The sequence below is a fragment of the Muscardinus avellanarius genome (genome assembly GCF_963383645.1).
Source record: "Muscardinus avellanarius genome assembly, chromosome: 11".
NCBI lineage: Eukaryota > Metazoa > Chordata > Mammalia > Rodentia > Gliridae > Muscardinus > Muscardinus avellanarius.
The window spans coordinates 89,525,669-89,597,567 of record NC_137797.1 but is presented as its reverse complement, the minus strand read 5'-3'; the positions used below and the strand labels follow the sequence as shown (position 1 = coordinate 89,597,567).

Genomic DNA, 71,899 nt, shown 5'->3' with positions numbered 1-71,899 from the left:
TTTTTTGTTTCTCCCTCCTTTTCTAGAGAGGCCTGGAGTTCTGGCACTTGTCTGTCAGACCTGCAGAGAGGTAAGTTTGCTCTCTGCTGGTCAGCGTTCTCCATCATGGGATGCTCTTCATTGAGAATTACCATTTTCTAAAAATATAAAATAAAATAAGTTAGATTCTATACCTCCTCAGATCAGAGGCAATATCTACACATTTCCTTTTTGGGGGGCGGTGGTACTAGGGGTGGAACCCAGAGGCTTTCTACCTCCGGGCTATACTCCCAGACCCATTTTATATATTATTTGGAAACAGGGTCTCACTAAGTTGCTGAGCGCCTCACTAAGTAGCTGAGGCTGGCTTCGAACCTGTGCGATCCTCCTATCTCAGCCTCTGAGCGTGGGGATTACAAGCTTGTGCCACCACGCCCGGCTACACATTTCTTTAACTCAAGTTTATACCCAAATTACCTCAATTGTAAGTGTGTCATTTTAGTGAAAAGTAATACTTGCACGCGCGCACACACACACACACACATACACACAAGCCACACTGGTATTTTGCAAAGCATTTAGCCCTTGTCTTTGTTCCTAGCCTCTCTCCCTCAGTGCTCCTCTCTGTTTCCCCGACTCTCCTCCTGACCCCTTCCCTGCTCTCGTTTTTGTGTCACTGGGTTCATGTCAGATCCTGTTACCAGCCCTGCTTCCCTGCAGATGGGAAGGCTGTGCTGCTCTCCTGGCATCCACACTTGTGCTGTCCCACCCCTTCCCCAAATATATCTCAGTGTTTACCTCGGTGTCCTTAGGTTTATTTCGTCTAGGTGGCTTCTTGGGGACCTGACGTTTCTCTTGATTTTCTGACACTTTGTGGGTGAACAATTCTTGAGCAGTATCCTGACCTGGATGGCTGCTCTGCACTACTGGGAGCGAGGACCTGCTCGGCAGTTGGAGAGTTTCTTCCTCTGTTGGCTCAAGGGACGCAGAGTCATCTTCATGGTGGTATCTCCAGGTTTCCAGAAAGCTCTGGAGTTCTTCAATTAACCTGTCCATTCTGAGGAGAGTTTGTTCAATTCTCAGCTTTCCCCAAACCTCATTTATTAGTCTGTCAATGTGCAGCGCTAGCAGGTATTCAAGGTTGGAGCCCATGTCTCCCTCCGCGTCGTGTTTGGGTCTGCACATCTGTTGGGGGTCATCCACCATCTCCTCTTCTCTGTCGCTATGTCCCCTACTGACACCAAGGCAAGTTTTTTCAACAGGAGCAAAGATGGGAGGTGAGGAGTCCCCAGAAGGCCCATCCTCCCACAAAGCAGTGCCTTCTGAAGCAATCTCCCTCTCTCCAGGGAAGCAGCCTAGAAGGATATAGGTGAGGTCACATCTGGGCTCCCAAATGCTGTTCTCAGTGCCCCCGGACTCCATGTCTTTGGAGACACTGCTGCTATAGCCGGAGGTGACCATGCATCTCTCTGTCTCACTCAGCTTCTGAATCTACAAAAAAAATGATAGACGATATTGGAAGACAGTCACTTCCTTATTAACACCCACTCCCTTGTCTATTTGGAACTGCCTCCTTTATATAGGGGTTCTTCTCTGAATAAACTCTCCTGGGAAGGGCAGAAGAGCCAGTTTTCCCTTTTGAAAACCAATTTAATCCTCAGGGTGGTCATGTGTTTCTCTAATGCTAATGTTTGGAAGGCTGATGCAGGAGTGTTTTGGTTCAAGTCTAGCTCAGCAATTTAGTGAAACCCTGTTTCCCAATACAAACAAAAAACTGCTGTGCGTATGTCTGGGTGGAAGATTGGCCCTGAGTTTTTGCTTCGTACAAAAACAATGACAAGTCAACATTAGGAGCAGCTATTACAATAGCCTTGCCTGGTTAGCCTGTCCACCTGACCCCTCTCACGGTTGGTCTCCTCCTTGCAATTGAAGAATAAGTATCCTAAAAGATGCCAGATTATTAACAGCACGAGCCACATTCCCATTGCTGACTATTATAGAGAAATCTACGTTAAAGTCTCTGTTTCCAAAAGCCCTTCAGCATGTTGGTCTCCTCGCCATATCCTTTTGGTCATTGAAACCAGGAACACAAATGTCCAATACCAGCAGCCCTTGGGTCCATGGTCACAAATCTGTGAAAGTCTTGTGACATTTGATACATTGCTTTCAGAAATGCTAAACTGTTGCAGTACCGCTTCTAACACTCTAATGGCTCTTTCAGTCCAACTTTTACTGTGACATACCAGCAGGTATTGGAGAACACACACACACACACACACACACACACAATTACACACACACTGTATAGACTCTGTCTGACCTTCTCCTCCTCATAGGGCTCTCCACAGCAAGGAGGTGCTGCCATCTCCTCACACATAACCAGACACTTTAGAGACACTCAGGTCCTGAGTCTCAGTGGCTGAGAGTCCAAGTGTGAGAAGTCTGGGTTCTGAGACTGTTGGCTGCCATGGCAACAAGAGCCCTCATTCTAGCCCAGAGTGAGGAGAGAGGAGAGGGGGATGGAAAGCCACTGGACCCATTTCCTTGCTTTAGAGTACTGTGTACACCTGCCATGCCAATTTGAGCTGGACCCCCTTGAGGGCAGAGGGACCAATGTCATGGGGCACGATGTCCCTGTGGTCAGGTGGGAGCCTGAGGTGACTCCTGTCCTCAGGGAAGTTGGGTGTATGTGTTGACATGGACACAAACAACCTGTTAGCCAACAGGATTGGGTTTTTGAATGAAAGCACTTCAAATGAATGTTTAGCAAGGTTCCAAATAGGGAACTTCCTGTGGCCAAGTTGAGGGTGCAAATTGTGTTGAAAAAACCAGGAACAGGCTCCAGGGGGAGATGCCTTTCATTGTAAGAATTCCTGGAGGAGTCGAAGTTGGTGAGGGACAAGAGCGTTAGGGGCGGTGGAGCCGGCAAAGCATCAGCAACGATGCCAGGAGGGAAAGTGTCTGCTGTGTGAGCAGATGAAGCGCACTGAGGAGAAGAGTGTGTGCGGCCACGGAAGGCCCGCTCCCTCTGCTCAGGACCCTGACTTTCATGGTCTAAGCAAAAATGATTGGCTAACACCATCATTAAATAAAAATTTTCTTTATTTTTATTTTCTTGCACAATATACTTTGCATCAGTATACTCCTATGTTGTTAAACTGTCATCTAAGGCTAAAACACACTACATGCAATAAACATGGTTATATTTACAAATTATTTCGAGATTTTCAGTGAGAGTCTATTAAGATAATTTTCTGTGTTTTCTTTTTTATATTTGTCGCACTGGGGTTCCTGGAAGCCCTTCTACCTCGGGGCTACACTCCCAGACCTATTTCATACTTTTTATTTGGAAACAGGGTCTCTTAAGCCAGCGCGCCTGGCTTCGAACCTGTGCTTTCCTCCTGTCTCTGCCTCCCAAGCGCGGGGATTACAAGAGTGCACCACCACGCCCGGAAATGTTCTGTGTTTTCTACTGTCATCTAACGCAAAAAACCATGACATGAGATAAAGATGGTTCTATTTACAAATTATTGAAAGATTTTCAGTGAGAGTCTATTAAGATAATTTTCTGCGTTTTCTACTGTCTCTGTTTTCTATGGTTATCTCTTCTACAGTTTCACTCCTAAAGTAAAAATTATCCCTCGTGTAACTGTCATGCTATATTTGTACTTCAAAATGTTAGAAATGTATAAATAGGTTTTGGACAAAACACCAGTCAGTTTAACTATCCCAGTTCATCACAGCTGCCTCAAAATCGATGTGGTTCCTCATGGGTGGCATGGCTTCTACATAGGGGGCCATGTCTGCTAAACTGTATCGTGAGTTTTGTTTCTCCAAGACTTAAAAATGTCAAACTTCAATTGGTGCTACAAATCAAACCTAAAATAAACATCTGCCAGAGCCCTTTGGACAGCCACGCACATCTCAAACATTGCTTGATCTAACCGCCACAACTGACTTCCTCACACCCTCAAGCCAGGGCCCCACGCTGACCCTTCTCAGCACAGAAGTAGCTCCACTGACTTTCTTTGTCCCCATTCCCTTAAGCCTGACAGGTGTCAGAAAGTTATAAAAGCGGGGGTGTCTGTTTAGTTTTTAAAATGTGTCTCTATGCCAATACTTCCGGCATAGTACATGATAAAACAATTCAGCTTCTCAAAGATTTGAGACGAATTAACAGCAGCGGGGAATGTAATACTCTCTGTTGATTGGCTCAGTTTAAGATTAAAAATTCCAAAAATTCTTTTGCCTGTACCAAATTTAATAGCAAAAGTTACTCCATTTTTTCCGGGCGTGGTGGCGCACGCTTTTGTAATCCCCGTGCTTGGGAGGCAGAGACAGGAGGATCGCACAGCATCGAGCCAGCCCTGCTGGCTTGAGAGACCCTGTTTTCAAATAAAAATATACAATAGGTCTGGGAGTGTAGCCCGGAGGTAGAAGGGTTTTCAGGAACCCCAGTACCACGAAAAAAAAACAAAAAAAACCCCAGCATTTCATTTTTTCCTTTCTTCCCCTCTCAACAATAGTAAATTGTGCTGCTCAAGATTGGGACATTCAGCTCTTGCCAAATGAGATACAGATGACCACCAGTGCTGCTTCTGTAAGATGGCTTGCTTGTTCTGGCTCATCTCAAGGCCACCTGCGTGTGGTTTTTTCTCTCTCCACTTCCTCCCTATATAATGCCCTGTCCCCGGCAGATGGCGTGCGCATCCAGTGAGACTTCCAGGCGGAGGGGACCAGCACTGGCCAGCTGAGAAAGGCTTCAATTGGCACATTCCCTTGGACTCTTGAGTCTCTCAGTTCTCGCTAAACCTTGATACAACCGTAGTATTTTTTTATTATTATACGTTTCATTGGCATTTCGAGCTATTTTAGAGAATTGAAACTAAAACTCTCAAGACACTCGATGGCATAAGCCCGAATGGGCAGCTATGACGGTGTCACAGTCAGGGAATATGTAGGTCAGAGTCAGCCTACCCTGCATGAGGTTGGTGGGAGGAGAGGGTAGGAGAGCTGACTGGGCCGAGGGTAGGGGACATCTGGGTGGGAAAGTGGGGAGCTGGAAGCAGAGTCATGATTTAGGTTGTGTTCTAAGTCCAGGCAGCCTCTCATGCTCTAATCATAGGCCACTTGCCACCCCCAGTGGTGCGAGAGAGACTTCACAGTGGAGTCCAGTGGGCTGGCTTCCCTGGGCAGAAAGACAAAGGAGAAGGATGAGAGCAGCACCCCAGGGAGTGGACCAGGGTGAATAATGGAGATCCAGCGACACTGTCCCATGGGAGCTGCCAGTGTCCACGTGATGCTGTCACCTCCACAGAGAGGACTGCTGTCCTTTCTTACCGTGGCTCGTGTCTACCGTGCAGGAGGATTGCGGGTGCCTGGACCACCACAGCCACATGGGGAGTCTCTGGCCAGACTGTAGAGCCAAACAAAAAGTCCAAAGCATTGGGTTCAACTCTCCTCGGTGAGGATCCTAAGTACAATGTCCAGGACCAGTGAAACACATCAGACCCAACCAAGCCGTGGTGATCAACTTGGGAAGAACTCCCAGTGTGGAGTGTGTGGAGCCCTCAAGGGCCATCACTCCTACTGCCCTGAGGATCGTGGGTCGCCTGCCCCTTCCAGGCACAGGAGCACTTGAATCATGTTAATTTGTTTAATGCTGGAGGAGAGCAAACCCTGAACTGACACAGTACCATTCCACGGGAGTTGGAGGGGAGGCCAGAGCAGGTGGACAACAGCTCTCATTGTAGGACAGAACCCTGCACTGGGATTGCAACAGGGCCCTGAGGGTCAGAGCCTGATCTCTTTTGAAGTGTTTTAAGTTTTTCTATTTTTGTGATGTGGACTGGACCCCAGGATGTCCTCCTTCTGAGCGGTACCTCAGCCATCGCTTTTGTTTCTTTTTTTATTATTAATTTATTTTTTAAATTGGTGCATTGTAGTCATATATCAATCACATTGGAGTACAAGACTTGAGAGGATATACAAGCACATATCATCCATTTAGCCCTCCTCCAGCCCCCATCCCATTCCCTCCCCCTCCCTCCATCCCATGCTTCTTTGGTGATTTACTTTGATACATTTGTTTATGTACCTCCTGCGTTTTAAAGAGGCTCCGTCCTCCAGTATTACATACCCTCTGATTGGTCACATTAGTTGCTTCACTATAGGGCCCTTTCTATAGCTCAACCTCTTCCTGTTGCCCTTTTCCTCCTAGTTATTGCTGATTAAGAGAAGCGTCTGATTTATATTTTCTGCGATATTTCTCTGTGCATGCTGCGTTGCAAGTACCGATCCCACTCTTGATGGTTCCAGTAGTGGCCTGGCTACTCAGTGGACTGATCCAGACCTCGCTGGCTCAAGCAGCAGCCTTGCCTCATGGGAGGCCCCAGTTCTGGTCTCGCTGGCCCCTGCACCGGTCTAACCCCTAAGCTGGCTTTGGTCCCGGCCTTGGAGGCCACAGGAGTGAACTTGCCTCACGCCAGGCTCCGATGCTGGCCATTGGCCCCTGCACCGGCCTAACCCTTGGCAGAATTCCAATCCCGGCCTCGGAGGCCCCAGCACCGGCCTAGCCTCACAGCAGGCTCCAATGCCGGCCTCGTTGGCTCCAGCACCGGCCTAACCCCTCGGCAGGATCCGTTCCCGGCCTAGGAGGCCCCAGCACTGGCCATGTCTCACGGCAGGCTCCGATGCTGGCCTCACCTCACGGCAGGCTCTGATGCCAGCCTCGCTGGCCCCAGCACCAGTCTAGCCCTTCGGCAGGTTGTTATCCTGGCCTCGGAGGCTCCAGTATCGGCCTTGCCTCACGGCAGGCTCCGATGCTGGCCTCGCTGGCCCCAGCACCAGCCTAACCCTTCGGCAGGCTCTTATCCTGGCCTTGGAGGCCCCAGTACTGGCCTTGCCTCACGGCAGGCTCCAATGCCGGCCTCGCTGTCCCCAGCACCGGCCTCACCCCTCGACAGGCTCCAATCCCGGCCTCGGAGGCCTCAGTACCAGCATTGCCCCATGGCAGGCTCTGGTGCCGGCCTTGCTGGCCCCAGCACCGGCCTAACCCCTCAGCCAGCTCCGATACTGGCCTCGGAGGTCCCAGCACCGGACATGCCTCACGGCAGTCTGCGATGCCAGCCTCACTGGCTCCAGCACCGGCCTAACCCCTTAGCAGGCTCTTATCCTGGCCTTGGAGGCCCCAGTATCGGCCTTGCCTCACGACAGGCTCCGATGCCGGCCTCACTGGTCCAAGCACTGGCCTAACCCCTCGGCAGGCTCTTATCCTGGCCTCGGAGGCCCCAGTACTGGCCTTGCCTCAAGGCAGGCTCTGATGCCGGCCTCACTGGCCCCAGCACCGGCCTAACCCCTCAGCAGGCTCCGATCCCTGCCTCGAAGGCCCCAGCACTGGTCATGCCTCACGGCAGGCTCCGATGCCGGCCTCGCTGGCCCCAGCACCGGCCTAACCCCTCGGCAGGCTCTTATCCTGGCCTCGGAGGCCCCAGTATCAGCCTTGCCTCACGGCAGGCTCCGATGCCGGCCTCACTGGCCCCAGCACCGGCCTAACCCCTCGGCAGGCTCTTATCCTGGCCTCAGAGGCCCCAGTATTGGCCTTGCTTCTAGGCAGGCTCTGATGCCAGCCTCACTGGCCCCAGCACCGGCCTAACCCCTCAGCAGGCTCCGATCCCTGCCTTGAAGGCCCCAGCACTGGTCATGCCTCACGGCAGGCTCCGATGCCGGCCTCGCTGGCCCCAGCACCGGCCTAACCCCTCAGCAGGCACTTGTCCCGGCCTCGGAGGCCCCAGTACTGGCCTTGCCTCAAGGCAGGCTCCAATCCTGGCCTAAGAGGCACCAGTACCGGCCTTGCCACATGGCAGGCTCCGATCCCGGCCTCAGAGGCCCCAGCACTGGCCTTGACTTACGGCAGGCTCCGATGCCGGCCTTGCTGGCCCCAGCACCAGCCTAACCCCTCGGCAGGCTCCGAATCCGGCCTCGCTGGCCCCAGCACCGGCCTAACCCCTCAGCAGGCTCTTATCCTGGCCTCGGAGGCACCAGTACTGGCCTTGCCTCTAGGCAGGCTCTGATGCCGACCTCACTGGCCCCAGCACCGGCCTAAGCCCTCAGCAGGCTCCGATCCCTGCCTCGAAGGCCCCAGCACTGGTCATGCCTCACGGCAGGCTCCGATGCCGGCCTCGCTGGCCCCAGCACCGGCCTAACCCCTCGGCAGGCTCTTATCCTGGCCTCGGAGGCCCCAGCACCGGCCATGCTTCACAGCAGGCTCTGATGCCAGCCTCGCTGGCCCCAGCACCGACCTAACCCCTCGGCAGGCACTCGTCCCAGCCTCGGAGGCCCCAGTACTGGCCTTGCCTCAAGGTAGGCTCCGATCCCAGCCTAGGAGGCCCCAGTACCGGCCTTGACTCACGGCAGGCTCCAATGCCGGCCTCGCTGGCCCCAGCAATGGCCTCACTTCTCGGCAGGCTCTGATGCCGGCCTAGCTGGCCCCAACACCGGCCTAACCCCTCGACAGGCTCCGATGCCGGCCTCGCTGGCCCCAGCACCGGCCTAACCCCTCAGCAGGCTCCGATCCCTGCCTTGAATGCCCCAGCACTGGTCATGCCTCACGGCAGGCTCCGATGCCAGCCTCGCTGCCCCCAGCACCAGCCTAACCCCTCAGCAGGCACTTGTCCCGGCCTCGGAGGCCCCAGTACTGGCCTTGCCTCAAGGCAGGCTCCAATCCTGGCCTAAGAGGCCCCAGTACCGGCCTTGCCACATGGCAGGCTCCGATCCCGGCCTCAGAGGCCCCAGCACTGGCCTTGACTTACGGCAGGCTCCGATGCCAGCCTTGCTGGCCCCAGCACCAGCCTAACCCCTCGGCAGGCTCCGAATCCGGCCTCGCTGGCCCCAGCACCGGCCTAACCCCTCAGCAGGCTCTTATCCTGGCCTCGGAGGCACCAGTACTGGCCTTGCCTCTAGGCAGGCTCTGATGCCGACCTCACTGGCCCCAGCACCGGCCTAAGCCCTCAGCAGGCTCCGATCCCTGCCTCGAAGGCCCCAGCACTGGTCATGCCTCACGGCAGGCTCCGATGCCGGCCTCGCTGGCCCCAGCACCGGCCTAACCCCTCGGCAGGCTCTTATCCTGGCCTCGGAGGCCCCAGCACCGGCCATGCTTCACAGCAGGCTCTGATGCCAGCCTCGCTGGCCCCAGCACCGACCTAACCCCTCGGCAGGCACTCGTCCCAGCCTCGGAGGCCCCAGTACTGGCCTTGCCTCAAGGTAGGCTCCGATCCCAGCCTAGGAGGCCCCAGTACCGGCCTTGACTCACGGCAGGCTCCAATGCCGGCCTCGCTGGCCCCAGCAATGGCCTCACTTCTCGGCAGGCTCTGATGCCGGCCTAGCTGGCCCCAACACCGGCCTAACCCCTCGACAGGCTCCGATGCCGGCCTCGCTGGCCCCAGCACCGGCCTAACCCCTCAGCAGGCTCCGATCCCTGCCTTGAATGCCCCAGCACTGGTCATGCCTCACGGCAGGCTCCGATGCCAGCCTCGCTGCCCCCAGCACCAGCCTAACCCCTCAGCAGGCACTTGTCCCGGCCTCGGAGGCCCCAGTACTGGCCTTGCCTCAAGGCAGGCTCCAATCCTGGCCTAAGAGGCCCCAGTACCGGCCTTGCCACATGGCAGGCTCCGATCCCGGCCTCAGAGGCCCCAGCACTGGCCTTGACTTACGGCAGGCTCCGATGCCAGCCTTGCTGGCCCCAGCACCAGCCTAACCCCTCGGCAGGCTCCGAATCCGGCCTCGCTGGCCCCAGCACCGGCCTAACCCCTCAGCAGGCTCTTATCCTGGCCTCGGAGGCACCAGTACTGGCCTTGCCTCTAGGCAGGCTCTGATGCCGACCTCACTGGCCCCAGCACCGGCCTAAGCCCTCAGCAGGCTCCGATCCCTGCCTCGAAGGCCCCAGCACTGGTCATGCCTCACGGCAGGCTCCGATGCCGGCCTCGCTGGCCCCAGCACCGGCCTAACCCCTCGGCAGGCTCTTATCCTGGCCTCGGAGGCCCCAGCACCGGCCATGCTTCACAGCAGGCTCTGATGCCAGCCTCGCTGGCCCCAGCACCGACCTAACCCCTCGGCAGGCACTCGTCCCAGCCTCGGAGGCCCCAGTACTGGCCTTGCCTCAAGGTAGGCTCCGATCCCAGCCTAGGAGGCCCCAGTACCGGCCTTGACTCACGGCAGGCTCCAATGCCGGCCTCGCTGGCCCCAGCAATGGCCTCACTTCTCGGCAGGTTCTGATGCCGGCCTAGCTGGCCCCAACACCGGCCTAACCCCTCGACAGGCTCCGATGCCGGCCTCGCTGGCCCCAGCACCGGCCTAACCCCTCGGCAGGCTCTTATCCTGGCCTCGGAGGCCCCAGTACTGGCCTTGCCTCAAGGCAGGCTCCAATCCCGGCCTCGGAGGCCCCAGCACCGGCCTTGCCTCACAGCAGGCTCCAATGCCGGTCTCGCTGGCACCAGTACCAGCCTATCCCTTTGGCAGGCTCTTATCCTGGCCTCGGAGGCCCCAGTACCAGCCTTGCCTCAAGGCAGGCTCCGATGCCGGCCTCGCTGGCCCCAGCACCAACCTTGCCTCACAGCAGGCTCCGATGCCGGCCTCACTGGCCCCAGCACCGGCCTAACCCTTCAGCAGGCTCTTATCCTGGCCTCGGAGGCCCCAGTACCACCCTTGCCTAGAGGCAGGCTCTCGCTAATGTTTCTGAAACAAGGTGATGGAGACTTGCTGAGCCTGGCCTCAAAATTGTGATCCTCTTGCCTCATTCTGCAAGTAGTGGGATTATAGGTGTGCAACACTGCACCCAGCCCAGAGCTCAGACTTTCTCTTCTGCAACTGGCCCTACCCCCGCCCGGTTTTTGTGTGGGAAGCGAGAGTGCGATTTCAACTAGGTTTCCTACTTCATCCCAAGTAGAGGTGTACTAGTCGTTTGTTGCACTGAGAGCTCTGGGTTTCTCTGCTTTGGCTTTTCTTCCAGCCTCTGAGACAGCACTGCAGAGCACTGGGGCACAGAGGAGGGTCCTTCACTAGCTTTGCTTGCCGGGAGCTGGATGGAGATGCACTGTCGTTTGGGCCTGAGAGGCAGTGTCCCCCTCTGCCTGATTCCTGCATGTCGGGGACAGCTCTGTCCCGCTGCCTCGCACCAGGCTCATCATCTGCCCAGAAAGAGAGCAAGGGTTAGACTCAGGGATTTTACAGCCTCACAGTCAATATCTACTCAGTGTTGAAACCCACATCTTTTTACCAAAAACACGTCACCTGGACGTGTGGAGTTTCACTCCTCCTGAAACACCTACACATGCATACACCCTCACACAGGGGTTTGTGGCACACTCTTTAGCTCTTATCTTTGCTGCCTGCCTTTTGATCCATCACTATTTCCAGCCCGCTCTTCCTGACTCCTTCTCGTGCTCTGCTTCTGTGTCCATGGGGCCATGTCAGAGCCCTGGCTCCAGCCCTCTTCATGGCAAATACTCAGGGCCTGTGCTCTCCACCCGGGACTATACTACTGCTGATCCTTGTTTTCAAAGTGGTCTTCCTGATGCTCACCTCAGCGGCCTTGGGGTCATTAAGCCTTGATGGCGTCTTCAGGACCTGCAGGGCCTCTTCATCACCTGGCATTAGGCAGCAGGTCAAGACTTGACTGGCAAGCTGAGTCCCAGGTGGAGGGCATCTGCTTGGCAGGCAGAAGTCTCTGTCCTGGGTAGGCTCAGGGGAAATGATATCATCATTGTTGGTTTTTCCCTCCTTTTCTAGAGAGGCCTGGACTTCTGGCACTTGTCTGCCAGACCTGCAGAGAGGTAAGTTTGCTCTCTGCTGGTCAGCATTCTCCAACATGGGAAACTCTTCATTGAGAATTACCATTCTCTAAAAATATAAAATAAAATAAGTTAGATTCTATACCTCCACAGGTCAGAGGCAATATCTACACATTTCCTTTTTTTTGGGGGGGTGGGGGGTCGTACTAGGGGTGGAACCCAGAGGCTTTCTACATCCGGGCTATACTCCCAGACCCATTTTATATATTATTTGGAAACAGGGTCTCACTAGGTTGCTGATAGCCTCACTAAGTAGCTGAGGCTGGCTTCGAACCTGTACGATCCTCCTATCTCAGCCTTCCAAGTGCGGGGATTACAAGCTTGTGCCACCACGCCCGGCTACACATTTCTTTAACTCAAGTTTATGCCCAAATTACCTCAACTGTAAGTGTGTCATTTTAGTGAAAAGTAATACTTGCACGCGCACGCACATACACACACACACACACACACACACTCACAGGCCACACTGTTATTTTGCAAAGCTTTTAGCCCTTGTCTTTGTTCCTAGCCTCTCTCTCCCTCAGTGCTCCTCTGTTTCCCCGACTCTCCTCCTGACCCCTTCCCTGCTCTCGTTTTTGTGTCACTGGGTTCATGTCAGATCCTGTTACCAGCCCTGCTTCCCTGCAGATGGGAAAGCTGTGCTGCCCACCTGGCATCCAAACTTGTGCTGTCCCATCCCTTCCCCAAATATATCTCAGTGTTTACCTCAATGTTCTTAGGTTTATTTCGTCTAGGTGGCTTCTTGGGGACCTGACGTTTCTCTTTATTTTCTGACACTTTGTGGGTGAACAATTCTTGCGCAGTATCCTGACCTGGATGGCTGCTCTGCACTACTGGGAGCGAGGACCTGCTCGGCAGTTGGAGAGTTTCTTCCTCTGTTGGCTCACGGGACGCAGAGTCATCTTCATGGTGGTATCTCCAGGTTTCCAGAAAGCTCTTGAGCTCTTCGATTAATCTGTCCATTCTGAGGTGAGTTTGTTCAATTCTCAGCTTTTCCAAAACCTCATTTATTAGTCTGTCAATGTGCAGCGCTAGCAGGTATTCAAGATTGGAGCCCATGTCTACATCTGCGTCGTGTTTGGGTCTGCACATCTGTTGGGGGTCATCCACCATCTCCTCTTCTCTGTCGCTATGTCCCCTACTGACACCAAGGCAAGTTTTTTTTAACAGGAGCAAAGATGGGAGGTGAGGAGTCCCCAGAAGGCCCATCCTCCCACAAAGCAGTGCCTTCTGAAGCAATCTCCCTCTCTCCAGGGAAGCAGCCTAGAAGGATATAGGTGAGGTCACATCTGGGCTCCCAAATGCTGTTCTCAGTGCCCCCGGACTCCATGTCTTTGGAGACACTGCTGCTATAGCCCGAGGTGACCATGCATCTCTCTGTCTCACTCAGCTTCTGAATCTACAAAAAAAATGATAGACGATATTGGAAGACAGTCACTTCCTTATTAACACCCACTCCCTTGTCTATTTGGAACTGCCTCCTTTATATAGGGGTTCTTCTCTGAATAAACTCTCCTGGGAAGGGCAGAAGAGGCAGTTTTCCCCTTTGAAAACCAATTTAATCCTCAGGGTGGTCATGTGTTTCTCTAATGCTAATGTTTGGAAGGCTGATGCAGGAGTTTTTGGGCTCAAGTCTCGCTCAGCCACTTAGGGAGACCCTGTTACCGAACACAAAACAAAAGGTCGTGGGTATATCTATGTGAAAGAATGGCCCTGAGTACATTGCTCAGTAGAAAAAAAAAATACAAGAGTCAACATTTAGAGCTGGTAGTACAATAGCCCTGCCTACTGAGCCTGTCCACCTGCCACCTCACACATTTGGTCTTTTCTCAATTGAAAGAATATGCATCCTAAAAGATGCCAGATTATTCACAGCATGAACCACGTTCCCATTGTTGACTATTATAGAGAAATCTATAATAGTCAAAGCCTCTGTTAAAGCCTCTGTTTCCAAAGCCTCTGTTTCCAAAACCCTCTGTATTGGTCTCCTAGTTCTATCCATTTGGTCATTGAAACCAGGAAGACAAATGTCTAATCCAAGCAATCCTTAGGTCCATGGTCACGAACCTGTGAAAGTCCTGTGACATTTCACACATTGCTTTCAGAAATGCTAAACCGTTGAAATACCCCACTTCGAACACTGTGATGGCTCTTTCAGTCCAACACACCAGCCGGTATGTGGTAAACATACACACACACCACACAGTATCGACTCTGTCTGACCTCCTCCTCATAGGGCTCTCCACAGCAAGGAGATGCTGCCATCTCATCACACATAACAAGACACTTTAGAAACACTCAGGTCCTGAGTCTCGGTGGCTGAGAGTCCAACTGTGAGAAGTCTGGGTTCTGAGACTGTTGGCTGCCATGGCAACAAGAGCCCTCATTCTAGCCCAGAGTGAGGACAGAGGAGAGGGGGATGGAAAGCCACAGGACCCAATCTTTGCTTTAGAGTACTGTGTACACCTGCCATGTCAGGTTGAGCAGGACCCCCCTTGAGGGCAGAGGACCAATGTCATGGGGCACGATGTCCGTGTGGTCAGGTGGGAGCCTGAGGCGATGCCTGTCCTCAGTGAAGCTTATTTGCTGAGATGGACACTAACAGCCTGTTATCCAACAGGTGTTTTTAATGAAAGCACTTCAAATGCATGCCTTGGGAGGTCCACAATAGGCTCTTCCGTGGCCAGGCTGCGAGTGGATGGTGGAGTTTGGGCACCAGGCAGGAGCTCCAGGGAGAGATGGTTTTCCATGTGAGAATTTCTGGAGGAGTGTTAATGGGTAGGGGCAGAGCATTACGGGTGTGCAGAGCCACTTCAGCATTAGCAAAGATGCCAGGTCGGGAAGTTCCCAGTGTGTGTACATGAAGATCAGTGAGAAGAAGGGGGTCTGTGCGATCACGGAGGCCTGCTCCCTCTCCCAGCACCCTGCATTTTATGCTCTATGACTGTGGGATGGCAGTAGTTTTTTATTTTTTTTTACTATGCATTCCTTCAGTAATTCCAAGCTATTTTACATTATTTTAAACAAAACATCCCTACCACTCCTCTGAAAGAAAGAAAAAAAAGGAAAAAGAAAAAAATGAAAGAAAGGGGAAAAATAAAGGAAAAAAAGGAGCAAATAAAAAAGCAAGGTTTTGTGGCAGCGGCACCATATTGCCACCAGCGGCAGCAGCAGCTCCATCTGTGTATTCAACAACAGTGAGTCAAATTGTGGGCCCCAGAGGAGAAATCCCAGTATTGTACTCCTAGGGACTTGACCCAGTGGGGGAGTGGTGGTGGCAGAGATATCACACCATATGAGAATGCGCAATCTGGCACCACCCATAGTCTAAAGCAGCCTCTATCGACTCCCTGGGTCGGAGACTCTGTGATACAACCCAGTAAAGGAGTAGTGGTGACTGAGATACCACAGACTTGAGATCCAGAGCACCTTAAGTGAAGTCGTAGTGACCCAAGGGAAGAACCCAGAGAAGGCACAAACCCCCGAAATCATGGGAAAGAGGAATAACAATGGAGCAATGAATGCCCACAATCCCACAACATCAGAACCCGATAAAACAGAAATTCAGAGATTTCTAGAAGATCAAATCCGGAAAATAACTTTAGAAATAATAGAGGTGTTTCAAAAAGAATTCAGAGAGAGCCAAAAAGAGATAAAGGATGCAATTAATGAAGTAAAGGCCTCAATTCAAAGTACAAACAACTGATTAGACCACATGGAGAATAGAATCTCGCTCTTAGAAGATGAGAAATCCAAAAATGAATGCATAGTTTCTAATCTAGAAAAAAATATCCGACAGCAGAAATCTGACATTGAAGAAATATGGGCCCATTTTAAGAGAGCTAACCTAAGAACAATTGGAATAGAGGAGGGAAAAGAAGGTGAAACCAAAGGGATCAACAATCTCTTCAAGAAAGTAATAGCAGAAAATTTTCCAAACATAGAGCAAGAGGTCGATACACAGGTCCAGGAAACTTATAGAACTCCCTTTAGACAGGATCAGAGAAGAGGATCCCCACGCCACATAATTGTCAAAATGACCAATGTGGAAGCGAAGCAGAGAATCTTAAATGCAACAAAAACAAAGGGCCAAGTGACATTCAGAGGCAAACCAATTAGAATCACTCCAGACTTCCCAAACCAAGTCATGAGAGCCAGAAGGGCTTGGAGTAACATATTCCAAACTCTGAAAGAAAACAACTTCCAGCCAAAAATTTCCTACCCAGCAAAACTTTCTATCAAATTAGATGGAGAAATAAGAAGCTTCCATGACAAACAGAAACTGAAGGAATTTATGTCTTCAAAACCAGTACTAGAGAAAATACTCAAAGAGATTAACTACAAAGAAGAAATAGGTAACACACACCAGAACCAGAGAAACAAGATTTTCCATCCAACAGACAACTAAGATTGGTTATCTGTGGAGATTCATTATTTATGTTAGTCTTTTACCTATCTCTAAATGGTATTGTTTGCCTTTATTGTTGTTAATTTTTAGGATTTCTAGTTGGAATATTAATATACCTTCAGATATAGCATTTGGAAATATTTTATCCCATTCTATCAGTAACTTTTAACTCTGTTTACATTGTCTTTAGATATACAATATTTTATTTGTTAGGGAGTTTGTATACCCTTTTGTTGCCTGTGCCATTGAAATCATATCCAAGAAATCACTGCCAATTTCAATGTTGTGAGGTTTTATGACCCAGATTTTCTTCTAAAAGTTTATAGTATTAAGATTTATATTTAGGGCTTTTATCTATTTTGAGTTAATATTTGTATATGGGATTAGGTAAGGGTCCAATTTTATTCTTTTTATGTAATTATTATTTTTCAACAATATTTAGTTAAAAGATTATTATTTCCTCCACCAAATGTTTGTGGAAACCTTGTCAAAAATAACTTGACAATATATGGAAGAATGTATCTCTAGGCTTTTATTTAACTCTAATGGTTTATATATCTGCCTTTAGAACAGTACTACACTGTTTAAATTATTGTAGCTTTATATGGTTTGAAATTAGAAAATATATATCTTCTAGCTTTGTTCTTTTTCAAGATCGTTTTGGGTATTTAGAGTCCATATTCCATATTAGGATAGATTTTTTCTGAAAAATAAATATATAAATATATGATAGTTTCACCTAAAAAATAGAAAAAAAATATTCTCTGGTAAGAAAGAAAGCAAAAAGAAATATTGAAATGTTATCTTTAAGTTAACAAAAGCTGGGTATCAGACAAATGAAACTGTTATGTGAGATTATCATTTTTAATTTTGGATAAATTGCTATAATACTAGATGTCAACCACTAAGCCAAGCATGGGAAGGAGGGATGGGGAGGGAATGGGGTGGGGATCGGGTCAGGGCTGACTGGGTGATGTGTGCATGTATGTCTACAAAAGTTTTTTGTATCCCACTATGATGTATGAATACAGTGCACCAATAAAAAATTTTTTAAAAAAGCAAGGTTTTTGGGGGGAGGGAATTGAATACAGGGACATTCTATCTCTAAGCTTCATCTTCCCTCTGGCCCTATTTTTTCTTTTTGTAATTTAATATGGAAAAATTCTTTTTTTCTTTGTAGATTATGTTTTTATTTATTTATCTTTCATAATGTGCTCTTAGATTTTTTATTTTGAAACAAGGTTTCACCAAGTTACACAGACTGTCCACAAATTTGCAATTCTTCTGTTTCAGCCTCCCAATCCTGGGATTACAAGGTTGACCCATCATTCCAGATAGAAACGGTCTTGGTAAGTTAGCATGCACTGGCCTCGAATCTGCAGTCCTCCTGTCTGAGCCTCCCAAGCACTGGGATTATAGGTGTGCACCACCACACCCAGCTCCAAGCTTCTTAAATGATTAGAATGTATATGTACCTAAGATAGCGAATCAACGAAGTGTCCATTAGCAGATGACTGGAGAAAGAAAAGGCGCTCCATATACAGTCTACTATTCAGCCATGAACAGGGGATAAAATTCTGCCATGTCTGGTAACACAAGTGAACTGGGAGACTAAGTGAAATGAGCCAGGTGCAAAGGGACAGACACTGCATGATCCCACTTGAACGTAGAATCTAGAGAGGCTGATGCCATAGAAGTGCAGAGCAGATTGTGGCTTCCAGGATCTGGGAGGGTTGGAGAGGAGAGGCTGAGAGGAGAGGCTGAGAGGAGAGGCTGATGGAGGAGAGGCTGAGAGGAGAGGCTGAGAGGAGACCCTGATGGAGGAGAGGCTGAGAGGAGAGGCTGAGAGGAGAGGCTGATGGAGGAGCAGAGAATGGCAGGTAGGCAGGAGGAGGGACACGCTCTGCTGTTCTATGGCACAGTGGGACGAGTACAGTAGCAATATGATGTTGCGTATTTCCTTCTTCTTAAGCACTGGGGATGAAACTCAGGGGCATTTTGCCTTTAAGCTATACCCTCAGCCCTATTTTTTATTCTTTATTTTGAAACAGAGTCTCACTGAGTTACAGAGGTCCTCACTGAGTAGCTGAGGTTGGCTGGAAACTTATGATCCTCCTGTCTCAGCCTCCCAAATACTGTATTACAAACGTGAGCCACCATGCCTGGCTATATTATATATTTCAAAATAATTAGAAGAGATTATATTGAATGTTCTTACATTATTTATTACAAATATTAATTTAATAGATTTATTTATTAGAATTAATAAGAATTATTAGAAATATTATTTGTTAGAAATAACAAATGTGTAACATGATAGTTATGCTAAATACTCACATTTGGTCATTACACCATGCATACATACATCAAAACAGCTCATTGTAAATCCTAAGTATATACAATCATTATGTATCCATAAAAAAAAAAAATAAGCAAGCCAGGCATGAAAGCGCATGTTTGTAATCCCAGCGCTTGGGAGCCTGAGACAGGAGGATCGCACAGGTTTGAAGACAGCCTCAGCTACGTAGTGAGGTTCTCAGCAACATTGTGAGACCCTGTTTCCAAATAAAATATAAAAGAGGTCTGGGAGTATAGCCCAGAGGTAGAAGGCCCCTGGATTTCATCCCCAGCACCACAAAATAAATAAACAAATACATAAATAAATACATAAATAAACACATAAATAAATATATAAATAAATACATAAACAGGGATATATGAAATTCAGAACTAAATTTCTCTCTGACATTCCTTTTCCCCCTAAAAACCACAAGATCAAGAAAACAGCTGTAGCCATCTGCCATCAGTAAACAGAACAAAACTGGTCCAAGAAACATCCCCTGAAGGTAAACAGCAGTTCTTCCCGTTCTGAATGTGCCTGGAAGGTTAGAAGCACAGTCAGCTGCAGTTTCCTTGGTGTACAGCGACCCCTGTCTGCAGGAGGGTGCGTAGACTGTCAAGAGGTGGTGTAATCGAGTACCAGAAACATGCAGCTGGGAAGATGCGAGCCTCTAGCCCCATAGAAACGGACTCAGGTAAATGAACTGTTTCCTTTTCTTTCAAGTTAGAATGACCTCAACTAATTCAAAAGAGACGAACCTTGTGAAATATGTTTGCACTACAGCGTAGGCTCGCCAAAACTTCAGAGAATGTAGTACCAATTTTAAGCACTCATGATCTAAACAGTTGGAATCTATACATCAGACGCTTCTCTATTTTCTCACCATCTTTCTCTCTCTCTTTTTTCCATGAAGCAGGGAATGAACTCAACTCAGGGGGATTCTCCAAACAAACTACACCTCCCCAATACCATAGCCCTTTATTTTTGGGTTATTCGTTTTGTGGTACTGGGATTGAACTCAGGAAGATTCTACAGCTGAACTACACTCCCAGCCATGTTTTATTTTTATTTTATTTGTTTATTTATTTATTTATTTATTTATTTATTTATTTATTTATTTATTTATTTATTTTGCAGGTCTGGGGATGGAACCCAGGGGCATTTGACCTCCGAGCTACATCCCCTGCCCTATTTTTTATTCTTTATTTTGAAACAGGGTCTCACTAAGTTGCAGAGGGCCTCACTAAGTAGCTGAGGCTGTCCGTGAACCGCGATCCTCCCGCCAGGCTTATTTTTATTTTGAAACAGGGTCTTGCTAAGTTGCTGATGGCCTAAGTCTCAAAGGCTGTCTTTAAACTTGTGATTCTCCTGTCCCAGCCTCCCAAGTACTAGGATTACAGGCATGAGTCACCACATCTGTTTTTTTTTTAATAAAAAAGTGATGCTTTTGATAATTTAAAAAATACTCCATTCTGAGGTTTTTTTTTTTTTAATTCAAGCATAGGAGTGAAATTCAGTAGAGAAAGTAGTTTTCAGTAGTCTCATCTCCATCCTCTCCCTGACCACTGCGTCAGGTTTGCTAATTACCCTTCCATACTTGTATTACATATTAAGAATATTTTACCCAAATGGAGCCAGGTATAGTGGTGCACGCCTGTAATCCCTGGGCATGGGTGGCAGAGACAGCAGGATTACAGTTTTGAGACCAGCCTCAGCAATCTAGCGAGACTCTATTAAAAAAAATTACTTTAAAGGGCTGAGAACATAGCTAGGAGGTAGAACACCCCGAATTCAATCCTCAGTACCCCCCTAAGTAAGAAAATTCACAATTGCAAAGAATCAGAGCCCTAGAGTATGCCTGACTCCACTGGTATCAACGCAAAACAAGTCACATTTCCCTCCTCTTGGGAGCATCTTTCTATATCCCCCCCCCCCACACACACACACACATACACACACACACACACACCTCTCCTGCACGCGGGTGTGGATGATGGGGATTGAATCCAGGGACATTTTACCTCCGCGCTACACTTCCGGTCCTGTTTTTATTTTTATTTTTTATTTGTAAACCGGGTTTCACTACGTTGCTGAGAATGAAACCTGCGCTCCTCCTCTTTCAACCTCCCTTGTACTGGGATTCTGGGCCTGAGCCTACAGGACACTCAGTGCAGAGGAAGAGAGCACCTTTGGCCTCGGCATCCTCGGGGCGTGGCCTTCGGGGGCGTGGCCTCCGGGGCGTGGCCTCGCGGCGCATCCCCGCCCCCTGATGACGCAGCCTGGTCCCCTCCGGCTCGCCGTCCACGCCGCCATGGTGGCCGCCGCGCTGCGGCTGCGGCTTTGCCTGCAGCAGGGCACCGGGGCCCCGCGCGCCTTCGCCACCGCCTTGTCCCCGGCCACCCCGAGGCCTGGTCCGCGTGAGTGTCGCCGCCTCGCCCTTGGCTCTGGGGGGTGCAGGACGGCCTCGGCGAGGCTGGCGTCCTCTGCCGCCATGGCCGCCCGCCCGGGAAGCCGCAGGCCGCGGGCTGTCCCCCGCACGTGTGTCCTCGGCTCCCGGGACGCCGCCCTCGGTGCTCGGTCTCAGTCCCCCCGCGGGCCCGGTCGGTGCTCGGCAGTGTTGGTCCTGAGTGTGGAGCGAGGTGCACACCGCCTGCAGAAACCCAGCTCCGAATCCCAGTCACGAGTGGGGTGACCGGCATCCCGAGAGGTTAAGGGGTGCCGGGTGGAGTCGAGGGACGGACAGGTTTGTCGGCAGAGAAGTACTGTGCAGCGTGAGGAGCCGTAATGGATGAAAGTGTGGCGGGAGCAGGGCAGCAGGCTCGGCCCAGGGGTGGGCTCACCGACCCCAGGCCTCTTGCTGCCGGCAGTGATGTCTCTTGGGCTAGTCACAGCTCCGTGCAGGGACACCTTGCAGCACTTCTCCTACACTCGTTGCCTTACTGTTTCTTACTTTTCCCATTTGTTTAAAAATGTGCAAATGATAGCTGGGAGCGGTGGCCTAATTTGCAGTCCCAGTACTCGGGAGGCTGAGACGGGAGGATCACGGGCTGGAGACCCTAGCAACCTAGCCAGGCCCTGTTTTAAAATAAAAAAAATAAAAAGCGCTGGGAGTGTAGCCCGGAGTTAGAAAGTCGCTGCGTTCAATCTCCACAAGAAAAAAAATGACACATCACTTTCCATGTCTTGTAGATAATTTCCTTAATACTCTAATAGCCTTCATAGTCCTGACACTTCTGTGTGTGTGATACTGGGGACTGAACCCAAGAGCGCTCTACCTTGACCTACACTCCCAGCCCTATTTTGTTTTTTATTTTGAAACAGGGTCTCACTAAGTTGGTGAGGTTGCCTGTGAACCTGTGATCCTCCAGTCTCCCAACTCCAGGGATTACAGGTGGGCACCACCCAGCCCAGCCAATACTTGTCTGTTCTTAATTTTTCATTCTTTGATTCTCTGAATATTTAGCCCTTATAGTATGCTGGGCAGTGTTTTCTAACACTGGAGGTATAAGCAAGGTTCCTGACCTTATGGCGTTTGCATCCGTTTGAGGAAGTCTTGAAGATGAACAAAGAAACAACTAGATAATATTTCAGGTTCCATTATTGTTGTGAGAAAACTAAAGCAGAATATCAAGAATGATGCATGGGGGGGTAGTGGCCATTGGCTGGATAAGATAGTGAGGAAGGGTGATGTGAGGAAGTGACATTTAAGCAGAGCCGAGAGCCACGCAGAGATTTGGGAGAAGAGCATGTGGCCCAGAGAAGTACAGATCAGGTGCAAAGGCCCACAAGCTGGAACAAGCCTAGGGGTGCGAGCGAGGAACCACAACCTTCACCTAGAACCACGGGAGTAGAGGGGAGCGCAGACGTCAGAGTTGAGTGATGGGCTGTCTGAGATGACAAGGCTTTGGAAGCATTTGATTTTTTATTTTGACTTGAAATTTTTTTGTAAGCTGGGGGGTTACATTGGAAGGTTTGGAAGTGAACTAGGTGATATGTACTTTTGAAAGATGACTGGCAGGTGTATTGAGAATCAACTTCTTTTTTTTTTTTTTTTTTTTTTGGTGGTACTGGGAATGGAACCCAGGAGCCTTCTACCTCCAGGCTACACTCCCAGACCTATTTTATATTTTATTTGGAAACAGGGTCTCTTAAACCAGCGCGGCTGGCTTCGAACCCGCGCGATCCTCCTGTCTCAGCCTCCCAAGCGCGGGGATTACAAGCGTGCGCCACCACGCCCGGCTGAGAATGAACTTCTATTGGGGAAGCCAGAAACTCCTGTGGAGACATTTACAGTAGTGTGAATGAGATGATGGTGACTTGGTAGTATAGTGAGGGGGGGTGTAGTAGTGGATTTAGGATATATATATCCTGAAGGTAGAACTGATAGGATTTGTTGATTAATATGGGACTAGAGGACTAGTCTCAAGAAAGCTTTATCTTTCCTTTTTTGCGGTACTGGAGATGGAACCCAGGGCATTCTACCTCCGAGCTACACCCCCAACCCTATTTTGTATTCTTTATTTTTTTGAGACAGGGTCACACTGAGTTGCAAAGGGCCTCACTAAGTAGCCGAGGCTGTCTGTGAACCGTGATCCTCCTGTCTCAGCCTCCCGAATGCTGGGATTACAAGTGTGCGCCTCCATACCCGGCTTAATAATGCATTTTAGGTGTGTGTTTCTGTGTGGTACTAAGATTTGAAGTTAAGGACATTCTGCCTCTAAGCTACAACCCCAGCCTTTTATTTTTATCATGAAACGGTCTCCTTACATTGCTCACTAAATTGCTGAGGTTGGCTTTGAACCTGTGATAGTCCTGTCTCAACCTCTCAAGTACTGGGATTCCAGGCATATGCCACCACGCCCAGCTAGTCTGTTAGAGTTTGGTCCTGAGCAGTTAGGTGAATTGCAGCACCACTTACCAGGATTGGTAAGACGGTAGAAGGAAATGGAGAGTTCTACCCGGCATGCTGTAGTTGAGAAGCACCCTCACGTCCTCAGCCTCTTTGCGGTTCTGTTGCTGTTCTACCCTTCAGTTTCAGCCACGTTGAATTTATTTGCTCACTTTGACCTTCGTGTTCTCTCAAGATTTTTCCTCATCTGCCTGTTTGTATATCTTTTCCTAGTCATCCTTCAAGTGTAAGTTTGAAGTTTGCTTCTTCAAGGAGGTTTTCCCAGCCATCTTAGTTGGTGTTCTCCAGAGACACAGAACCGATTGGATGGGAGGGCGGGTCGGTAGACAGACAGGTGAGAGGGGAGGCCCTAGGGGAATTGCCTCACATGGTGAGGGAAGCTGAGAAGTCCCACAAGAGGCTGGCAGCACAGGTGTCAGTAGCGAGGCTCAGTCCAAGGTGAGAAGAAAAGTGAGTTCCCAGCTTCAGGAGGGTGAAATAAAAGCTTGCCTTTCCTTTCTTTCCCCTCACTGAGGGATTCAGGATGAATCTTACCCACTCAGTCTGACTCACACCAGTCTCCTCTGGAAATACCCTCACAGACACATCTTTAATCTAGTCAAGTTCATACCCAAAATTCACATGACTTTGGGCATGGTGGCACATTGCCTATAATCCCAGGAACTCTGGAGGCTGAAGCAGGTGGATCCCAAGTTTGAGGCCAGCCTGGGCCACTTAGCCAGTCTGTTTCTCAAAATAAATTTAAGAAGGACTGGGGATATAGCTTAGAAGTAGAGTGCCTATTTAGCATAAGTGAGGTAGGAGGCTCTATGTTGAATCCCCAGTACTACAAAATAAAAATAAATGAATAAATAAAAAAGCAAAGAAAGAGAAAAAAGATCAACACCATTAATTGACTAGATTTGTGAAGTTGCTTGTTGTGTGTATCCATAATACTTAACATTGTTATTGAAATTGCTTGTTAATAGCTGGGTATAGTGGTGTGTGCCTGCAATCCCAGTACCTGGGAGGCCGAGACAGGAGAATCACAAGTTCAAGACTAGCCTGGGCAACTTAGTAAGAGCCTGCCTCAGAGAATAAGAAAGGGCTGATGGTGTAGTTCTGTGGCAGAGTACCTCTGGATTCAATCCTCAGTACTACAAGAAAGAAAAGAAGACATGAATTAGTTTTTAAAAGATTATCTTATTTGAAAGATTCTATATTCTTTGAGCGCAAGGACTGTTTTGTTTGCTGTTGCCTTCCTAGTTTCTGGTGTACAGTCTCACTCAAATAATTTTTGAGTGAGTGAATGAATATATACTATGAGATGAATAGAAATATGTCAGATGAAGAAATTGGGTGGGGAGAAGGAAGGGGCAGGGGCCAGGCAGATGGAAGGGAAGCATGTTATGAGCAGAGAGAACAGAGGGTTCATGAAGCCTGCAGGCCTGGTACTGGAAGATCCTTGTGGCGGGGAAGCCTTGTGGAGGGAGAGGAAGCTGGGACAGCGGGTCAGAGGAGGAGGATCGTGCCTGCCCGTGTCACCTTAACTTCCTGAGCTTTTGTTTTCAGGACTGTAAGTGACCTTTGAGTAAGGAAAATAATAGTATTTGCCTTTGTTGCAATAAATACAATTAACACATGAGATAATAGTGGGAAGCACTTAGCATAGTATCTACATATAAAAGTTTCAATAAATATAGCTATTATAATTTTTGGATAACAAAGCATTTATTTAGAGAAGCGTACAGTAATATTCTAAAGTGTGTTTATTTACCCTCTTCCACAGTGATGCGACTTAGTAGGAAGGGCCTTGGGTTTTGTTATTGATGTTACTGGATTATTGGCGGTTCTAATCTACAGGAGAGAAGACAAAACTGAAGAGTTGTCATTTTGGTAGAAAGAATATAGTAATTCTAAATATGTGCAGATATAATTAGGACATTTCAAATCAGTTGTCTTTAAAGATTCAAAATACTTATTTCTAACTAGGTATTTTAACTTGGGGAAAGTGCGTTTGTTTTGCTTTGAATCTTAAAATTTATTTTGTGAGTGTAGTACTAGGTTTTGAATCCAGCAGCATTCTGCCTCTGAGCTACACCCCTAGCCCTATTTTATTTTTGAATTTTGAAACAGTCTCACTAAGTTGATGAGGGTCTTGCTAACTTATTAAGTCTAGACTGACACCTATGATCCTCCTGTTTCTCTCTCTGCCTCCCAGGTACTACGATTACAGGGTGTACTACCATATACTCAGCTACCTTAAAATATCTTGAAAATACAGCTTTAGATGACCAGTGCACAAAATCAGCTATCACAGTAAACTGTATATTCAAATAACTATGGATTTCTTTTAACTGGGTCTTACCTTTTCTTCTTTTTTTTCCTTTTTGCATTTTTGGGGATGGAACACAGCGGGTTCTACCTCCGGGCTACACTCCCAGACCTATTTCATATTTTATTTGGAAACAGAGTCTCATTAAGTTGCTGAGCGCCTCACTAAGTAGCTGAGGCTGGCTTCGAACCTGCACAATCTTGTCTCAGCCTCCCAAGCACTGAGATTACAAGCATGCGCCACCACGCCTGGCGTGGCATTTTGTTTTCATTAAGATGATATTTAGTCTCTGAACTTAAAGAAAACAGGTTATTGTGTTATTTTTATAATACCAACATAATGGTAGGTATTGAACAACTCGGTTAAGCATATTTTTACTCTGTTGTGCTACTTTTTAGGGACAACAGAAGGAACATTAAAAAATGAGAAGCAACCGAGAAGAAAGGTGAGGAACCGACACCCTCGGCTACGTAGTGTGTGGATGGCTTGCAGAACTGTTCTAAAGCGGGGCAGAAGGTGCTACGAGAGGAGCCTGCGCGGTCATGTTAATTGGAGACTGCCAGGGGCCTGGGAGGGTTAGTCTTCGACCCTCTTTTGGTCCATACCAAGGGATGGGGTCATCTTTGTGGGATAAACTCACGCACTCGTAGGAAACAGTGCGAATAAATCAGAATATGGAACTATTTTCGATGCTGCCTTTAGTAGTCACACAGCCGGTGTGTACACATTAGTCTCACAGGATTCTCTTACCTTGTGGGATGTCTGTGGAGGAATCTAAGTGATAAGATCAGCTGATGAGCCCAGAGTCAGAACAAAGACACATTAGTTGGCAGTTAAATGGCACTGCTTTGCAGTCATCTAGGTAGGACTTTGCAGAGAAGTATCAAGTGCTTCTGTGGCATAGACTACAGCGGTTTTGCTGTGGCTTAGCTGGACACTGCTAACATTTGCCACCTGAAACCCTACTTCTGTATGCTGGCCATCTTTCTGGTTTGTTTTTTGTTTTTGTTTTTTTGCGATTCTGGGAATGGAACCCTCTGAGCTACACCCCCAGCCCTATTTTGTTTATTCTTTATTTTAAAACAGGGTCTCATTGAGTTGCAAAGGGCCTCACTAAGTAGTAGCTGAGGCTGTCCGTGTACCACCATCCTCCTGTCTCAGCCTCCTGAATGCTGGGATTACAAGCGTGTGCTACCACGCCTGGCTAAATTCTTACTGTTTAACTTGCTTTTTCCTTGTTTTCAAGTTCTTTCTCTTCCCTCATATACTGACTTCCTCCAAAGAAGTTTTAAAAGTTATTTCAAAATATGTTGTTAACATTTCATAAACAAAATGGAAAACTTTTGGTGAAGGTCTAATGAAATAAATCAGGTTTCAGTGAAGGCAGTGTGGCACTGAAGTGAAACTTGGCCAGAGAGTGTGAAGGCGCAGTACAGAGATATTTAGGTAGGCTTAGTGTTTGTTTTTTTTTTTTTTTTTTTAGTTGAACAGCAGCAGATTTGTTGGAGGTCAGATTTTATGTAATTTGCAATTGTGTTTTTATTTGTTATAACTGCAGCTTCTGCTTTAATTTTTAAGTATTTTCTATTTCTTAGGCACTACCTCCTAGGACAGAGAAAATGCCTGTTGACCAGGACTGGCCCAGTGTTTATCCTGTTGCAGCACCATTTAAACCCTCTGCAGTACCTCTGCCTGTCCGAATGGGTTATCCAGTAAAAAAGGGCGTGCCCTTGGCCAAAGAGGGGAACCTAGAACTTTTAAAGGTAAGACAAATTGCTGCTTCGTTGGCTAAGACTATACCCAAGTGAATACTTATCTTTCTTCCACTCCCAGTCCCCCCTGCCCCATACATCTAGGTTCAGTGTATAGCAGCATATTATTTTATTTTATTTTATTTTATTTTATTTTATTTTATTTTATTTTATTTTATTTTATTGGTGGTACTGAGGATGGAACCCTTCTACCTCCAGGCTACACTCCCGGACCTATTTTTTTTTAATTTTTATTATAATTTTTTTATTTTTTTATTTGGAAACAGGGTCTCTTAAGCCGGTGAGGCTGGCTTTGAACCTGCGCTATCCTTCTGTTTCTGCCTCCCAAGCGCAGGGATTACAAGCATGCGCCACCATGCCCGGCACAGCATATAATTTTTAATGAAAAATCATTTCCAGGTGATAATGGATGTTATATTTTCATTATCCATAGTAAAGAAGCCTCAAAGTATTCTATCCATGATGAAAAAGACTCAAAGAATCTTGGGTACTGTGAATTGAATGTGTGGGTATTGTATCTCCAAGCTACATCCCTGGTCCTTTTTATTTTATGCTCTTTAAATTTTGAAGTATTGTCTTGCTGAGTTGCTGAGGCTGACCTCGACCCTTCAATCCTCCTGTCTTAGCCTCTCAAGTACTAGGATTACTCCATGTACATGCAAAAGACTCCTGGTATAATATTTGGAGTAATTTTCTGTATGCTCAACTTCTTTTTCCAGATGAATCTTTAAGCCAGACTTTCTCTTTATATACTTGACATTATTCAAGAAATTTGCTAAATTGTGTATGGTATGTGTGTGTGTACAGGAGATTGAACCAAAAGGAGTTTTACCCTCTGGTTACACCCCCAACTTTATTTTATTTTATCTCATTTGTGGTACTGGAGACTGAACTCAGGGGCATTCTACCTCCAAGCTATACCCTCAGCCCTATTTTTTATTCTTTATTTTTAAACAGGTTCTTGCTAAGTAGCTGAGGCTGGCTGCCAACCTGTGATCCTCCTGTCTCAGCCTCCCAAGTACCAGAATTAGAAGTTTGCACCACTATGCCTGGCTCTTGTCTTTGTTTTAAAACAGGGCCTTGCTCGATTACTGAGAGTCTCACTAAGTTGCAGAGGCTGTCCATGAACCACGATCCTTCTGTCTTAGCCTCCACATTCTGGGATTACAGGTATGGACCACCACGTCTGGTCTAAATTATTCTCAATTTTTTTTTTTTTTTTTTTTTTTTTTTTTTTTTTTTTTGTGGTACTGGGGTTCCTGGAAGCCTGTCTACCTCTACCTCCGGGCTACACTCCCAGACTATTTTATATTTTATTTTTGGAAATAGGGTCTCTGAAGCCAGCGCGGCTGGCTTCGAACCTGCGCGATCCTCCTGTCTCTGCCTCCCAAGTGCGGGGATTACAAGCGTGCACCACCACGCCCGGCTTTATTCTCAATTTTTATTTGAAGGAATTAAATGTCTGACCTTCCCTAAAAGTTCATTGACTTCATTAATAATTGAGTGGCCTTTTGGTGTGTTGTAAATTCTCTTCACTTCATTAAACTGTTCAGTTACAATTTGCTGGTTTCAAAGCCAGGCATTGTAACGCACACTATAACCCTAGTCCTCGGGAAGCCGAGATAGGAGGCTCGCGTATTAGGAGACATCTTCAACTTAGCGAGACCTTGTTTCAAAATAAGAAATGAAATAGGGCTGGGGGTGGACTTTGGAGGTAGAATGCTCCTGCGTTCAAGCCTCAGCACCACAAAAACAACAACAACAAATCCAGTTGCTGGCTTCAGCAAGCATGGTAATGCTTGTCTGTAATCACACTGTGGGGGAGGCTGAGACAGCAGGGTCGCAGTTTCCAGGCCAGCCTTAGCAATTTAGTTAGACCCTCAGCAATTTAGCAATACCTTGTTTCAAAATAAAAAATAAAAAGGACCCATGGTATAGTTGGGAGTAGAACGCCTCTGGCTTTAAATCCCAGGTAGCAAAAGAAAAAAATAAAGATTTGCTAGCATCATTTATTCAATTCATACAATGTTGTGTAGAGTGGAAGTAACACTGTCCTAGGCTTTCCAGAAAAATTGGGATAATTAAGCATTAGTTTGTGTGTCTTTAAGTGTTCTCAGTTTTATAAGGGAGATAGATCCACGTATATCTGTAGATTCAGGGCAGGAAGAGTAGTGTAAAAATGATGTGTATTTTTCCAGCATAATTTTTATCCATGAGGTGCTTGGGAAAAGGTAAAAGATTGATAAGATTTGAAGATAAGCCAGAGTGTCATCCTGAGTGAATTGGCACCGAATCTGTACTTTAAGGCATTTGCTTGTTGAATTCACAGCACCTACATATAAAATTAATAGTGTAAAAGAACTCTCAAATTTGATTTGCCATATAGTTTGTGGCCTATGACTTAGTTTTATGAGAAAATTATTTTTTATATGTTTGATGACACTCAGTTAGCCAGGCCTGTAGTCTTAGCTGCTCAGGAGGCTGAGGCAGAAGTAGCACTTGAGACCCCAAGTTCAAAACTATCCAGGATGACGTAGGGAGACCCTGTCTCCAAAACAATAAGACATTTAGCTATAATTATCCTTTAACGTGGGTGTGGTGATGTATGCCTGTAATCCTAGTACTTGGGAGGCTGAGACATGGAAATCACAAGTTCCAAGGTCATCGTCAGCAACTGAAGGAGACTCAGCCACTTAGAGAGACTGTTTCCATATAAAAAATCAGATCAGTCGGAGGTGTAGCTCTGAGGTAAAATGCTTCTGCGTCAATTCCTTGTGTGCACCACATATGTGTAAAAAAATTATCCTTTACATTTTTCTATTGTAGATCCCCAATTTTCTGCATTTGACTCCTGTAGCAATTAAAAAACACTGTGAAGCTCTTAAAGGTAAGCAGTGTTTTCTCATATAAACTTTGTTTACTTTGAACATAAAATTAAAAATCTGAGATCTAACGAGATAGAGCTTTATATTCTGAGTGATTGTCAGTTTCTTCTTTTTTTTGTTTTGAAACTAAAGTTTATTTTGATGTTCTTATAAAATTCAAAGTACATGTGCTATCAAATTTAGAAATTCAATCTGTAGATATATTTTCCTGTGTATGAGATGGCATATATTTTGGGTTACTTATTCTCATATTATAATTGCAGAGAAATGCAAACAATCTAAATAACCATTGAGAGGAACCATTGGGAAACTATATTTTGGTACATTTACATAATAAAGTACTGTGCAGTGGTAAAAACACAAGTATATTGACGTAAGAACACTCTTCCAAATGTATTAAATCTAAAAAGCTAAGTGGAGTTATTATAGTATTTTACTTATGTTTTATAAAACAAAAAAGTATTATTTTCTAGGTATTGAATACCTCTGGACAAATATACAAAACTTGCTTGTTTCTGGTGCTGGGGAACCAGGGTCTGGGGGAGCCATATATTTACTTTTATACTTTATTACTTTATACTCATTTTTTAAAAATTGAAAATGGTATACATTTAGACTGTGCTTGGTGTCCCCCCCTGTTTTTCCTTCCCCTCCTCCCAACAATGAGTGTCCTGGTTGGCCATGCTATATTCATACTTTTACACATATTCAAATGTAGCTCCTCCATTAATCAACCTCAGCCTTCTTCCTCTCCCACCCTTCCATTCTAGCTTTGCTGAGGTTTCCCCTCCATTATCTGGAGCCCCTCTGGCATTCCCAATGCTCCCTAGTTTGGGCATATTAAAGAAAACATGTGTCCCTTCTCTTTCTGTGCTTGGCTGATCTCACTTAACGTTCTCCAGATCTTTCCATCTTCTTGCGAATGGCATGATTTTGTTCTTTTTTATAGCTGAGTAGAATTCCATTGTGTGTATTTCCCATAATTTTGCAATCTATTAGTTTGTTGATGGAGACCTAGATTGGTTCCATATTTTGACTATTATGAATTGTGCTGCTATGAACATATTGAATTGTTAGATCAGTACCCCTCAGCCCTATTTTATTTTTTACTTTGAGACAGAGTCTCACTAAGTTGCTGAGCATTCACTGTGTTGTTGAGACTTCTTGATCCTGCAGTACTCCTCTCACAGCCTCCCAAGTACTGGGATTCCAGGCATTCACCATCACACCCACCTGAAACCCTGTGTGAAAATAACAAGGGTTTAGGGCAGCAGAATGTGGTAGCTGAGACAGGAGAATCATGTGTTCAAGGACAGCCTCAGCAAGTAGTGAGACTCTTTAGTACCTCATCTCAAGACCTGTTTTTAAAAATAAAAATAGGGCCGGGCGTGGTGGCGCACGCTTGTAATCCCTGTGCTTGGGAGGCGGTGACAGAATGATCACGCAGGTCTGAAGCCAGCCACGCTGGCTTAAGAGATCCTGTTTCCAAATAAAAATATAAAATAGCTCTGGGAGTGTAGCCCGGAGGTAGAAGGGCTTCCAGGAAACCCCGTACCACCAAAAATAATAATAGTAATAAAAAAAAAATAAAAGTAGGGTTGGGGTTAGAATAGAATGAGGTCAGAGTTTATTTTCCATTATTACCAAAAAATGGGGTAGAGTTTGATTCACAGGTAGAATTCCCTGCATTCAAGCCCCAGTACAAAAAGAAGTGTATAAATGTTCATTATGTTTAAGGTGTTTTAGAAAAAAAAAAAAAATCGAAACCCAGAAATATTATGTTGGAAGGAGAAAGAGGACAGTGACTGTAAATGTAACCTTTGAGAGGACATTACATTCAAAAGTATAAGGAAGCTGGGCGTGGTGGCGCACACTTGTAATCCCCGCACTTGGGAGGCTGAGACAGGAGGATCGCGCAGGTTCGAAGCCAGCCTCAGCTACTTAGTGAGACTCTGTTTCCAAATAAAATATAAAAATAGGTCAGGGAGTATAGCCCAGGGGTAGAAAGCCCCTGGGTTCCATCCCCAGTACCACCAAATAAATAAATAAATAAATAAATAAATAAATAAATAAATAAATAAATAAATGTATAAGGAAGAAGAGAAAAAGAGGCCCTACAACAGAGAAATAGTGACCTTACTCCTGAACTGAGGAAGAAAATTGGTTTTCTTTCATTTATGTGGTTCTCTGCTTGGCATATTAGAATGCTTTTCTGCCCCTGGAGAGTGTCTGTGTCTTCATTCAGTCATACTTGGGATTGGACTAAAATGATGACCATTCCAGATTTGTGCCCCATTTGGCACAAATCATACATTGCTCTTTTGGTCCTTTGTAAAGCCAGTTAACAAATGCATTTCTCTAGTCTACAGTCGGTTAAATTCTGTTTCTCTTTTTTAAACATTTTAAAGTGTGTGTTCCCAATCTAAATGATCATTTTAATGAAATATTCCTATAATAATTTCTATTTTTTTTTTTTTTTTTTTGGCACTGGGGATTGAACCTAGAGGTTCAGTTGAACCTACTTCGAAGCTATGTCCCCAGCCCGATTTTTTTTTTTTTTTTTATTTCTTTATTTGGAGACAGGGTCTCACTAGGTTTCTGAGAGCATATTGCCAAGACCGGCTTTGACCCTGCAATCCTCCTGTCTCAGCCTCCCAAGTGCAGGGATTACAAGCGTGCACCACCATGCCCAGCAATAATTTCTAATTTTTAGAAATAGTACATTTAGGACATTATTTTTTATAGCACTTCAGTGAGTATTTTTGTTGTTTGTTTTGTTGTTGTTGTTGTTGTTGGTATTGGGGATTGAACCTGGGCCATTCTACCTCTGAGCCACACGCCCAGCATTTTTCATTTTGAAACAGGGTCTTGCTAAGTTTCTGGGGCGGGTGTTGAGCTTGTGATCCTCCTGTTTCAGTCTCCCAAGCACTGGGATTGTAGACGTGCAGCACTGTGCCTGACTGAGCATTTTAATCCCTTTTTAATCATGCCTTCACATTTCTTCTAGCCTCTGGATCTATATTGCCTCTTCTAGATAACACAAAGGCTTTTCAAATATCCTCGGTTTTCTTTCAAAGTAGGTCTGTTCAGATGTTAAGTCTAAATTGCAATGGAAAATCTGAAGCACAGGAAAGTTAAGTAATTTACCAAAACTTTAATAATCAGTGGCAGAAGTTAATAAAAACCAAGGTCTTTATTAAAGTCTAGTCTTGCTCTACCTATCAGATGAGTAAGAGCTAACAGGAGTCTATTATGTACTTTCCAGTTGGCTGAATATTTTTAGACATATAATTTAGGTAATTTAATTTAAAAACTATAATGATCCTCTAAGTGATTGAAATGGCTTATTCACAGTTTAAAAGAAAAAAGAAAAACTAAAAAAGATTTGATGCAGACCCAAAAGCTCCTATGATCATAAGACTAAACTAGTCTCTCTTAGAAAGTGCTTGGCAGCGATGCACCTATGGTTCGAGGTATTAGAATTAGCCCATGATGAGAATAAAATTCAACCTCAGTAGTCTTGCCCTATTCATTTTTTAACATCAAAATATTTTTAATTTCATTGATACTTTAATTTTCCCTTTAAAGTGAATATTGCTTTTTGTTTTGGTTTTTGGTATTGGAGGTTAAACCCAGGAGCATTTTACCTCTGAAGTACACCCCAGGCCATTTATTTATTTTTACTTTTTTAATTTTTAAATTTTTTTGTAGTACTGAAGATTGAACTTAGGGATATTCTTCTACCTCTGAGTTCTACCATCAGGCCTATTTTTTAGTCTTTATTTTGAAACAGAATCTCTAAGCTGTAGAGGGCCTTACACATTGCTAAGGCTGGCCACAAACCTCTAATCCTCCTGTCTCCGCCTCCCAACTACTGGGCTTACAAATTTGCAGCACCACGCCTACTCCTCCCCCCTTTTTTTTTTTAAATTTTGAAACAGGATCTCATGAAGTTGTCGAGGATCTCACTAAGTTGCTGAGGTCACAAACCTGAGATCCTCCTGTCTTAGCCTCTCAAGTACCAGGATGACAAGTGTGTGCCACTGTGCTGGGCTCAGTAGTTACCATTTGAAGAGGGTGTTTAGGGAATAGTGAGAGCTGTGCTTAATCTGTGAGCATGTATTCAGTTATAGACATCAGAAAGACTTTGTAACCCAGAGTGACATTTTACTGACTGATTTTAAAATAAGGCCTAAAGGGAGCTAATTATAGTACTTACTAGTAGTGTGGGGAAGTGGGTTGACAGTATCTCTCTCTGTCCCTTTGATTGTCATGGAGAAGGGCTCCCATATGTGCTATGTTTATGACCTGTCTGTCCTACAGCTGTGCTTTATTGGGGCAAGCCTAGATCTGTGGGGTCTACTATGGCAGACCCAGTCAACCTACTGCTTCTAGTTGTTCTTAATGAGGCTACGTAGGGAATGGTCAGAAGTATTTTTCACAGGCCAGAAGCCCTCTACCACACTGGCTTGATAGGAACAAGGCAGTGTGAAACCAGCTACTGCCACCCGTGGGACACTGGGAGCTGCTGCTGCTCCGCTTTTTCTCCCCAACCAGGACTGGAGTTCATGCCTCCGTGCCCTGGAGACAGTCAGAGAGCCCTGTTCACAGTGCCTGGCACTTTTTGTTACGACCTAGGCCTCAGACCTAGTTCTCCTCCTCTCTGGGCCTCTTGATCAAATGTGAGGCCAGAGCTGCTCCTCTCTCCACCATGTCCAGGGGCACACGGACTCACATAGAAGAAGCACGCGCTGTGTAAGAATCTAGAGGATCCTTAGACCCTAGACTAGGCAAGGACGGTAAGCCTGGGGAAGGCAGGGAGGATGGCCGAGGCTTGACCTGTTTGAGTGAGGCTTTATTGCACTCAGTGTCTCGGCTGTTGACCACACCAGTTTCCTCTCAGGGCTTTTCTAGAACTTCTTTCATTCCCTGCCTTTCCGCTGACCTTTGGTGACCTTCATTTTGAAGTGGGTTAGTACTGTCTTGTTGCTTTTCACATGCAGTAATGCTCTGGGCACTATAAACAATTTGCTTTTAATTGGTAAGGAGGAATTAAACTGCCCCACAGTAGGTATATTGGTGTGTGGTGCAAGAGCCTCGCTAAGTTGCTGAGGTTGGCTTCGAACTTTGATCTTAGCCTCCCAAGTCTGGGATGACAGGCTTGTGTCACTAGAAAGGGCTAGCGGTATAGTTAGGATGTCGAATGCCCTTGGGTTCAGTCCCCAAAACTACACACAAAAATACTGCCTATTTAGGATAAATCTAAGAAAAGAATAGATGAGGGATGGTGATGATACATGTCAAAAGAAACTGTTGTGCCTTTATTTCATTTGGTCTGAGAGGGCTGTCGATAATTTGGTATTGTCTGGTAGCCTGCATTATAATGAGAATTTACTTGTAAAGCCGTAATTGGCGATTTTTTTAAATTCTCAGATTTCTGTACTGAGTGGCCGGCTGCACTAGACAGTGATGAGAAGTGTGAGAAGCATTTTCCAATTGAGATTGACACCGCTGATTATGTCTCATCAGGACCGTCTATTCGGAACCCCAAGGCTCGAGTAGTAACCTTAAGGGTAAGAGATTTTTCAAAAAATAATAATCGTAATTATTTATTTATTTATTTGCCGTACTGGGGATGGATCCCAGGGGCATTCTACCTCTGAGCACACCCCCAGCCCTATTTTTTATTTTTTATTTTGAAACAGGGTCTAAGTTGCAAAGGGCCACAGTAAGTAGCTAAGGCTGCCTGCAAACTATGATCCACCTGTCTCAGCCTCCCAAATGCTGGGATTACAAGTGTGTGCCACCACACCCGGCTTGTAATACATTGTTTAAAAGCACATTTTGTATATGATCACAAAACTAATATATATTTATCATAGGGAATATAAAAGTTTTAAGTTGTAGGATAGGATGGTCTAAAATTCACTCCCAGCTCTTTATTATTTTTATTTTTTTCTTATTTATTTATTTATTTATTTATTTATTCATTTATTCGTTTATTTATTTATTGGTACTGGGGGTGGAAGGGACTTTCTACCTCCGGGCTATACTCCCAACCTATTTTATATTTTATTTGGAAACAGGGTCTCACTAAGTTGCTGAGAGCCTCACTAAGTAGCTGAGGCTGGCTTCAAACCTGTGCGATCCTCCTGTTTCAGCCTCCCAAGTGGGGGATTAAAAGCGTGCGCCACCACGCCCGGCTATTTTTATCTTTTTAAATTTGAAACAGAGTCTTGCTAAGTTACCACCAAAGAGACTTGAAACTGTCACCCTCCTGGCTCAGCCTCCCAAGTACTAGGGTTATAGGCATGCACCACAGGGCTCAGTTTATCTTTGTGTATTTTACTGGGAAGGTACTATATGTGTTTAGTATCTTTTTTTTACTTATTAAGAATTTGCAACCTGTGTGCTGCAGTGCACATCTATAATCGCAGTACTTGTGAGGCTTAGACAGGAAGATCTCAGGTTTGAGGCCAGCCACAGCAATTTAATGTTTTAAAAATAAATAAGTAAATAAAAAGGGCTGGAGTGCTGTGTGTGGTGGCAGATGCTTATAATCCCAGTACTAGGGAGGCTGAGACAGGAGATTCACAGGTTGGTGAGACCCTGTTTCAAAATAAAGAATAAAAAATAGGACTGGGGTTATAGCTCAAAAGTAGAATGCCCCTGGGTTCAATCTCCAGTACCACACACACAAAAATAAATATTAAAATAAAATAAAAAGAGCTGGAGTATAACTTGGTGGTAGAGTATATCTGCAGTCAATCCCCAGTACCAAAAATTTTTTTTGTATTATAAAACATTCTTTATTTTAAATGAGTACATAATATGTAGGTGGACATCTGTTATGATCCAAGACGATGTTTGAGGCTGAGGGTCAGTATAGCTTATTGTGTAGGGCTTGGATCAAGCCCAGTGCCCACATGCTAAGCAGGTGCTCTACCCCTTTAGCTACATTTCTAGCCCTGATAGTTTTTTTTTTTAATTAGGAAAGTGTTTAATAAATATCCTTAGAGACTAATATTTGTATATATTTCAAATCGTATTCTTAAAATAACTTCCTGAAAGGAGAACTGTTAGGTCAAAAAATACAGCTCTCATGAGATTTTTTGGAAGCGTGTCACTGGGTTCAGGGGTATTGTCACTGAGTTGCGGATGGCCTCACCAAGTTGCTCGGGCCGGACACGAGTCCACCTGCTTCAGCCTCCCAAGTGTAGGACTACAAATCGTGCACAGCAGCGTTATAAAATTTGTACAGAAAATGGAAAAACTGGCAGATCTTAGAAAGCCTGTTTTCTTAACCATTCACCAACCTAGAAATTAATCAGCTTGATAGGTAAAAAAAATTTGTATTTAAAAACTGCATGTCTAAGGCTGGCGTGGTGGTGCACGCTTGCAATCCCTGCGCTTGGGAGGCGGAGACAGGAGGATCGCGCAGGTTCGAAGCCAGCTGCACTGGCTTAAGAGACCCTGTTTCCAAATAAAAAGTATAAAAATAGGTCTGGGAGTATAGCCCAGGGTAGAAGGGTTTTCAGGAACCCCAGTACCACCAAAAAAAAAAAGAAAAAAAGAAAAAACCCTGTATGTCTGAGTACTAGTGAGGCTGATTATTCCCTTTGTTTTTGATGGGCCTCGCTCTTTTCCAGGCTGGTTGAACTCCTGCACTCCAGCGATCCTCCCGCTCAGTCTCCTGAGGGCTTGGGCCACAGATGTGCACCACCGTGCCTGGCTTGACCTGGCTTGATAGCTTTGAGAAGTTATTTACTCTATGGCATGTCCTTCCACTCGTAACGTGTTTTAGGGAGGTAAACCCTAAGCATAGAGTACGGTTCTTACTGTATCATATCAGAGTTATCAGCTGTTTACATGGCTGGTCGTGGGTGCTAACCTCAGTCACCTGGCTGATGTATATTTGTCAGTTTTCTCCACTGTAAAATTACCGTTTCTCTTTCTTTACAGGAAAGGCAAGTAACTATGCAAAGGCTCTCCTTGAGCAAAAATATCATGTATAGTATTTACTTTGAACTCAGGGTGTTCAAAAACTTGAGCTACACCCTCAGCCCTTTCACATTGTTACTTTGAAATAGGGTCTTAGTAAGTCACTGTGAGCTGACCTCGAACTTGTGATTGTCCAGTCTCAGCCTCCCAAATACTGGGGTTTGCAGGTATGTGTCATCACACCCAACTTTACAGATGGCATTTAGAATTCTGTACGTGAAATTTGTTTCTTGTTTCTTCTCCCCCATCTTTTTTCTTGTGTGTGGGTTGATCCCAGGAGCATTCTACCTTCGAGCCACACCCCTAGTCCTTTTTAGTTTTTATTATTTTGGAACAGTCTCACTAAGTTGCAGAGGATCTCGCTAGTTGCTGAGGCTGGCCTCAAACCTGGAATCTTACTGTCTCAGCCTCCGAGTACTGGAATTACAAGTACTGGTTATATGCCTGGCCCTCACATGTGTCTGTTTTTTGAATGATTTGTTTGGGTATTTATTTTATGCTTTGGTTATAGCACAGTAATAAGTTATTTTCTTGCCCAGATTTTTAGGACTTTGACAGTGTGAATTCTTTGTGTGTGTGTGTGTGTGTGTGTGTGTGTGTGTGTGTGTGTGGTATTAGGAATTGAATCCAGGGGCATTCTACCTCCGAACTATACCACCATCCCTTTTTAAGTTTTGTTCTGAAGCTGACTTTTGCTAGGTTGCTGAGAGGCTCAGCCTCCCAGGTTACTGAGATTACAAGTGTGCGCCACCATTAGCTGGGCATGGTCTGGGCTTTTGATCTCAGTACTTAGGAGTCTGAGACAGGAGGATCACAGGTTCAAAGACAGTCTCAGCAACTTAGACTCTCAGCAATTTAGTGAGACTCTTTATTTCCAAATAAAAAATAAAATAAGGCTGGGGGTATAGCTCAGAGGTAGAAAGTTCCTGGGTTTTAGTCCCAGTACCCCAAAACAAAACAAAACACTTTCTTATTTTCTGGCACCATGAAATGCTCCAAACTCCTATTTTTCATATTCTAATCTAAAATCAGCCATTTCTCCAAGGATCTCTGCCTAATATTACTTTATTTGTCTAAAGAATGACTTGTCAACAAGTATTTTTTTGGTTCTGGGATTGAACCCGTGGGATTCTGCCTGTGAGCTCCACTCCCAGCCTTTCTGCTTTTGCTTTTTCGTAATAGCCTCACTGAGTTGCCGAGGGTGGCCTTGGACCTGCAGTCCTCCTGCCCCAGGCCACCAAGTGCTGGGATCACACGAGTGGTCACCATTGAGATGCCTTTGGGGACTCTCAAAAAATAATCTTTGTGCTCTACATAGTCTGTATTTTAAATCGGAACATTCTAAGTGTATAGCTAAAATGTTGAAAATCTGTTTTTATATGCTAACCAAGTTTCTAGAATTTTTTTATATAGTTGTGATTAATTTGTAATTTTAAAAAGTTTTTTTTTTTTTTCAGTGTCAGAGATCAAACCCAGGGCTTCTACATGCTACACAAGAACCCCACCACTGAGCTAAACCCCTAGTTTCTGATGTAGAACTTTCTTATGCTAGTTTTGATATTAGACTTGTACCATCTTTACAAAATGAATATGAAACAGTGGAATTAAGCATGTGTGTCCCAGGTAAACAAATTTGAAATACTCTTTTGAGATAACAGATTTTTAATCCAGAGAAGGAAAGTATTATGTTTTTCTTTTCTTTCACACGTGCATGCACGTGTGTATGTGAATGTGTGTGTAGTAGTAGTAGTAGTAGTAGTAGTAGTAGTAGTAGTAGTGGTGGTGATGGTGGTAGTGGTAGGCATTGAACCCAAGGGCATTCTACCTCCAAGCCACACCCTCGTTTTTATTTTATTTCTTAATTTAAAATAGGATCTTGCTAAATTGATGACACTGACCTAGAACCTGTGATCTTGCTGTCTCAGCCTCCCAAGTAGAGATTACAGGGGTAGTATGCCACTATACCTGGCTTACTATGTTTTTCTCAATAATCATAAAAGATTACTTATTTATTTTAATTTTTTTTTTTTTTTTTTTTTTGTGTGTGTGTGTGTGTGTGTGTGTGTGTGTGTGTGTGTGTATGGTACTAGAGTTTGAATCTAGGGTCATTCTACCTTTGAGCTTTTTCACCAGACCTATTTTTTTATTTTTTATTTTTTACAGCACTGATTGATCCCAGGGCATTCTACCTCTGAGCTATACTCCCAGCCCCCCCACCCCCCCACCCTTTAAAAAATTCTTCATTTTGAAACGGACTCACTAAGTTGCAGAGGGCCTCTTTAAACAACTGGGGCTGGCTGCGAAACTCTTCCTCGTCTCTCAGCCTCCCAAGTACTGGGATTACAGCATGCATCACCACGCCTGACTTATTTATTTATTTTTTTAATGTGGAAATAGGGTTGTGCGCCAGGCATGGTGGCGCACGCTTGTAATCCCCGCGCTTGGGAGGCGGAGACAGGAGGATCGCACAGGTTCGAAGCCAGCCTTAGCTGGCTTAAGAGACCCTGTTTCCAAATAAAATATAAAATAGGTCTGGGAGTGTAGGCTGGAGTTAGAAGGGTTTCCCGGAACCCCAGTACCACAAAAAAAAAAAAAAAAAGAAAGAAAAAAGAAATAGGGTTGTGCTAAGTGCAGAGGACCTCACTAAATTACTGGGGCTAGTCAGGAACCTGTGATCCTCCCATCTCAGCCTTCCAAATACTGGAATTATAGGCATACACCACCCTACAAAATGTGATATAGAATTAAAAAGAACTTACATGTGTATAAGACATTACTTTTAAAGTGGCTTTTTTAAAAGCCAGGTGAGGTGGCACATGCTTGTAATCCCAATTCTTGTGAAGCTGAGGCAGGAAGATCACAGGTTTAAGTTCAGTGTGGTAACTTGGCAAGACTGTTTCAAAATAAAATGACCTATAATTCAGAGGTAGAACACCCCTGTATACAGTCCCAGTAACACAGACACACCCAAACACATACACACATGCTTTCTTCTGTTAGTCTCATTTATTTCTGACAAAACTCCCGTGAATTACCATGTCCTGAGGAGATAGTCTTGGGGTGGTAAAATGATCTGTTTGACATCACATAGCGAGTAGCAGATCTAGAAGTCAGACCCAGTTCTTGTCTCGTGACATTCATATAGTTCTTTTTTTTTTTAATATTTATTGATTTAATGTTTCTTTTAAAAATGTTTGATAATCCCAACTAATCATCCAAAATGCAAACTGTAAACACAACAGCAAAAGAGTAACATTTGAATGTGAGTAGACAGACTATAAACAGGTGACAGACTGAGCAAGAGTACAGAAGGAGCAATGGAGAATGGAAGACAGGTGCCCAAGTGTGATACAGACAGTGATGATCTGAGTGAATAAGTAATCACATTTGGGCCACAGTGATTTCAGTGCAGCCATTTAGGAAACCTCTGGGCCAAATACTAAAACACAGGCGGAATGGATGAGCCTTCTCTGTGAGCATGCTCAACATGTTGGCATGGAAACAAGGAAGCAGAGAAACTGTAGTCATCTCACAATGGATAGCTACCATTTCTAGGATGCAAAGAAATTTTCTTTCTGGTCCCTGGATACATCATATATTGTTTTTCCATGCTTTCCTCGCCCCTGGAGGACTGCAGTTACTGCTCCAAAATCCCCAAAGAAACCCCTTAACAAAATAAAGAAACCACAGTAGCAGTAACACTGGGTTTGCTGAAATACCCCTCCCTCTACCTTGGCCTATGAATTTCTTCTGGGCACATCCAACAGGAATGGTTAAGTATTACCAATCCACTTCATAATGCCAGAACGAACTTTAGTCCCATGGTCATAGAGCTAGAGCGGATGGAGGTGAGGGTACGTAGGTGTATGTATGCGTGGTTCTGGGGATCTGGACTCTGCCCTCACTTTGTAACCCTTGCTCAGAACACTGGGGTCGCTTCCACTGGAGAGACTCCACGGTAATTCTATAAGTGTCATTAAATACTCAGTTCACCAAGGTTGACCACCTCCGTTGTTATAGGATGATGCAGCATCTGCAGAAGCGCTGTCTGCTGCCCCCTACTGATGGGGGTGGAGTGACAAGTGCGAAGTAGGCATGGACTTTAATATTGGGTAAATGGGTCCTGAGTCTCTTGATTCCAGCCCGTGTGATTTGCTGGCAGTCATAGAGTTCTATCCGCTCAAGGCTGTGACAGCTCTTCAAGTGCTCCAGGGATGCGTCTATGATTAGTGGGCAGTTGTCCAGCTCAATCACCTCCAGCTGGTCATGGGCGCAGGCCCCATTCCCTAGGTGACGAATTCCATCATCTGTGATCAGCTCACAGTGAGATAGACTCAATACTTGTAGTCGAGGACAGTGTATAGAAAGTTGGATTAATGTGCTGTTATCTGAACACATTCTTCCAGGTCCATCTTTTCAAGTTCATGGCAATTCCTGGCCAAAGTGGTAAAGCCCACATCTGTTAATTGTGAACATCTTGCTACTTCTAATATTCTAAGCCGAGGGCAGTTCTGACCTAGAGCATTCAGGATGGCATCTGTGATGTTGGAGCAGCCAGAGGCACAGAGGGACTATAACTTATGGCACCCTCTGAATATAGTAATGAGACCTTCATCTGTGATTTGTAAGCAAGTCTGTAAGTTCAAAGTCACCAGTTCAGGACAGTGTGCACCTATGTACTTGAGAGCTTCATCTTCTAGCTGTGTGCAGCCCTTTAAGAATAAGGCCTTGAGACCTCCACAGCCTCTCACTAGTGCTTGAATGCCATCCTTGGTTACTTGGTCACACCAGGAAACGTTCAACTGCTCCAACAGTGGACATCCCTCACTCAGAGCTTTGAGAGACATATTTGTTATTGATGTACAGGAAGCTAAGTCAAGATGCCTAAGTTTGGAACAGAACTTGCTAAGGCTAGTACACGTAGCGTCTGTAGTCTTTGTACACCCGTTTAGATTCAGGACTTCAATGTTCCTACAGTTTTGTGCAAAGGTCCTTAATGCATTGTCTCCTACTCCAAGACACCCACGAAGACTTAGCTTTCGTAAAAAGCCCCCACATCGTTTTGAAATATTCTCCACTACTCGGCCCTCAATATCCCTCTGGAAATCAAACAGGTCAATTCGCTGCCAGTTACTGCCATCCAGAGCCAGAACATTCCAGGCCCTCGAGACCTGAGCACAGCGACATAAGGTAACAACATCCAGAAAAGAAAAAATCCGTAACAGGAGTTCTTTGGGAAGTTTTTTATTGATTACAGCTTCATCACTGTTTGAGAACGCCTTGAACCCAAAGTGCAGCAGGCGGTCCCTGCTCGGAGCCATTTTCCTCCTGTTTCTGGATGCCTCTCAATTTAGGCAGTGCCGCCGTAGCAGCTGCCGCCGCCTCCCCCGCCCCGGGAGCTTGCATTACGGGGTGCTGCAGGGAGGCCTGGGGGGCCGCTCCGGGGCGGGAGGCCCCCTGTGCATGGCTAGGGAAGGCAGGGCCTCGGTGCGCCGAGGGCCGTCCCCGCGCCCCGGTGTGGTCCGGGGGTGGCCGCGAGGCCGCACCTCGGGGCTAGGTTCATATAGTTCTTAATCAGCCACTCCATCTTTGCACATAGAGGAAACAGCTGGCATACTTAGACATCCCCAAATGTACGCGGCAATTTTTGTGTTAAAATACAGGCATTTGTAAACAGATACATATAACCACAATCTCCTTTGATTTGAAATATCAGCATCGTTTGGGAGATGATATTAGTCGCATAATACTTATTATTTGAAAAATAGCAACTTATCTGATAAAGGAAAAAAACACAAGGATTGCTTTGAATTTTGGTGAGACAGTCGCTGCCACTCCCCCTTGAAGTCAGTGTCAGTGTTTGTCCAGGTTGGACTTGAGCTTCGTGTTGCTGTGAGTGCCAGCAGGTGGCGCAGGCGCACCACGCAAATGGTCTCAAATGTTCACAAGTAGGATGGGTTTCCGGAATAAAAGCTGTGTAGTTTCCGAACATTGAAATGTTAGTGTGACTGAGTTTTAAAGTAGCTGTTTCAATGATAATCCATACCACCACTGCTTTTTATGACCACTTTAAGCATAAAAACTAAAACACTTAACATACCTCTGACATTCTACCTCTGAGCTACACCCTCAGCCCTATTTTTTATTCTTTATTTTGAAACAGTCTCACTAAGTTGCAGAGGGTCTCACAAAGTAGCTGAGGCTGGCCTTGAACCTGTGATCCTCCTGTCTCAGCCTCCCGGCTCTTGAAATAGTTTTAAAAGGACAAATCATCACATTGTTTATATCCTAATGTAAAAACTTTTTTCTCTGTGTATTATCTCTGTGCATGTATATGTACGTACACTTGCACAACTATAATCATGAAGTCATGTTTTGCTTTTTTCTTAGTAATTCTCAACGTTTATAATCAGAATTTTCATAAAATGAATATTTTTTCTACAAAGCTAATAACCTGTTGTTGATACGGGCTCTTTCCAGAGGACTATGGTAATTCACATTGTCTACAGCATATGAACATTGTATTGGCTTGATTCATAATAGTTAATATTCTCATTACTTGTGTTCTTTTTTGGGGGGGATGAATCCAGGTGTTCTATTCCCAAACTACACCCCAAGCTCTTTTATTTTCTGTTTGGAAGCAAGGTCTTACAAAGTTGCTGAGAGCCTGAGTTACTGAGGCTGGCTTCAAGTCTGTGATCCTTCTGTCTCAGCCTCCCAAGTACTTATGTTAAGATATATTTAAACTTATTTGTCATTTTCTCATATTCAAATGAAAAAATCACAATACTTTAAAAATCCCTTCCTTTTTAAAGTACATATATTAATTCAGCAAATATTTGTTGACTTCTTTTAAGTCGTATGCCATTGCCAAAAACAGAGTAGACATTCTTGCATCAGAGGTTTGCAACTGGGGAAAATGGGCAAATAAATAGGCTACTATACTGTGGTGTCTTTAGGGAGGTGTAGGGTTATTGAAACTGTACACTGAAATCAGATGGCATTTCAAAATCTTTTTAGCCTTTTTTATCCTTCCTGAAATTCTAACACTTTTCTATTCTTAATAGACTCCATGATAAATTAGCCTTTGCTTCCCATGATTGGGACAGTTTGAGTTTGTGGTTCTCAGTGTGGCGTGTTGGGAGGAGCAGGACAGGTAGGAGCTGCAGCCTAGAGTTACTCATCTCAGCCTCTGGTATTTCATTATAGTGTCCAGAGTTGACCACCACAGTGTTTTCTTTACCCGTTTTCTAGTGTGAGACCTATTAGTCTCTAGGCGATACTTTCAGCCCACACCATCATTCTCTGCAAACTAAAGTGTGTTCGTTTACTCCGCTATTTCCTGAAATATGTCCTAAGGAAGATGAGCTCCACAAACTGTCCCGTGAGAAATGGAATCTGAGGTCAAATAAATTTGAAAACCATTCACATACCAACCCTACATCTCAAATTTCAAAATGCTCTAAGAAATACCTGCTCTAAGGTGGGGGTGGTGTCCCACGCCTGTAATCCCAGTACTTGAGAGGCTGAGTCAGGAAGATCATAGGTCCAAGGCCAGCCGCAAAAACTCCGCAGACTGTTTCAAAAGAAAAGAAAAATAGGGCCAGAAGGGAGGGAGGGAAACCTGCTCTAGGAAATACTACTAGAAAGAACACATCTTAACTCAGCATATCACATCCTAACTATGCAACAAAAATAACCTTTAAAATTTTTAATAGTCTATGGGACTAATAGGAACTTTTGAAAATATTTAAGCATTTAATTATTTCAGATGTTTTAATCCTTTCTTGATGCAATATTCCAGCCTTTAAGAAATATTTGTGCCGGGCGTGGTGGCGCACACTTGTAATCCCTGCACTTGGGAGGCGGAGACAGGAGGATCACGCAGGCTCGAAGCCAGCCTCACTTTCTTAAGAGACCCTGTTTCCAAATAAAAATATAAAAAATAGGTCTGGGAGTGTAGCCCGGAGGTAGAAGGGCTTCCAGGAACCCCAGTGACACCAAAAATAAAAGAAAAAGAAATATTTTTAACTTTTATTTATTTATTTATTTATTTTGGTGGTACTGGGGTTCCTGGAAACCCTTCTACCTCTGGGCTACACTCCCAGACCTATTTTATTTTTTATTTTGAAACAGGGTCTTACTAGGTTGATGAGTCTCACTACTTGCTGAGGCTGTCCTCAAACTTGTGATCTTTCTGGCTCAGCCTCCCAAGTACTGGGGTTACAAGTGTTTTATTTTTTCTATTAATGAGATCAGGCTTCATAATATATTCCAACTGCTAATTGTATCAAAAGGAATTTGAAAGTTGGGCGTAGTGGTATAAGGCTGTAATCCCAGTACTTGGGAGACTGAGACTATAGAATCACAGGTTTGAGGCCAGCTTTAGCAACTTAGTGAGATCTTGTTTCAGAATAAAAAAGAAAATGGGCTGAGTGTAGCTCTGAGAGAGAATGCCTGGGTTCAGTCTCCAGTATGCAAAAAAGAAACGAGTTTGAAAAGGTTTCTTTTTAGTGGATTTAAGTTAATGTTAGTAACATTGCTACTTTTTCATTAGACAAATTGCATGAAATGATTGTTTTCAAGTATTTTTTTTCCTATATTTTTAAGGTAAAGCTTTCCAGTCTGAATTTAGATGATCATGCAAAGAAGAAACTTATTAAACTTGTGGGAGAACGATACTGCAGGACCACAGATGTACTGACCATCAAAACAGATAGGTAAGAAGGAAAAGTTGAACAAAGGAGTCATATGTGTTTCTTTATTTTCTTCCAATATCCTGGCAGTCTGTTTAATGACATTACACTGAAGCTGGGCATGGTGGTGCCGCCTGCAATCCCAGTTCCTTGGAGGCTGAGACAGGAAGATTGTAGGCTCAAGGCCAGCCTTAGCAACTTAATTTCAAAATAAAAAATAAAAAGGACTTGGGTTATAGCTTGGAAGTAGAATGCCCCTAGGCTCAGTCCCCAATCCTAAACAAAAGAAAATAAATTACATTGAAGACAAGAGTACCCTTTAATTATGTCAGTTTATTGGATTAGAAAAGTTGTCTAATATATGTTTTAATATCCTCACACTAGCCTACATGTTTTTCATATATGTAGAGGCTTGCTTAACTACATTATCATTTTTAATCTTGATTTTTATGTATCCATGTGTATAAAACTCAGAAGATGTTAGCAGATAAAAGTGATGATGATTTGCTAGTAATTTTTTTTCTTGGTGCTGGTAATTGAACCCAGGACGTTCTATCTCAAGCTTCACCCCTCACTTTTTTATTTTTATTTTTTAATTTCGAAACAGGGTATCACACATGCATGTGATACTGTGCTCAGTTACTAGTGATTATTACTTAAATAGGGGTTTTTGTTTGTTGGTTTTTGTGGTTTTTGTGTTTGTGGTTATAGAATCAAGGTACATCTCATTCCATAAAGTAGAATATGTGTCATCTTAAACAGATCTTTACAAAACTTAAGCAGATGACAGGTACAATGGTGTACTCCTGTAATCCCAATTCTCTAGAAGTTGAGACAGAAGAATCACAGGTTTGAGTCCAGCCTCAGCAACTTAGTGAGACTATTTCAAAATGAAAAATAACTTTAAAAAGGGCTGGGGTGTAGCTCAAAGATAGAATACCCTTGTTCAATCCCCAGTACCAAAAAGCAAAACAAAACAAAGTCAAAGCAGATAAAAGTCTTGTGGTTCAAAACTTAAATTATTTCTGTAGAAACTTATCTAGGCACTTTTGTCAATAAGCAGAAATTTAGAGCCAAGACATTTGTAAATCCAGTATTAAGTTTATCATATGAATTTTTAAATCAAATGGTTTTCATTTGATATAAAGAAAGGTTATTAGTTTGTGTTTCCTAACTGGGTATTTTATTTCTAGAATTATACTTTGGTTGTTTCTAACTCATGTCAAAAATAGGCAACACTCACCTTTAGAGAAAGGGGAGTGGGTAAATGTCCTTTTTTCTCTGTTTCCATGCATTAGGTGGTATCAGCAGCAATTAGGTCTTACCTCATGAGTCTTCCTGTTGGAGGAAGGAACTTAACCACCATACAGAGATGGCAACAATGTGGAGGTGGAGAGTGCTTATCTGGGAAATGGATTTGAAATGGGTTAAGAATAGTGCTTTTACTACCCTTAAAAAGAAAAAAAGCAAGATCTCGTTGCATGTTTACTTTTCCAACTTTGAAAATACCTTTAAAATGTTACCATTTGCAACTGTAACTATCACATAATGCTGCCTTTGTTCTAAGTTGATAAGTATCAGTGTTGTTACAGATTGGGAGAATATGGTTTGAGGAAACTGTTCCCTGGGAACCCCTGCAAGAGGGTCCCGGACACACTTTCCCCCAACCCATAACAAAATCCAAAACGACCCAAACCAGAAAATTACCGCGGGTTCTTGTCCTAAGCTAAGAATAAATATGCATAGCTTGGACAGTTGCTGAAGATTTAAAGAAGTTTATTAGAAAGATAAAAATACAGAAAATAGAACTACAGCTCCATAGCAGACTGGCATGGAGGGGTGACTCGAAATGAATACACCAAAGGGATTATAATGGACCGGACTTTTTATACCCATGACCTCCATCTTGTTTATGTAATTCTGAGTAGTGAACGTCCCTGTTAGGTACCTCCCCTTAACCCTGAAAGGTACCTCCCCTAGCAAGGTGTGGTGAGGTGTCTCCTTTCATGAAGGTCGACCCCTCCTACCATCTTAGCTGGATTATCCAATCATGTAGATCTGTCTAGGAAAGGCCTAGTTCTCCCCTTTTAAGATCTGTCTTTAGATAAAGGCCTAGTTCTCCTCAACTAAGATCTTTCTTTAGATAGAGACAGGCCTAGTTCTCCTCTCCTATTGACTGGTTAATTGTTTGAGCTAGGTTAATTTACATTGGAATAGCTGCCTGTTTTAGGCAGAAGTCAAGTCCTTTCTTTACCCATGTCTGCTGCCATTTTGACACAACTATTTTTGAAATATATTAATAATCAGAGCTTTCTCAAATCTTCCTAGGCCTTTCCCAATACTGGCACAAGTGTATATATGTTTTATGGTAACAACTTTTAGAATAGAGAACCATTAAGTAAACATAAGTATAAATGGAGACCAGTATGGTAGTGTAGGACTGCAATCCCGGTACTTGGGAGGCTGAGACAGGTGGATCTCCAGGGCCCTAAGGCCAGCACATGGTGACTTAATGGACCTTGTCTCAAAATAAAAACTACCAAAGGCTGGGTGTGTAGCTCAGTAGTAGAGTGTCCCTGTTTCAATCCCATACAAAAAAGCATAAATAGCACAATCAATAATCTTTTGTCATGTCACAGATTTATTTTATATTAAAAGAAATTAGAACAATATTCTTCTGTATTATTACTCTAAAGGTTTATACCATCTCTTATGCATATGCAAGTTTTATTTAATTTTAGGATATCCATTCCATTTTTAATATAACAGCTACTGTGTAGCTTTATACAGTAGTGTAGCTCATTTTTAAACATTTCAGCTTTAGAGAATTCAAAATTAACATTTAGTTTAGCATTTGTTGTCTATTTGTATTTTGTTTTGTTTTGCTGAGATGGGGTCTCACTTTGTTGCCCAGGCTGGCCTTGAACTCCTGGACTAAGCACCTGCCTCTGCCTCCCAAGTAGCAGGGAATAAAGGCATACAACACCACACCCAGCTTGTCCATCTGGTTTTGTTTTTGTTGTTGTACTGGGAATTGAACTCAGGGTTGTTTAATGTTTGATGGCTCATAGGTGTGTGCCACCACCTGGATGTTTCTTAAATTAGTTCATTAGATATGCTATTGCCATTCAGCAGAATCTGAGATAGTGGAGTGAACTTAGATTGGAACTTAGTCATGTTAAAACTAGCATATGAAGTACCAGGTGAGGTGGCATATGTCTGTAATCCCATCTACTCAGGAGGCTGCAGCAGGAGGATCACAATTTTTTTTCTTTCTGCAGTACTGGGAATGAAACCCATGGGCATACTAACTCCAAGCTACATCCCTGGTCCTATTTTTTAGTCTTTTTATTTATTTTATTATTTTATTATTATTTATTTATTTATTTATTTTGGTGGTAGTGGGGTTCCTGGAAACCCTTCTACCTCTGGGCTACACTCCCAGACCTGTTTTTTATATTTTTATTTGGAAACAGGGTCTCTTAAGCTAGAGAGGCTGGCTTTGAACCTGCACAATCCTCTGTCTTTGCCTCCCAAGCGCGGGGATTACAAGTGTGCACCACCACACCCGGTGTCTTTTTATTTTTTGAAACAGGGTCTCACTGAGTTGCAAAGGGCCTTGCTAAGTACTGAGGCTGTCTGTGAACCATGATCCTCCTGGTCTCCGCCTCCGTAATGCTGGGATTACAAGCGTGTGCCACCATGCCCGGCTAGGAGGATCACAATTCTGAAGGCTGGTCTGGGCAACTTAGGACCCTGTCTCACAAGTACAAAGGGTTGGAGTGTAGCTCAGTGGTAAAGCATCCCTTGTTTCAGTCCCCAGTATCCGCAAAGGAAAAAAAATAGCATAAAGTTGTTATAATGTACAAATAGCTCCACTGGTGATAAAGCAAAGATAAAAACAAGACCAGTGTTCAAGTCTTTAAATAATGTGCTTCATAGACTATTCACAGAGAGAACCATGAAAGAATTATCTAATGTGTTTAGTAGATATTTTGTAAATTATTCTATATTTTTTATTTGGAAACAGGGTCTCTCTAAGTTGCTGAAGCTGACCTTGAACCTACAATCCTTCTGTCACAGCCTCCCAGGTACTAGGATTTCAGGTATCTGCCACTGTGCCCATCTCAGATATCTAAAATTTTGACTTTCTCTTTCTCTCTTTTAAGGTGCCCTTTAAGGAGACAGAATTACGATTATGCAATGTATTTACTAACCGTTTTATACCACGAATCTTGGGTAAGTGTGTGTGTGTGAATGTTTAATGATTTAGTCTATAGGATGTCAATGATGTTAACCTTTCAAAATATTCTGTGTGGCAAGTACTTAATTGAATACTTTGTGAAACGCCAAATAATCTGAGCATGTATGAAATGTTATAAGTAGCTCCTACTTATTCCAGAAGTAAAGATCTTAAATAGATTAATTTAGTCCATCTCAGGAATATCCTAAAATATCTTTAAAATTTAGAGTTTTAGACACTTGTGGGACAGTTTGGAAGATGTGACTTGCTTGGTTTTAAGTGAAAGTGGAAGATCCATCGTCATCTGTATAACTTGGGAATGTATGATTTGTTTTCCCAAAACTTTGTAGAAAAGGTACTTCGAATGTTTGTTAAAATTTAAGCTAACACTTAATATTTGACAACTATACAGTAGGAACAGTTAAGAGCAACTAATTATTTCACTAACAGTAAAAGTAGTATTCTGAAGTTTTGAGTTTTAGTAGAAGCATAAATCTTTATGAGAAGATTTGCTGTATGTAAGCATCAGTTTACCTGACTTCAAGTTCATAACCAGCTGGATGTGGTAGCACACACTTGGAATCTAGTGCTTGGGAGACTGAGACAGGATCCCAGGTTCAGGGCCAGCACCAGCAACTTAGGAATTTTATATATAAAATAGGACTGGTGTTTTAGTTTAGAGATAGAATGCCCCAAGTTCAATCCCCAGTACTACAAAAAATAAAATAGTTGGTAACCAATATGTTTAGTAACTGAAAGTTTAAATATTGCCAGTTGCAATGGTCCGTCATTATAATCCCAGCTATTTGGGAGGCTGAAACAGGTGGATCACAAATTTACCCTGGTCAGCATAGTGAAACCCTGTCTCAGAATAAAAAATTAAAAAGCCAAGCGTGATAGCGAGTGCTTGTAATCCTAGTACTTGGGAGGCCGAGACAGGAGGATAGGAGGTTACTTAGTGAGGCTCTCTGCAACTTAGTGAGATCCTGTTTCAAAATAAAGAACAAAAAGGGCTGAAATCCAGTGGTAGAATGCTCCTGGATTCAGTCCCAGCACATGCATTGTCTTCTGTCTTTCTACCTGTCTACACACACACACACACACACACACACACACACACACACACACACAGGGTTTTTGTTTGTTCTTTGGTGGTACTGGGGATTGTACTCAGAGGCATTCTGTCTCCAGGCTATACCCCCAGGCTTTTGTTTGTTTTTAAAACAGTGTTTTGCTAAGTTGCTAAGATTCTTGATAAATTGCTTAGGCTGGTCTTGAACCTGTGATCTTCCTTTCTCAGCCATTCAAATACTGGGATTATAGGCATGCACCACCATGTTCAGCTACAGTGTTTTAAATACTATTGTAAAAAAATTAAAATAAATTTAAATGATGCATTCAAATTTTGTTGTAGCTTGCCAAACAGGGGCTTGGTAGCATTTCACGTTAGGAATATTTAAAGTTGAATTTTGATAGAAGCATATACATTTATGAGGAAGAGTCATTCTCTTTAGATATTCAGAGGGCTTCTTATGAAATAGAGTTTAAGTTTGTTTATGAATTTTAGTTACATAATAATGTAGAAGTATTAGTGAAACAATTCAGTTCAATAAATGAGAACTTTCTAATGGAGATACCCAAAGACGCAGCAGGTGACTTAGATGGGTGGAAAATGTTCCTTGCGTTGGGCATGTAATGAAGATAAAGTAAAAGACAATGTATGTTCCTGAGACTGGGGCGTTACATGGCCCGAAACTTCTTCCAGCCCCAAGACACTGTGATTCTGTGAACACAGGAGAGGAGTTTCTAAACTGCTCACAGCATTTTCATTGATCTTAATATTAAAAATAATTTAACACAAGAGAATCAGTGGCAAGTGAAAGAAAAAAAAGTCTGTATTTCAAGGTCAGTAAAGAACAAAGAGTGGCCGGGAGCTTTTCTTCTTTTGCACATTCTCATTATCATCTTTCACGTGAATTTTCTAACCCCTGGCTTCAGGAGCAACATCAGAATAGCAGTAAGTCTCTTTTTCTTGTCAGCTGATTTAGAATGCCTTTGGCTGAGGCTAATGAACTTCCCTCTGAGCCATAGCATGGCTGCTGAGGTAGCTACGGCTCTGTGGCTGTTGCTTAAAGAGTTAACAGCAAATAATAAAATCCCACTAGTTTTGAATCTCTTAGTTTGCCAACAGCCTGTAAAATGAATTTGCCCCAAAGGAAATGACAGGCCTAAATAAATTCAGTGAAAGTTGACTTACTGGATTCTATCTGTGGTTCCATGACATAGAATGCAAACAGGCTTGTATTCTGCATCTGTGCAAGAAGCCTTTGGTCTTAAATGCCAATTACTTTGATGCCAGGATGAGTCGCCACATAGAACTGTCCTCAACAGATATAATTAAAGAATTCCTGTATTAAAATTGGCTCTCGGTCCTTTCTGACCAAGTACCACTAGTGAAGAAGCTTTAAGAGAATGCAGATGAGCCGTGCAACTTTGTAGAGCTGCCGGGACAGAGCTTTTATTGACTCAAAATTCTTTTTTCCTTCACCAGCATGAAATTCATACTTCAAATGGCTATTACCGCCTGGCACTGCATCCAGTATTTAGAGAGCCCCTGTTTAATCCATTGCTTAATTTTTTTAATAGGCTCACTTCTGAGCATTCAATACTGAAACTATGTGTGTGCCTTGGCTGCTTAGCCTTTCCACGGAGGTGACCTCTAAGTAGCATAGAGAGGAAGGTAGCTGGGACCTTCTTGGCAGTGCTCATCTAGACTTCAGTATAAGGACCTCACCGTTGTGTAATGCATGAGGCAGTTTAACCGTAGAAGCCCCAGAGTAGACTTCCGCAAGCACGGAGGTCACCAGGCCGAGGTACCACACAGAGGGCTTTCGGCACAGAGGTTAGCGCTGCTTTAAAGGGTGGTGATTCAGTGTGAGGACGGGGATGAGTAGAATATACGTGAGACCAGCCATGCTTAGCTGTGTAAAGAGGCAAGAGACTTGGGGAAATGTGGTTTGATGTATTAGCATTGCATATTGCTGCCGTAAGAGTGAATTACTTTTTAACAATTGGGGCAATTCAAACCTGGACTTCCATCCCAATTCCGTTATTTTCAAGCTGTGTAATCTTTGCCAACCTTTTAACCTCTGAGGGTCAGACTTCTAAGCATTTTTTGATAGATCAGGGAGACTGTAAAGTCTCGAGCAAATGGTGGGCTTTTAGTAAAATAGCTTTTAATATTGTTAATAATATTTAAGTGAAAAAACTCTCTTCCTAGGCCAGGCATGGTGGCGCACGCTTGTAATCCCCGCACTTGGGAGGCTGAGACAGGAGGATTGCCCAGGTTCGAAGCCAGCCTCAGCTACTTAGTGAGGCTCTCAGCCACTTAGTGAGACCCTGTTTCCAAATAAAGTATAAAATGGGTCTGGAAGTATAGCCCGGAGGTAGAAAGCCTCTGGGTTTCACCCCCAGTACCACCAAAAAAAAAAAAACAACAACAAAAAAACCCTCTTCCTTAGATTTTTAAATGCATTTATTTTCAATATCTATATATAGCTTACATTTAATTTGAAAGAGTTTATGCAATGATAGCCAAATCTGTACCCTACTGCGTTTAAATTTTTAAAACATGTATTCTCACAATTTGACATAACTGGTAATAGAAAAACTTCCTAAATTTTAACTTTTGTTAACTGATATTCTTTAAACCTTCCAAAAATAATTAGGTTAGAAATGATTGGAGGAAACATTTTGCAAAGGACTTGGGAAAAACATAGACTAAAACACAAACCCTGGGACAAAGAAAAAATAGATGTAGATAGTTGCTTTTTTAAAATTTAAATTTGGGTTATCTCTCTGGGTTTCCTGATAGTCCTATTGCTAAAAATACATATAGTATGGTTCCAAAAAGTCAGGTAACAATAATTTCTAAGTTAGATGATTTATGCTTGCTAATAGATTTTATTTTAAAGGGGATTCATTGAAAATACTTCTGATAAAAATGAATGCATTTTCCATGGTAAAGGCATCCAAGCCAGAGGAAGTATGTGCCACTGGGATGTGGGTGTTCATGATTCTTGTCACTGACATTTGGGTAGAGGTTTAGGACTTGGCTCTACAGATCCTTGGGATGACCCAGCCTTAGCTCAACTGTGAACATGAAACAAATATCCAGAGAGCAGAACTTGAATCTGTGCTGGAAGAACTACCTGGTGGGCTTGCTTTCCTGCCCGCTCTCTGATGCCAATGTCTTCTGATTGTCCTCAGAAGCCTTCCTCTTCTGGCTGATTGTGCTCTGTACTGGATCACTGACTTTCAGATAACCAGTTCTGCTGGGCCAGCCTCAGCTACTTAGTGAGGCCCTCTGCAACTCAGTGAGACCCTTTTTCAAAATAGAATGAAAAATAGGGCAGAGGGTGTAGCTCGGAGGTCGAATGCCCCTGGGTTCTATCCCCAGACCTGAAAAAAAAAAAAAAGAGAGATAGAATTTTTTTTTGGTAGTATAAAATTTTAGTAAAAATTATTAATTGATGTACATTAGCCAAACTTTATGCCTTTAGCAACTGATAGAATTTTACCACATTGTAGTTATTTTTAGATATTTCAAATTCTCAGATATGTAGTTTTCATATGGTTAGATTTTTTAATTTTTACTTATTTTTATTTTTTAGTTTATTTTTTTATTGGTGCATTGTAATCATACATCACATTGGAATACAAGACTTGAGAGGATATACAAGCACACATCATCCAATTAGCCCTCATCCAATCCCCATTCCATTCCCTCCCCTCCCTCGATCCCATGCTTGATTGGTGATTATCTTTGATACATTTGTTTACTTACCTCCTGAGTTTTAAAGAGGTTCCATTCTCCCCCATCCCATACCCTCTAATTGGTCACCTTAGTTGCTTTGCTATAGGGCCCTTTCTATAACTCAACCTCCTCTTGTTACCCCTTTCCTCCTAGTTATTGTTAATTAGGGGAAGCATCTGGTTTTTATTTTCTGTGATATTTCTCTGTGCATGCGGCATTGCAAGTTCCGATACCACTCTGGACGGCCCCAGTAGTGGCCTGGCCACCCGGAGGACTCTGAACCCAATCTCGCTGGCTCCAGCTCCAGACTTGCCTCATGGGAGGCCCCGATTCTGGCCTCGCTGGCCCCCGCACTGGCCTAACCCTTTGGCTGGCTCCCATCTCGGTCTCGGAGGCCCCAGCACCAGCCTTGCCTCAAGGCAGGCTCCGATCCCAGCCTCGCTGACCCTGACACTGGCCTAACCCCTTGGCAGGCTCCTATCCTGGCCTTGGAGACCCCAGCTCAGGCCTTGCCTCAAGGTAGGCTCCGATCCCAGCCTCGCTGGTCCCGGCACCAGCCTTACCCCTCGGTGGGCTCCAATCCAGGCCTCGGAGGCCCCAGCACTGGCCTTGCCTCATGGCAGGCTCTGATCCCGGCCTCGCTGGCCCCAGCACCAGCCTAACCCATCAGCATGCTCCGATACTGGCCTCGGAGGCCCCAGCACCAGCCTTGCCTCATGGCAGGCTCCGATCCTGGCCTCGCTGGCCCCGGCCTAACCCCTCGTCAGGCTCTGATTGCAGCCTCACTGGCCCCAGCACTGGCCTAACCTCAAGAGAGAGAAATTTAATTCTCATAGTTCTTGAGACCGGAAAACCAGAGGCCAGGGGGCCAACATTGGCTGGGGTGGGGTAAGGGCCCTCTTCCTGGCTTGCAATGGCTGCCGTGATGTGCAGAGAAAGAGGAAGCAAGCTTTTCTTCTCTTATGAAGGCCCTGGTCCCACCATGAGGGTTCTTTGTCTAACCCCTACTTTGTACAGATCGGAAGTTATTCCATCTTACTTTACTTTCTCTGTTGTCACTGAAGCACTTGACTACAGACATCTTTTCATAGATTGCTCCATGTAGGTTTATCAGGCCTATGTGTATGTGCTTCAAAGTGTCTAGATCAGTGTGAGGTAAGAATGTTAAATGACCTAATAATAGCTATTCAAAGAAACGTTACTGTGTGTATTCTTTTGAATTTGCTATAAACTGACTTTTTGTGTGTGTGATACTAGGAATTGAACCTAGGGGCATTCTACCTCTGAGCTACACCCCCAGGCTTAGTGGAAGGCCTTACTAAGTTGCTGAAATTGGCCTCAAACCTGCAGTCATCCTGTCTCAGCTTCCCATGTACTGGGATTACAGGCATGCACTACCATGCTAGGCTTATAAATTGACTTTTAAAGTAGGTTTTTATTTCTATGTATATACACAAGTAAGGTAACAAATTAATAGATAAACTAAGTAATGTAAATTGTGGGATCCTTAGATTAGCCAAACACAGAAAGAGAAAGGACATATGTTTTCTCTAATATGCTCAAGCTAGGGAGTATTCGGGATACCAGAGGGACTCCAGATAATGGAGGGGAAACCTCAGCAAAGCTAGAAAGGATAGGGGAGGAAGAAGGCTGAGGTTAATTCATGGAAAAGCTACATTTGGATATGTATACACATGGACACTCAGTATTGGGAGGGAGGGCAAAGGGGAAGCGGGGGGCAGGGGAGGACACCAAGTACTGTGTGAATATCTGCCACCGTCAACATGGTCCACGTTATGATGTGAGACTGTAGTGCACCAATTAAAAAAAAGTGACATTCTTGCTAAATGTTAGCAATAATTAGTCTACTAGTGTGGGTTCTTAATAACTATTAATGGGGTATTAAGTCAGAATTATGGCCTATATTCAAGAAATATTGCAGTAGTTCAAGATAATTAATTTTTGTGAATAATTTGAATTATATGTAGATCAGGTTTTTCATTTGATTTTTTTGCAAATTTTTGAAAGGAAGTATTCTAATTCTACATTATTTTGGAAGTTCTTAAAAAATATTTACTCCTGTGAGTTTATTTCATGATGCAGACTTGTATTTGACAAACTTGAGAATCTATATTCTAAAAATAATTGGCTTCTCCTAGCAAGTTGCATCTCTTTAACATGAAGTATATATTTTAACTCACAGTTTATACATAAATCTAACATTAGTCTTTGTTGTGTGTATTTTATTTCACAGTTTATGCATAAATCTACTAACATCAGTGTTTGTTAAATGCAGCTGGCTAACCACAGCAGTTGAACTCTAGTAATGGGTCTGAACATTAATGGTTGACCAGTAGCAGGGAAGAGTGACTACACCAATGGTGCAGTGACTGAGACAGAAGGATCCCACGTTCAAGGCTAACCTCAGCAACTTAGGGAGACCCTCTTTCAAATTTTAAAGAAAAGTTGGGGGAGAGGGCTGGGAATGTAGCTCAGGCATAGAATCCCTCAGGGTTCAATCCCTGGTAGCAAAAAAAAAAAAAAAAAAAAAAAAAGAGTTGACTCCATGCCACAGTAACTTGATTCCGGACAAATACATCTGGCTTTTTCTAAATGTGCAGCTGTGGTGTTACTATGATAGTCAGTGTGTTTGTTTCATTTTAAAGTCTAGACTTTAAATCTCCCTGCTATTTCAGATGATCCCCTTGGGTTAACACAAAAAGGAAACCAGTCTGGGTGTGGTGGCATATATCTGTAATCCCAACAACTTGGGAGACTGAGGAAGGAAGATTGAAAATTTGAAGCCAGCCCGAACAACCTGTGAGACCCTACCTCATAATACAGTTAGGCCAGGAGGTATGGAGGTGCAAGCCTGTAATCCTAGTAGGCTGAAACAGGAGGATCACAGGTTCCAGGACAGCCTCAGCAACATAGACTCTGAGCAACATAGCAAGACCCTGTTTCAAAACAAAAATAAAAAGTGCTGGGGGTTGTAACTTGGAGTTAGAATTTTCCTGGGTTCAATCCCCAGTACCACACATACACACACAAAAATTAAGTTAAAAGGGCTAGGAATGTAGTTTAGTGGTTGAATGCTTGCCCAAGCACGTGCTTTGAGTTCACTCTCTGGTGCCATGTGTGCTCATGCGTGTGCGAACACCCACATCCCACACACAAAAAGAGGCAGGAGAGGAATTATTACCTCTTTAAAGTGTTTCAAAACAATGTTTTTTTTTAATTCAAAGCATTTAGAATGGCCATTTTAAATTAGTGCTAACTTTGGAGATCTGGAACCAGAGACTTTATCTTATTACAGGTTCTTGATGTTTTACAGTGAGAGGCTGAGACCTAGAGGAGACCTAGAGGAGTACCTGTTCAAGGTCACAGGAGCTTATCAGCAGAATTCAGACATGAACTACAGCTTCAGGGCCTCATTCTTCATACAGTGTCATATGCTTTAGTTTTGCTCAACTTTGATTTCTAGAATATTAGCAATGAAATCAAAGCTGACTTTAGCTGCTCGTTTGCTGTCTTCTCAAATTTAGCAAATGACTCATAGAAACTTCATCCGTCTCTACCACCTGTTTTCAGCTGGGATCATACATGCCTCACCTGTGAAGCTGCTTAAACTGCCGCTGCCTGGGCCCTACAGAACAACTCTAGCTTCGCATGCTAAGCCCTGATTGGGACTGTTTCCTCAGTCTTTGAGTGTTATTTGTCTGTGGCACTGAGCATTGAACCCAGGGCAGTTCTACTCTCCTCGACCTATTTTATTATTTTGAAACAGGGTCTTGCTAAGTTAATGAGTCTCACTATTTACTGAGGCTGTCCTTGAACCTGGAATCCTCTTGTGTCAGCCTCTCAGGTACTGAGATAATAAGGTGCACCACCATGCCTGGCTTGAGTGTTGTTAAGGAGGAAACTGATTAGAAGTCTGCCTACCTCTTGCAAGACTTGTGTCTAGTGACAGAGCCAACAGTGTGGATGGGAATTAGAATGAGAGGGTGGGAAGAAGATAGAAGAAGGATTTGTTTATCACAAGTAGGAGTTTAGACTTGATGCATACAGCAGCGGGCAGCTCTTGTAAGTCCTCGAGCAGGAGGGTGACGCATTGAGGGTAACCGTCTATGCATCTCAGATGTGTTGCCCTCAGATAAGATCTTGTTTTACTTCTGTTGTATACGTAAAGACCTTTTTAAAAAAATGATAATAATAAACTCATGTTCTTCCCCCATTCTGTGACTGAAGTCACAAATCTGTGCATTATACAATTTTCCTTCCCTCTCTCCTGTTAACCCATCTTCTGAGCTTTAGCTTTTAAGTACCTGTTAATGCTATTTCCTCCTCTTTTTCCTTACCGCTACTGCTCCAGTACAGGTCTCTATCATCTTTCACTGAATAATGTGACAGCTCTCTAACTAACTCCCTGTTTCACTCACCTCCCATATTACTGTTAGAGTAAATTGTTCTAAAACACAAGTCTGTTATATCGTATTCCTTTATAAAATATCTCCGTGGCTTCCCAATCCCTTGGTAAAGTCTAAACTTCTTAGCATGTCATTCAGAGCAATTCGCCACCTCATTACTAGCCACTCAGGAAAGAGAGGATCTGTACCCTACTCCTCAGCTATAACTTGAAAGAGATTTTGTCCATAATATATTCTTTCATAACTTTGCATGTGTTATTCTTTGCTTATCCTTTTTTCCAATTAATCAGTATGTGAATCCTTTAATACACCTAAAATGTGGCCTTTCTTAGTTAGATGCTTCCCGCCGGTCCTTTCCCCCTTTCTCCATTTAGCATCGATTGTCTTACATCCGGCAGTTGCCTTTGTATACATCTGTCTCACCCCGTCAGACTGTGTGATCACTGGAGATATGGATTATATAGTTCATTCATCTCTTATCTTCCCAGCGTCTAGTACGGCGTCTGGCATATCAGCATTCCATAGATCTAAGTTGAATTGAATTCCCTGAAATACTCAGTTAAAATTTAGCTTTGGTAGCTGAAAGAATTGGCAGTAATCTTTCTTCTTTCACTTTTCATCCATTATGAATATTTGCCTCTCCCTACTTTTTATGATCTTCAGATTCCATGTTTTTTTTTTTTTTAATGGTTAAGCTGTTTTCCCTCAGATAGCACAATGCCTCACTTGTGATCAAGAGCAGTGGAATATTACTGTGATTCATTTCCCTGGGCAAAGGGAGTTGTAAATAAGATGGTAGGAGGTGACAGATGTGTGTGTCGAGTAAAGCAGACGTTTTCTTGCCTTCTCTCACTTTAGAATGTGCTTAGCGTTCCATCAATTAGCCAGCATGTTTTTCTTTGTATTAAATTGATGCTTACAGGGGGTGGGGAGATGGTAGGTTCAAGTTAAGTGATTCTTTTGTTCTTTTAATATTCTTTTTACTATGTCTCTGTGTTCCTTAGAACATGTTGTTCTACCACTAACAAGCCAGTGTGGTTTTGGGCAAATTCTTTCATTGCCCTGGGCTTCGGTTTCCTGGTCTGTAAAAGAGATGATAATAGTCCTCGCTCACGGGCTGTGTGAGCGCTCGCTGGTTAATCCATGGAAGGGGCTTCAAGCCGAGCCTGGCACGCACAGCGAGCCTGCTCCTGGCGGGCCTGCCACGCCCTGCCTCCTGTCCTCACTGGCCTGCGTTGTTCCGTCCTTGACTGCGCTGAGCCCTTTCAGCCTCAAGTCCTTACGGGTGCCGTTTCCTCCCCTGGGACCACAACCTTCATCTGACTGGCTCCCACCCAACTTCAGGTCTCCCACAGACTGGAAGTTCCAGGCGAGCACAGTGCCTGGCACAGTAGCTGGACAGCAAAACTTACTGAATGGATTAATAAACGAGCAATCGAGCCAACTGGAAGAGAGAGCAGCATCACATGCAATGGAATGTTGCTGCTTCTAGGGCCGTGGTCAGGCAGGGAGGAAATGAGAAACGGCATATGTGTATGTGTATGTTATATATACACTTAAAGATTAAGTCGTGACTACAGAGTCAGTGATTCAAGAATTAAAATAGGTGTCTATAATACAGGTGAACTCTGCTAAATGATGATCAAGTTTAGCTTAACAATGAAATTTTGATTGCTCCTAGTAATTTAAATATGCTGCTGTTTGTGCCTTAAAATTAGTACGTTCCAGCTGGACATGGTAGCGCATGCCTAACTTGGGAGGCTGAGACAAGCTGAGATGAGGATTGCAGGTTTGAGGACAGCCTTAGCAACACAGCAAGACACTGCTACAAAATTCTTTAAAATTTTAAAAGGGTTGGGGGTGAGCCAGATGTGGTGGTACACAATTGTAACCCCAGTACTTGGGAGGCTGAGACAGGAGGACTGATTGTAGGTTCGTGGCCAGCCTCGGTGACTGAGTCCTCCTTTTGACTTCCTCTCCTCTTTCGTGGCCGTTGACTAGTTCAGAATGTACAGTCCACCCAAAGGCAGGAGGACAAGGGGAGAGACAAAACTAAAAAATTACACAGAACTAAATTCCGTCTTTAGATTCCGGCTCCACAGCAGGAGTGTGCTCCTATTGGCCTCCCTCCAGTCGCTGTGGCCAGAACTGCAGAGCCATGCGGGACCGGAAAACCTTGCTGCATCAGTCAGGGATCTGCACAGAGCAGTTGCTGGCTGGTATTAAATGAATTAAAAAAAAAAAAACTGACCTAGATTAGGCTCCTGTGAATCAAAACACTACCGAGTTAATAATGGTATTGCAGTTATGAGCAAAAGCTTTAAAAATAGTCCTATTTTTCGGGTTACTTGAGATTGAACACATTCTGCCTCCAAGCTCTACTCCCAGGCCTATGTTTCATTTTTATTTTGAAACAAGGTCTTGCTAGGTTGATGAGAGTCACACTACTTGCTAAGGATGGCCTTGAACCTGTGATTCTTGTGTCTCGGGCCTTATAAGTATTGAGATTACAGGCGTGCACCACCACGCCCAATTTAGTCTTTATTTTTTAAAGAAAAATACGGATATAGCACACAAATGAAATGACATCATGTCTAGAATTTTCTTCAAAATAGTTCAGTGGGAGAGGGCAGTGGGTAGAGGCATAGATGAAAGAAGACTAGCTGTGAGCTGTTAAAATTGGGTACATGAGAGTTCATTGTGCTGTTCTCTACTTTTATGTATTTAGATTTTCTCTAAGAGGATTTTTTGATCATGAAAACAAAACTGTATTTAGGAGAGTTAGTGGCCTCATAAAATGATTGGCATATAAGTTAATTTTAATTTGTTCTAGCGTCAGTATTATGTTTGTATATGGAAGTGTTTCTTGCTTTAGCCAACTCTTTTTTTTTTTTTTTTAACCCTGAAGGAAATTTTCAGCAGTTGTTTAATAAGCAGTGTATTTTTTTCTAAGATACTTAGAATGTATATACCAGTTTTTAGCTTGGGAACCCAGAGATTTCTACCTTCTTGTACTGCCTAAGGCCTCTAGTAGGTTCTCTATAAATGTCTTTTGGAAGAATGCCCCGTAGTGGTCATAAACCACAAGGGAACTTAGTCTGCCAAGCTGTTTTCTTGATATTTATTTGTTTAAGAAATCTTAGGGGGTGTGTGTGTGTGTGTGTGTGTGTGTGTGTGTGTGTGTGTGTTTCCTGTGGGCTTTTCCATCATTTGGATTTTGCTGATTGTGTCACCATAGCATAACATTTTTCTCTATTACACAGATATATTTTGTTTATTTGTTTGGTACTGGGGATTGAACCTAGGGACATTCTACTACTGACAACCCCCCAGTCCTATTTTCTTCCAGCCTCTTTTCTTGGTCTCCCAAGTACTGGAATTACAGATATGTGTACCACCACGCCTCTCTTGAAATCTTCATTTTAAAATCCATATTGTTTACCTTTTTTCCCTTTTTTTCCCCTGCAATATTGGAGATGGAACCCAGGGGCATTCTTAACTCCAAGCTATACCCTCAGCCCTATTTTTTTATTCTTTATTTTGAAACGGGGTCTCACTCAGTTGCAAAAGACCTCAGTAGCTGAGGCTGTCCTCTAACCTTATCCTCCTGTCTCAGCCTCCCAAATGCTGGGATTACAGACGTGCACCACCATGCCTGGACTTCTGTTTTCTTTACTATTAGTCATAGTTATTTTACAGTTTTGTCCACGTATCTTAAAAGACCCATAACGCTAGACGTGGTGGCGCATACCCGCACACGCTCATCTCCCAGAAGACCCTCTGATGCTCCAGGTGACCCTGTTCATCAGAAAGAACTGCCTCTTTCCTTTTGAGCAGACAGGTTCAGAGCGCATCATTTTAATTCAGTCACAATTGAGTTGAGATACTTGCTACATAGGAAGTATTCAATTTGTTGGAATTACTGTTGTTATTGTAATTGGATTTTATATTCAGCTATACATAGTTGAAATCCTGAAGCTAGAATATGTGGAAAACATGAATTTTGCTCAGTTTGCAGCTGAAGCCCAACCCGGTAGTGTGTTGGTAACAGGATTAAGAAGCTACATTTCATAGAACTTAGTTCATTTCCCTCACCAGTGGCTGTCAAGAACGATAGGAGTTTTTCTCCTGTAGAGATGGTGCAGGGTTTCCTGGCCGTTTCACGTGAGTGTGCACACAGAGGACTCTATGCTGAGATTCTTGGGCTGCATGTCGTTGGCCCTGGTGTTCCAGGCTCAGCCGGCCGGCCGCCTTGAGGGCCGAGGGAATCACACGGCACGCCAGCGTGCCCGTGCCGGGCTAGGGAGGGACAAGTGGAATGTTGGACGTTGCTGGTGGCCCCCCCTTGGTTACTTCCTCTGTACGAGCATCTCCTAAAGCATTTTTAGAAGGCCCGGGAAACTTGGAATTGTTAAGCAGTTAAGTCTTAATTGCTTGTCTTAGAGCAGTAGAGGACCGATGGGATTTTACTTTACTGTTTTACTTACTGCTATTAAAAGTTTGCATTGACCTATTAAGTGTTCTTCACCTTAAGTTAGAGTTATGAAGAAACAATGACATTGTCTTACAACATTTAAAGTGCTTAATGTAGGGCATTTGATTTTTTTTAAGAGACGTAATTTTCTTTCCCCAAAAATTACAGTAAAAATTAGGGTAATTTTGTGGCTGTTTTAATGTACAAATTTAGTTTGTTAGAGATTATTTGCAGCAGTATTGAAGGGGAAGTCACAACAGGCAGTTTCACATTGTCCCCACACCTGTCTTTCAAACCCTGAAGCCTCCCTCCCAGATATAATAGGGATGCAGAGTGGATTCTCAACTGGATATTTCTAGAACACAAGCTGGGTCACGGTCCTCAGCCATCAGTGTGAACTTAGAATAAGGGACAAATATACAGGAATTGTAATTTGCAGAAACCCCACTTTGGCTTGTGAGTTTGGGGGCCAGGGCAGACAACCGTGTCCTACTGGTTTCTCTTGAAGGATACACAGTTTTCTGTGTATTCAAATCCTGGTGCTCCTCTGTAGTAAGAGAACCTTTTCCTTGGGCCTCAGTGATTCGAATGGAGTTTGATGATTTGGTGACTTCGTAATGGCCAGTTCATGGTCACTGAATCTCCTCTTCCCTTTTCACTAGCTCTTGTAGAGATGGGGATAAGAGGTGGCCTGGTAGAAACTGTTCACCTGGCCACACTTAGCTCTGATTAGACTTGGAGCTCTGTCTGCTCAAGCTGGCGCTCTTTCAGTGGGGTTCTTCAGAGGTAGAGTATTATTTCTGGGAGCCTTACAAATATACTTTACCTGTAGTTTTTTTTTTTTTTTACCACCTTTAAAAGCTGTTACACAAAGCTGGATATGGTGATGCATGTATATCTGTAATCGCAGTACTTGGGAGGCTGAGACCAGGATAACAAGTTTGTGACCACCACCAGCAACATGAGGCTCTCAGCAACTGAGAAGAACCTCTTTCAGAAGAAAAAAATAAAATGGGGGTGTAGCTTAGAAGTAGAATACCCGAGTTCAGTCCTTAGCACGAAAAAGAAAAAAAAATGTTACTATTCAGAATAGTAGATGATAACATAATAGCGCATAACTCAGAATATTGTTACATATTAATTTGGAAAGAATATGGCTGGTTTTCAGCACCTCTTTGAACCAGGGCAGATTACAAATTAGCTAGTTTGGTTTTTCACAGAATATTATATCCATTTAAATCACAAATCTGAATTATATTACCATAAAACCTACCCATATTCACAAAAATTCATGGTAATAATTTTTGTAGGAAAAAACGAATACTAACAAAAATTATTTCTTATAGAAACAGAAAATAAAGATAACAGAAAAACAAAATATATGGAGCCATGTGCAGTGGTATATGCCTATAATCCCAGTACTTGGGAAGCTGAGACAAGGAGATCATAGGCTAGAGACCCTGTTTAAAAATAAAAAATAAAGAGGGCTGGAGGTATAGCTTAGAGGTAGACTACTCCGGTTCAATCTTCAGTACCAAAAAAAGAAAAATAAACATACAACACGTGAAGTCATTATGACAAAAACCGTAGCATACTAATATGTATGTGTACTTCATTTTTAAAAAATTTACTATAATAATTAATCTTTCCTATCATTTCCACAGCGTGTTACAAGGGAAAATACTTATCTCGATCCTCGTTATTTTTAACTCATAAATGTCAAATGATGTGTTAAGATTTAGAGAATAGAAATAAGACGCCGGGCATGGTGGCGCACACTTGTCATCCCAGCATTTAGGAGACTGAGACCGGAGGATCACGGTTCGTGGACAGCCTCAGCTACTTAGGCCTTCCGCAACTTAGTTAGACCCTGTTTCAAAATAAAGAATAAAAAACAGGGCAGGGGGCGTAGCTCGAAGGTTGAGTGCCCTTGGTTTCTATCCCCAGACACACACAGGAAGGAAGGAAGGAAAGAAAGAAAGAAGGAAGAAAACGAGTTCTCTGTATTTGTTGAAAAGCAGGATAGCTTTTTGAAGGGTGGTCCTGGGGATTGAACCCAAGGTCATTCTGCCTCTGAGCTACACCCCAGCTCTATTTTATTCTTTTGAAATAGGGTCTCATTAAGTTGTGGAGGGTCTCACTAAGATGCTGAGGCTGGCCATGAATCTGTGATCCTCCAGTCTCAGCCTCCCAAGTACTGGGTTTACGTGTGTGTGTGTGCCACCACACCCATCATCAGGATAGCTTTTAAAGTTAAACTTGCAAGGCAGATAAATTGCAAATTGTGCAGCTAGGACTAGTGAGAGGTAATAGCTTGAAAGGCATGTGCAGCCCCAGGCTGGACAGCAGTGCTCGATGTGGGTTGGGCAGAGTCAGGCACAGCGCACACCAGTGTTGACCAGGCCCTCCACATTCTCCCCTGAAACAAACAAAGCTTCCTTGCCTGTGGTAATATTTCTCAGAACTCAATTTTGTTTCTTTCAGAAAACTGAAGATTGGGAAAAAAACAAGACCGAAGCAGACATGGATGAGTATGTATGGAAAAACAGCACCTCAGAAAAAAATGTCCTGGGAACACTCGTGCAGATTAAAGCTGCTGAGAACGTGGCGGTGGATCGAGAGGAGCTCCTCAGAACCAAAGAAGTTGAGGATTACCAGAAGTCTGTTGTCAGTCTTAAGAACGAGGGGGAGAATGAAGCTACCCTTTCTCAGTACAAAGAGTCTGTGAGGAGAATATTAAATTTGACGTGAATTAAGAAGTAGGAAATCGCTTCATTGCGATGCATGTAATCAAATCCCATTTGCTATTAAAGCAGGAACATTTAACAGCCATCCTTTTGCCTCGGAGTTGAGACTGTCTCTGCTTTCATACTCGTGTGTGGTGACAGGGAAAGAAATGGTTTTGGAGCTGGTGGTACCTGCCAGTAATCCAGCACATGGGGGGCTGAGACAGGAGGATTGCATGCTTAAGGCCAGCCTCGGCAACTTAAGGAGGCTTTCATCAGTTTAGGTAGACTCTGGTTCCAAATAAAAAAATAAAATAGGACTGGGAGGTAGCTCAGAGACAGAAAGTCCTGGGTTTGCCATTTGGTACCTACAACACAAAACAAAACAAAAACACACACACGTGGTTTTGGTTGTTTAGAAAACGAGTCCAGAACCCTGGCCTCGGCTTGCAGTCCAGCGCTCTGCTCACACGCCCAGTCTATATGATCCCCCTACACAGTTGCCAATTCTGTGTTGAAACAGGCTCTCCTGAGTATTTTGTAATCTAAGACGCTCGTTCCATCCCTCCCTTTTAGGAGCGCGTTATGTCGGTCCACGTCTGTTTAGCATTCTACAGCTCATTGTGTCAAGCCCAAGCTGGCGGAAGGAACAAGTGAAGATTAGCTGTGTTCACCCCTCTTACTGTCCAGCTAGAAATGCCAGGGCTCAGCAAAGAGGACAGGTACGAGAACACTGACTGAGCTGGGAGAGGAGACAAAATGAAAACATGCTATTAAAACATTGCTGTTAAAGCAGGAACGTTTAACAGCCATCCTTTTGCCTCGGAGTTGAGACGGTCTCTGCTTTCATACTCGTGTGTGGTGACAGTGGAAGAAATGGTTTTGGAGCTGGTCTTACATGCCAGTAATCCAGCACGTGGGGGCTGAGACAGGAGGATTGCATGCTGAGCTCTGTGCCAGTTCTGTGTTGAAACAGGCTCTCCTGAGTATTTTGTAATCTAAGACGCTTGTTCCATCCCTCCCTTTTAGGAGCACGTTATGTTGCAAACATGCTGAGGGACATGCATGCAGTTTAGCTGTTGACTTAGTGCCTTGTTTTTGTTTTGGTGCTGGTGTTTCAAGGTAGGGCCTCCTGCATGCTAGGGGCATACTCTCCCGCTGCGCTTGGCCTGCCACCTCCACTTCGGGGGAGGGAGTGTGTGTGTGTGTGTGTGTGTGTGTGTGTGTGTGTGGCTGGAGATTGAACGCAGGGGCATTCTATCTCTGAGCTGTGCCCCCAGCCTTGTTTTTTTGTTGTTTTGTTTTTGTTTTGAAATAGGAATTTGCAAAGTTGCCGAGCCTCACTAAGTTGCTGAGGTTGGCTTTGAACCTGTGATCCTCCTGTCTCATCCTCCAAAGTACTGGGGTTATAGGCGTGTGCCACTATGTCATTTCAGCTCATTTCAGTATTTTTAAGTGTATCTTCAGGTCATATCACTTCAAAAGTTATTGACAGGTGATTAATTTATAATCACACTAAAGGAATTAATTGAGTTTGCCTAACAGACGATTTTCTTCTTTCTTTTCTTTGGCAATGGCGATTGAACCCAAGGGCATTCCACTGAGCTACACCCCCAGCCGTTTTTAATTTGAAACAGGTTCTTGCTAAATTGCTGATAGTATTAAGTTGCCCAGGCTGGCCTTGAACCTGCAATCCTCCTGTCTCATTCCCCCAAGTACTGGAATTACAGACATATGTTACCATACCAGGCCTAACAAACTGTTTTGCCTAATAGGATCAGAGAATAGAAATTAACATCAAAAGAATTTAAGCCAGTTATATAAAATGAAAATGTGCATATAAAATGAAATTATGATTTTCTTTTAGTAAGATCAAAAGCCTTTGTGTTTTAAAGGATAAAAATGTGGCCTGGAATATAAACAAGGAAGGAGAGTGTGTGGTGTCCCAGAGGATAGAGATAGGTAAAAGCACAAGAGAGCATACTTTTAAGAAGTATATCAGCCATATGTGGTGGTGTATGCCTGTAATCCTAGTATTTAGAAGACTGAGACAGGGGTATCACAGGTTTGGGGCCAACCTCAGCAACTTAGCAAGCCCCTGTTTCAAAAAAAAAAAAAAAAGGATTAGAGGTGTTTGGAGGTAGAATGCCCCTGGACTCTATCCCCAGTATCAAAAAAGAGAAGTTTATTAGTGTATTTAGAGATTCATATAAGCTGGGCTTGGTGGCACACACTTGTAATCCTAGTATTTGGGAGGCTGAGACAGGCTCAGGTTCAAGGCCAGCCTCAGCAAGTAGTGAGACTTTGATAAACCTAGCGAGGACCCTGCTTCAATATTGGGAAGATTTCATGGTTACTGACTTAGTGGGTGTAACAACTGTAGCCTTAGTTAATGACTGGGCACTCAGATTTTTAAATAAATTTTATTTAAAAGTTCTCTTTGGTCCCTTTGCTTTCTAGTAAGGATGTGGTTTGATCCAGTTATCCAGTTATTTTTGCTCCTTGATTGATTGGTCTGGTTGCCTCTCTAGATAAAGATTACTTAGGTTATCTTGTGCATGGTTGAAATTTCGCTGATAAATATTTTGTATATTTTTTATATTAAAGTGGACAGTTGTGTTGGCATATACCTGAATCCCAGTGCTTGGGAGGCTGAGACAAGAAGATTGCAGGTTTGAGACAAGTCTCAGCACCTTGGCAAGACCCTCGGCAACTTAGTGAAACCCTGTGTGTGTGTGTGTGTGTGTGTGTGTGTGCGCGCGTGGTACTGGGGATGGAACCCGGGGCATTCTACCTCTGAGCTACACCCCAGCCCTATGTTTTATTCTTTATTTTGAAACAAGGTCTCACTGAGTTGCAAAGGTCCTCACTAAGTAGCTAAGGCTGTCTGCAAACTGCGATCCTCCTTTCTCAGCCTCCCAAATGCTGGGATTACAAGTGTGTGTTTTAAAATAATAAAAATTGGGTGTGTGGCTTGAAGGTAGAATGCCCTAGGGTTCAATCCCTGGTACAGAGAGAGAAAGAGAAGTCTAAGCAGCCAGGTAGGGTGGCACTTGTGTATAATGCCAGTACTTGGAAGGCGGAGATAGGAGGATCAGCAACTTAGCAAAAACTTTCAAATTCTTTTTTTAAAAAAAGGGCTGCAGATCTGGGCGTGGTGGCTCACGCTTGTAATCCCAGCATCTGGGAGGCTGAGACCGGAAGAGCGTGGTTCCCAGACAGCCTCAGCTACTTGGCCCTCTGCAACTCAGTGAGATCCTATTTCAAAAATAAAGAATAAAAAAATAGAGGTGGGGGTGTCGCTCAGAGATAGCATGCCCCTGGGTTCCATCCCCAGTGCCACACACACAAAAAGTGCTGCAGATGTAACTCAGAGGTAGAATGCTCCTGAGTTAATTCTTAGTGCTACAAAAAAGAGAAAGAAAGGAAACGCTCATTCTCTTTTCCACCCAGTATCAGTACTAGAGAAAGAAAAAAAGTCTTTCTTTTAAGCTACTTAAGCACTGACCTGTTAACACCGGAGGAACTGCTATTTTATTAATCCTCTGTATGTGTGGGTGTTACTAGGAATTGAACTCAAGGGCATTCTACCTCTGAGCTTCATCCCCAGCCCCATTCATTCATTCATTCACTCATTTTGGTGGTACTGGGGTTCCTGGAAGCCCTTCTACCTCCGGGCTACACTCCCAGACCTATTTTATACTTTTTTTTATTTTTGGAAACAGGGTCTCTTAAGCCAGCACAGCTGGCTTCGAACCTGCACGATCCTCCTGTCTCCGCCTCCCAAGTGCGGGGATTACAAGCGTGCGCCACCATGCCCGGCTTCATTCATTCATTTTGAAACAAGGTCTCTAGGTTGCTGAGGCTGGTCTCTAACCTGGGATCCTCCTGTTTTGACCTCCCAAGTACCAGTATTACAGGTGTGCACCACTCTGCCTACCATTTCTTTTTTCTTTTTTAACAGAGTCTTGCTCGGTTGCTGGTCTCAATCCTTCCATCGCAGCCTCCCAAGTACTGGAATTATAGTCGTGCACCCCCATGCCCAGCTATTAATCTTGT

At 44.0% G+C, this 71,899-nt stretch overlaps 2 protein-coding genes and 1 pseudogene across 3 annotated transcripts; 1 reads left to right on the top strand and 2 right to left on the bottom strand.

Moving 5' to 3' along the window:
- Window positions 1-666: 666 nt before the first annotated feature.
- Window positions 667-2,344, bottom strand: LOC308269571 (uncharacterized protein C12orf71 homolog; the record flags this gene model as incomplete). Its single annotated transcript, XM_080704939.1, has 2 exons — window positions 667-1,470; window positions 2,300-2,344. The coding sequence occupies 2 exons, from the start codon at window positions 2,342-2,344 to the stop codon at window positions 667-669; spliced, it is 849 nt and encodes a 282-aa protein (XP_080561065.1).
- A 25,057-nt stretch (window positions 2,345-27,401) lies between these two features.
- MRPS35 (mitochondrial ribosomal protein S35) lies at window positions 27,402-67,865 on the top strand (the record flags this gene model as incomplete). Its single annotated transcript, XM_080705117.1, has 6 exons — window positions 27,402-27,563; window positions 30,399-30,459; window positions 35,891-36,030; window positions 47,069-47,178; window positions 51,324-51,393; window positions 67,599-67,865. Exons 1-6 carry the CDS (start codon window positions 27,420-27,422, stop codon window positions 67,863-67,865), a joined length of 792 nt encoding a protein of 263 aa, XP_080561243.1. The 5' UTR covers window positions 27,402-27,419.
- LOC308270476 (F-box/LRR-repeat protein 20-like) lies at window positions 42,473-43,779 on the bottom strand (annotated as a pseudogene). The gene has a single exon. The product of its transcript is annotated as an F-box/LRR-repeat protein 20-like (transcript).
- Window positions 67,866-71,899: the final 4,034 nt, after the last annotated feature.